Source organism: Lathamus discolor, chromosome Z, assembly GCF_037157495.1.
Source record: "Lathamus discolor isolate bLatDis1 chromosome Z, bLatDis1.hap1, whole genome shotgun sequence".
NCBI classification, from domain to species: domain Eukaryota; kingdom Metazoa; phylum Chordata; class Aves; order Psittaciformes; family Psittacidae; genus Lathamus; species Lathamus discolor.
In genome coordinates, this window is record NC_088909.1 from 19,436,745 (window position 1) to 19,492,948 (window position 56,204).

Here is a 56,204-nt window from a genome sequence, read left to right on the forward strand (position 1 = left end):
AAGGTCCGGTTTTCAAAGACAGTAAGCTTAGGCTTTAACTATAAAACTGATAAAAAGCATTTTTTTGTTACGTTATTCAAGAAGGATGCCTAGATAGCTCCCCAGATTTCTGTCTCATAGACAAATCACTCATGCTTTTATCAGGGAAACAACTAAGAGTACTATCACAACAAGATTGACACAAGTAGTATACACCAACTAACAAGAGCACACAGGTCAGAGAAATGTGTCAATCCCTGCCTTTCTTTCCTTGCTATTAATACATCCCACAGAGCTTAGCTCACCCCTACCCCTTGTACAAGATTACAGCTTTCGCAGACAGCCCAAGATCTTGAGGTGTTCCAGCTTGCAAGCGTTTCATAGTCTACAGGCGCTGACTTCCACCTGGCATATGGCAGTAACTCCAGAGCCAGGAGCCTTCCCACAGTTGGGCACAGCACCAGCCTGCTCAGAAGCCTAAGCTGGTGCCTCCACTGTGCAGTTATTGCACCGTTTGGTGAACACCAGTAGGGCCCCACCACCCTCCCCTCACCCAGAGAACCCACTGCAGGCGGATCAGCACAGTGCCACAGCTCAAGAAAGCACAGACAGTGTTCTCCCAGGCAGCTGGCACAGCACGCAGAATGGAGGATAGGGTCAAAGTGTATGCAACATTTTATTGAAAAAATACCAATGTTCTGTACATAAAGTACAACTTAATGGGCTTGATAAACTCTCTAGAGACTTATTAGTTAATACAGGTCTTCTTTTCTTTTTTCATCTAAGGGCATAAAACAAACGATGAAGCTGCAGGTCCCCTGTGCTTGTGCAAATGCAAGCACAATCCCACCGCTGCACCTGCAGCAAAGCGCTGGCTCTACACATGGGACTCCAGCATGCTCAGTATACTTTGATGGATGGTCTGCAAGAAATTTAAAGCATGGAAGAAGTGCACAGGACTGGTCCTTTAATCCACAGCCAATTCAAAACTTATTGTGAGATCTCTGTTATTCTAAACAGTCTGCATCTGTTTATCCATTATTTCTGACAAATAAATACAAAAATAAATAGGGCTCTGGCCTTACAGAACCTCAAGTCTCAGAAGCAACAGTTCGTAGCAAGCTACATACATAATTCCAACTATATCAACATAATTTATTTAAATCTCTATCAATAAATGTAATAAAAGTATAAATTCTTATCCAATACTGAGAGTTTAGTTCTGGAAATAAACCCAGAAAAACAAAGCTTTTTCGGTCCCCTCTTACAATTTACTGTGCTCTTAGAAAATGCTTTATAGCTGGACTTCAGCAGAAACTAGCTGCTATGTAATGTAATTCTAGCTCCCAAACCTAATATAAAAAGCTTTTAAAATCTTTTTACAGTAACTGGCTTTCAAGTCCTAACTTTACATACAGTTACTAAAAATACTGCACTTAGCAGTGCTGATTAAAAATAAAAATAGGTTTAGTGTTAAAACTACATGCACAAATGCTGGAGTACCAAAGCAGAAACTTAATAATGTGGCAGCTTCACAATTAACTTAAGTTGCTAATTGGATGGTATAACAAGACGACTGCAATCCCCAAAGATATGTATGTTGCAAATGGAAAGACAAAGGACAGGACTGGATGAGAAGAAACTTAGGCAAAAAGACCTTTTTTTTCTTCTCCACTTTAAACTGGAATGTCCGTTATCACCAAGATGGTAAATGTAGACCAAGATTAGAAGATTCTACTAAATCAGGAGTAAATTGTGATGACTTCTCGGCCGCCGCCTCTCACAAGCAGTACTCTCTCCAGACCCTCCGTCAAGACTTCAAGGAACTCCATGTCTGTTTCAGGGAAGTCAAGGACAACAGGAATATCAAAACCCAAGTACACAGTGGTTAGTCTGTTGGGTTTCTGTGGGAAGGTCTTGGCAGCGGGCAGGCTGCAGGGACATCCTCTGGGAGACAAGACCAGGGGCTGCCTCATGTTGCACAAAGCCAGTTTCAAATAGCTCAAAAATGAACCTGCCACTGCCCAAAACTGCACCCAGCAGCAATACGGGTGCACCACATTACACAGCCACACTTCCTCCCAGCAACATTCCATGAACATGGAGCATTCTTCAGTCACAGTGGTTCAGCCTCCACAGGGAAGGGTGAAGCAATAAACATCCTCACCCATAATCTTAAGGTAGAAATCTCTCCTGCACTACAGCAGCTGCAGCTAAACCTCCCTTATGCTAAAAGAATATTTTTATCTTTACTTTAGCCAGCACACTGTTGTGAAAGAGCATTACTACTTCTACCTAGGTTTAGGAGAAACCAATCACTTAGCCTATGATTTATGATATACATTTTTGGCACAGGCCAGTGAAAGCCTCACTAATTTAACAGTGCAAACCAACCCTGAAGAACAGTTGTGGACAGAGAACTGCAGTGCCAGCCAGCTCACTAGATCACAACCCTCAGCTCTCAGGGCACAGTGCAAGTATCCCTCTATGTGCTGAAACACTCTAGGTTTGAATTTTAATCTTACCAGAGCATTGCACTTGGAGCTAAGCTCCCAAATTCTGATGCATGAGATGCGTCTGCAATGCGCCCCGTCCTTCAGGAAGGACTTCACTTGGATTCAGACATCACTCTGCCCAGAGTGCTGGCTACTGTGAATGCACCTTAGACATCTGCTACATCCACTACTGAAAACTAAATTAATCAGATTTAACTTAATAAATAAACCAAGCAAGAGTATAGACAAGAATGAATTTAAACCTATGAGGCTTCCAGAGCAACCAGTGGCAACTTTTACAAATTACTATGTAACGGTGCCAAGCAGCCAGTGCCCTTGCTGAATGGACACTTTGTTCCACATTACAGGTCCACAGCATTTGGGGCAATATAAATTCAAAGAAAGATACTCCCTGTGGCCCAGGCCTTGCCTGAAAGGATACAGTTTTCATCACCATCAGTATTCTTTGGAGGACCAGGCATGTTGAGAAGAACAAGTCTGGCATCATGGGATCTATTTACAATAACTTCATTCAGCTTCACTGCTGTGTGCATTCTTCGGACATTAGACTGGTTCCTGTAGAAGAAGCACATTCAGACTTGCTGTTAGAAATGTGCCTCTGAAAATGGAAATATTAAAGAGGCCCCTACAAGCACACCTACAATCTCCTAAATACCCCATTACATGTTGACACACATTAAATATTTTCAAATTTAATGATGAATGTACAAAAGAGATTTTACAGCATTCTTCAGGTCCATGGATTTTAAGGTCTCTGGATCAAGTCTCCAGTTTATGAAGTTAACATTGCCCTTCAAGAAGCACAACTTACAAAGGTGATGTAAGTCTTGTGTAAGAAGTTAAAATACATTTGCACACAGGGACATGCTCTTTGACCACAGACACTTGTGATTGCAGAGCCTTCCCTTCAGGCATTCCTCCCCAGATCCCTCCGCTCCCCCAGCAGCACAGACCATGCACCTCTCAGGAGCCGGTACCGAAAAACTCAAGAGATCCATCGGAACCAAGCAGACCAGCACCACTGTGCTCAGCCCACACTTCCCACATGGGCACTAGCTTTTTTGTGTTGAACAGCAGTTGACAACTCCAGAGAAAGCTTGATTTCCTACAGATCCATGGAATTGAACACAACCTACAAAGAGCTGTGCGTATGCCTCCTGACAGGGCCCTCTTGGTGTCTAGTAATGGTTTTAACCTTTCCTCCAGCTGGACACTAATCGACCTCTGCCTGGCTATTTACAACAAACACTGATGACCAGAGTAGCTTTAAAATCTCAATCATGCTTTCTAATTTGAGTAGCCACTTGGTTCAAAAGTTATAGGAGAGAAGGGAATGGGGCAGCATGACCTCAAAAGCCTCTGCTCCCTAAGAATCCAGGCTAGGAGAGGCAACAGGATTTATTCAGAAGATATTATCACAAAATAACACCCATTCATGCAGGAACAGAAGTGGAAAGTATCTTTCAGGCATTTTGAGCCAGGAAATGTTTCCCTCCTCCAGGAAATCAACCATTATTTTGGTAAGGTAAAAGGAAAAACTATACAGAAATAGATTCATCAAAGGGAGAATGTACTTGTTTGTTTGGGTTTTTTTTCTTCATTTTAACATATTAAAAGCAAGTATTAGTAGAAACTAATCAAATACAAATATGCAGTTTTGTTAATTCAGCTTTATGAAAGATTTTAGCTATTTTTCCAAATATTTAAGTTGGCAAACAAATATTTATACAGACAGAAAATAGAAGATGCAATGGTAAGAATAACACTAACAGCACAGTTTACCCATTGTTAATTGCCTCTCCATTATTTCATGTTCTTATACAATTTAGGGCAAGAATATCCTCTGTCTTCACATCAGCTTCAGAAAGCAAGGGACAACACAGAGGCCAGATTATGTTTACAGGAAGCGAGGAAGAAACCAGCACCAAAAGCAATGTGCTGTCATTAACTACATATAGTTTTGGAAAAGGAATTGAAAACTAAAGGTTTGGTATTCCCTAAAGTAACATTTATAATTGGTATCTCTGACATGCACACACCCCACACACACACCCCCACCCCAGCAATTTGAAAGTGTAGGCTATACAAAAGGGTTTTCTTAGCGCTCAGAAACTGTCAGAAATAACAGCATAGCAATATTGTGAAACAAGAGCTTCTCTAAATGAGTAATGTTTCCCACTTCTTGCGTCATACTCTGCTTAACAAAACAGGTTCAGACTTGTTTTGTATCCTGACTTAGTTCCTGTCAGGACAGCTCCTGTAGTTATGTGCTATTTATGATACTTGGTTTAAGTGGCTAATCCTGCTCTCTTTAAAAACACTGCTAAGACTGCTCAGCTCTAACTCCTTTTCTTTCCTTCCATAATTACATATAGTTTTCCTACTTTTAGTTGAGAAAATGAAGTCTTCCCTCTCAACCATCTTAATGTATTTCTAAGTTAAATAACAAACTTACAAGTTTTCCCACTCTCTGAAAGCATGGAAGAGGAAAAAGTACAGGTAGTTAACACCAAATTCAGCAGAATTTCTACAGTATGATTCAGCCTAAAACAGACTAGAATTCCCACTGATTTATTAGGAAGAAAAATCTGGAACGTTGCTGAGATTGCAAAACTGACTGTGTGAACTCTTCATGTAAGATGTGGTACACTGAAGAGGTCAAGGAGATTCACACATTTTTATGCAGAGCCAAAACACACCTTTCCTTCCAGCTCTTCACAGGACATACACAGCTACAGCTGTTGTTTCATGTCAGTACTCCTTCCACAGCAAGTGTCTTGGAGGGTTGTGCCACATACATACTCTGTTCATAGTCTTTCATCACCACCTCCACAGCTGCTTCCCTGCTCTGTTAAACACCTGCACTATGCATTAGATACTGAAATTATCAGTCTTATTTTTTAATTCTGGTTAGATCAGTGAAATTAGCACTCTGGTATTAAAATGTGTGTTTTGTTGAGGTATACGGGAGACAGGAGGAAAGTTACAATAGAATTTGACTATACCAAGCAAAATATTGAGGGATGTGTAACATATTTAATCGGTTAGAGACTTCTCTGGAGGCTGACTTCAGTAGTTGGGTCTCAGTGTTTATTGTGCAAGTCTAAACCAAGGACTGGGAGACAAAGACAGTAAAAGCACAGCACAGCAGGAGTTTCAGGAGATGGAAGCTGTTGACTTAGACAAGACTCACGGCTTAATACTGATGAGATCTCTAAAGCTTCCCACAGCACTGCCTCGGTTCCGCTTCTCAGCGTCGCATTTCTCTTTTGTCCAGGTCATCTGGATGTTCTCAGGAACTGGCTCTGTCTCATCTTCTTCGTCTGAGTAGAGGCTTTCCAGACGCGCCACTGAATGTCTGTCCTTTACCAGCTGAGCCTAGAGGGCACATGAATGACAGCATAAACTCAGAGACTTTGTTTTACATTCCGTGGTTCTGATACCAGGCATCTGCTCTAGCTGGTGATCTTGCACACCAAACTGACTTTGAGCAGTTTTGATGGGTATGAGCCATGCAGAATTGGGACTAACAGAGGCCTGTAGCTATACAAGAAACAGTCTAGCTCACATCATGACATGGTCTGAAACAATGGACAAGCCTGACTCAAGACCTACAACAAAAAAGTTGGACAAACACATGCAGAAGTATTAGATCACCTGCACCTATCCTCGCTACGTGTCCTGTCAGTCCAAACTGGAATAAAATCTTCCATAGGAAAACAGGATATGGTATAAATTGAGACAAACCCTGGACATACCATATAAAGCAACAGGGTCAAGAAGCAGTTGAGACTTGCATCTTCAAGTCACCAAGTGTCATTTACTTTGCAAAGGGGAACACATATTCTTTCTGTAGTGTATATGCTTCCATTGTTTTGACCCCAAACAAATAATTTCTATCACTGTTTTGCAAGTACAGCCAGACTATTCAACAACTATGAGCAATTCAAGGAAAAAAAAAAAAAGCTACAGTAAAAGTATTTCCTTACATCTGTAGAACATAGGACTTAAAATTAAGCAGCAGCTATATAAAACACTACCAGGAAGGCATCCACCTCAGCAGTCGATAGCGATAAATTACAAATGACATACCTCCCTTTCCCTCTCTGTTTTCGTCAGCCTCATTTGCCTCAGCATCTGAGATCTCTGTTCCATCATAAGAGTTCTCTCGTAAGTATAAGCTGAGATATCACTATTGTGCTGCAGAAATAAAAAAAAAAAATACTGTGCTTGTAATCAAGTCAGAACCAAGTACCACTATTTGCATCGTTAAGGGAAAACCAGGCCCAAATTCCTTACCATTTCTACCACCTCTACCTCTGCCTCTATTCGGAGTTGATAGAGGAAAGTAGCCAAGTCCTTCTTCATCTGGATGCTGTTATCATCCATTTGAGCTACAGTAAAAATCCTCATTTTGCATTTTCTCCAAACCTGGTGAGGGAACACAGACTCTTTAGTATTTGAACCAGTATTTTGCTCTGAGAGACAGAAACTTACCAATACATCCACTCTCATTTATCAATACAGTCTCCACCACTGGACCTTGTTTGTTTAACACTCAAGAGAAATAGTTGAGTGACATTCTTTGGCTAATTCCTTACTTTGTGCTGTTTGAGAAGAAAAGGAAGCAACATCAACATGCCTCCATCGTGCACAATCCACCACACATCAATGTTGCCTTCATTGTAACGCTCGTGGTTGCTGGGGTAGAAAGACACGTTTTTGGGAACTAACAGAGCCAGATGAGCTGCAGTGGTGCAGCGAACAGTACCTGCCCAACAGAGGAAGGACAGACAGTTACTTCAAATTCTCCAACAGCGATCTATGGTCCTAAACAAACAAACCAGTTACTAAGTAAATGTCAGCAAACCTTAAAACTCATTGCTTACATAAAGTATGTACAGCAAAGCTTAAAGAGACAGGTCAGACCAAAGGACAAAGCCCAGATAAAGCAGACTTACAGGAACCAAGCCCTGCTTCATGTTTGAAAGAAAAGCAGCAATCTCCAAAGCTAAGGATGAGGAGAAAGCATCTGCTCTGTTCTAATCTGTGTTAAGGAATTGGACCACAGGGGAAGGACAGAGGTACAGGCAAGGAAAGCGTTGGCTGCAGTAGTGAAGAGAGACGGACAAATTAGGACCAGTGAAAAGATGGATTATCTGAGAAAGAAATTATAGTTTGCTATTAAAACAGCATCTCTCAAGTCTTTAACTTTTTAACCATTCATTAGATAGATGAATTTTAGCTGCTAGATTAATCTTTGAGGATCTTTCATAAGTCTTTTACATCCAAGAAGTGGTATTCCAAACAGAACAGTTTTGTGAGAAATTATCTACTTCACAATGAATACTGAAAAAAACACCCAAAAACCCACCAAAAAAACAAAACCAATTTCTCAAGTATTCTGTTAAAACCCTCTTTGTGTGTAAGGTGTGTAATAAACATCTCTCTTCACACTATCTGATCACACAGAACCTGTAAAGCTCACCTATAAATGTCTTCCATGACCTTGGATCTTCACTTTGTCTCCAGCCATATGGCCATCCCAAAACGACGGTGTTATGTTTCATGCCACCTAGTCCACAGGACTGGATCAAGTGGGCAATTCCTTCCCGAACTTTATTTGCTACAACTACCTGACAAAAACCTTTCACCTTCTCAATGTCCATCATATTCTTAATAGTCTGAAAGACAGACAAGGAAAAACCTCACAATCAAAAGGAACACTTTGTGTTTCTCTATCATGTGATTACAATGTAAATTCCTGGTTCACACATCCACAGGTAAAACACATTTCAAAGCAAAGTTCTGCTCAAGTGCTTTCCTTAATAAAACAGAAGAGAAAATACACACTAATTGTATATAATACTCGCTTAAGACACACACAGCTCCCTTCCAAACATAATTATTTCTAACAGATTAAGATAAGGGCTTCTTCATTCTCTTATTCATAGTAGTAGTTAGTGATATCTGTGTTACTATCTCACTTTCCATTTTCTAATCCTAAAACACCTTTTAAACCCAAGGTTAACTAACTTCGTTTGGATTTCCAGTTTCAGATTCTTATGTCACATGCTGTGTTGTTATATTCAATTTACAAATGTAAGCACCAAACCTATCAGGAGTACTACACCCTTTAGTTTACAAACTAAACAAACTTGGTCAACACATAGGCTTGTGAATTAGTTTTCCCCTTGTAACAGTTTTCCTGTATAAAAAGGCTCTAGGGAAGAAAACAGTGATGTGCTGATACTATGTAAACAGGGCTATGATATCACATTTCCACAGCAAGGAATATTAAACTATTTATTAACATATTTTCAGGCCCATCCTTTGATGCTTTCTTTAAGAAATTTACTACCATGCTGGAAGAGACACAGCACATTTGCTAAGTGTGTAGTAACTGACAGCTACTGAAATGTTTCTTGGTATGTTCAGAAACCTAACCAGTCCCCCTCCCCACTGATCAGCATACCTAAACTTCCACCCCTCAGTATTTCTTATCAATGAATAAAGTTTTATGCAGTAAGGCTGTTTACACAAGTTGCAAAAATTGATCATGTATGTTCCCAAAGTCAAAACCAGCAGCCAAAGCATAAAGCCAAAGCCAAAGCATAAAGCCAAAGCTAGCCCATTCCTGAGCTGCCGCTGTGCTACTCCACTAGGCCTGTATTGCCTGGGATACACTTTTTTCCATGTATGATTACATGGAAACCTTTAAGTTACCTGCCCACTCATCCCTTTTTACTTTAAGAATTTAAGACACTGACCTGTTCAGCAGCCTGAGCTTCTCCGTAAGTTTCCAAGAAATTCCCTTGGATCACCGACCCTATGATAGTCAAACCTTTACCAGCTTTCAGCTGGGATGCAAATGTTAACAATCTAGGGTATTTTACATGCAAGTCTTCATCAAGTTTCAGAAGCACCAGCAGCTGAGGCCTGGAGAAAATAAAGGGAATTTATTCTTCACTAAGGCTTTAACAAAAACACTCCTAAAACAACTGCCTCTCTCATAGAATCATAGAAGAGTTAGGGTTGGGAAGGACCTTAAGATCATCTAGTTGCAACCCCCCTACCATGGGCAGGGACACCTCACACTAAACCATCTCACCCAAGGCTTTGTCCAGCCTGACCTTGAACACCACCAGGGATGGAGCACCCACAACCTCCCTGGGCAACCCATTCCAGTGCCTCACCACCCTTACAGTAAAGAATTTCTTCCTTATATCCTATCTAAACTTCCCCTGTTGAAGTTTTAACCCATTACCCTTTGTCCTGTCACTACAGTACCCAATGAAGAGTCCATCCCCAGCATCCCTATAGCCCCCCTTCAGACACTGGAAGGCTGCTATGCGGTCTCCATGCAGCCTTCTCTTCTTCATCCCTTTAACTGTGCTTAAATATTAACTCTGAAACAGCACATTCTTCCTGTATATCACACACTAGCGGGGTTTTATTTAATATTTTATTTCTCTTGATCCAAAGCAGATCAGGAGCATTGAGGGAATTCTTTTGCTGCATTTTTTTGACAGTCACAAAACTCATTCATGTGCTTAAGAGGCTTACATTAGTGTTTTAGTTAAGTGGCTGATTTTCAAGGCTCTTTTAAGCACTACTGGAGCATACATTGCAGGCCTGTGCTTCCACAGCTATCTGGCCCCTTGTGCCAAGCAATTGGGAAACATGAGTATTTTCATCTAAATATAGAACCCACTTGCCTTCTGTCCATTAAGGTACTGCCACACACTTACTAAGTTATATATATATGACTAAGTTATATATATGACTAAGTTTGTCTTAAGCTAAGGTTAAGCAACTATAAAAATATTTATAAAACTCTCTTTGGTAGATTCCTAGTCTTTTGCTCAGAGCCTAAGAGTTGTATGATGCATAACCAAGAGGAAGGTGCTTGCCTATCTGATCTACACACAAAGCCACAAGGAAAAATGCTGACCACTGTTCTGGTTTTTAATCCTAGATTTATAGCAGTGACTTCTCTGTGTCCGCAGTGCAAATTACCATGGCATCTGGACCTCCGTACCCTGAGACCTTCACAGTTTCCCCAAGTTCCACTTCTGATCTCACTAGTTCAGAGTCTGATTAAAGAAACGAAAGCTCTGCCAACACAGGGGCTGCACAAGTGAGCCTGGACAGTGAAAGAGTAGCTTACCGCAGGCTCAAATTCTTGTTTTTAAGTATTCTGAGCATTTCAATTCATTCATACAGACCAAAAGCATCTTGGTTGGAGTCCAGTTTAATTCCCAAAGTGTAAGTAGATAATCATGACAGTGGCTGTTATTAAACCAAAATGAGTACCTCCAGTTCTTTGTGTGTGGAGGGCCCTCCTCTAGTCTGAGTAAGGCGTATCTTGCTGCACTGAGTGAAAGACCCCGGATCCCATCACCCCATTCCTTCTCCGCCCTGGGAAGAACACACAGTTTAGCCAACATACAGTTTCACGAGTGGTTAATTGCACAATAACAGTCATACTACAGAGAAATCATTACCTTGTAATAAAACTAAAAGCATGCATCATACAGGTATTTATCATTTGTACATGTATGTCCGTGATACAATACATATCACATGAGAAAATTCAAATCTTTAAGTCAAATGTGCTTCATTTGTAAGCAACACTCCACTGCAGAGAAGGCTTCCCAAGCCTATATAAACTTCAGGCATGTTAATACCCGACTGCTAAAGTTACATTACACAGCCATACACTAGAGCCTGAGTCCATCAGATACTAACTACCTCAGGCAAAATGATCTGCAGATTCAGCTTTACTAGGACTGCTGTAGAAAGACCTTTGCACCAGATCAACTGGAGTAAGATAGCTGCCTTCAGCTGTTCTGGGCCTGATTCACATGTAACAGACAGCAGAAGGATAGACCCCAACCAAGCCTCTACTTCCTGTGATTCTTATGTGTCACCAAATATCCTGAAGGGCTTTTGTTTAGCTGACATAGCAGAACAATAAAAAAATAAAAAAAAAAAAAAATCCTGAAAGTTGTATTTCTGGAGAAATCCTTCTCCAAATGTGAAAGCCAGAGATAATTCATTAAAAAATTGATCCAGTCTCCTTCTTGCCCTTTTCTATCCAGTCAATACTTACCCTTGGTATTCAATGTACTTGTAAATCATGCCTGCAATAAGCATAGCTACCAAAGCATAATACCAAGATGAAATGAACATCAGCGCTAGGCAAATACTCATGCCTAAAAATGAGAGTGCCCTAAAACAAAAAACAAAGACGACAGTAAGAAGTAGCATAGAAAAGCTTAAAAAACAAGTCAATTATTCCCTTTCTTTTTATTTTAAATTGTCTGTTCTGAATCAGCAGTGGAATTAAAGCTTCCAGTGAATCTCCCCAGTCCCCAATAGTTTTAAGTGTCTTGTTGAAATTAAAATCTTATATGCCATTAAATAACTTGGTCTGGTCCACTACAAATGAATCTAGAGTACATCTACTCTTTTCTAGATCTGATATCTAAAACAATAAAAGATGCCCACGACCCTCATGGAGAGGGTTCTTCTGAAACCTCCACTGCAGCTTACAGACTAGGCGTTGAGTGTGCTGTGCCAACCTTTTGCTTACCAGTGGTAGTATTTAAACCGAGGCCGCCAGTTTGGAGTTCGAAGAAGTGTTTGTACTGCACATGCTAGATTAACAAAGAGGTAACACATCAAGAAAAACCTGCAGAAGCAAAAAAAAAGGCAAAACCTCTTAGCATGCACATTCACAGATTCTGCCACATATTATAATCATATGAATGATTTACAGTCAAAATACAGCTGCTCTGTTATGTGTGCCTATCTTTCTGATTTTTACTAGCCTGAATTATCAGTATACAGTAGTTAAAACAAGTTAGATCTATCCACAACATCAATGCTATTTTTGTTCTAAAAATTACATTTTCACTAACAAAATAACAATATACTAAAACACATTTATTCACATAATACCACAGAAACAAGTAGATTTATATATACAGCCTTAAGTCAGAGAATTCACAGAAATAATAAAAGTGGAACTCAGGTTCCAGAATATGGTTCTGAAGGACAATCAAATTAGCAAAGCTCAAGAGTACCACTCTTCCCCCCTTAAGCAGCAACCTGCCTGTTTCTTACATTGAGAGAATTGGAGCCACCATGTCAAGAGAAGCAATAAGGATTCCTAGCTCTGCAATCAGCGCTGTTAACAAAAGAGCCCATGTCGGTTCACCATTTGCTTTTCCGTGACCAAAAACCTGAAGAAACAGAACATTAAAGGTATCTTCCAAGTACTGTATATGGTTATAATGAAAAAAAGAAAATTACATTTTAGAAAACAATAGTAATTTTCCCACATACTTCTGATTCTAGAGCAACAACTCACATTATTCTAAAGACTTCCTATGCTTCACTGAATTAGATGTTAATTTTGTTCATGAAATTACTATATATGTCTATTCAAACTCTTAAAAATATTCCTGGTTTTTAACAAAAGAAAACAAAGTATTAAACCAAAAATATTGACCTTCACTTCAGCACTGGGTAAACTAGGGAAAATAAATCTGACTTCCAAGAGCATGAAGTCAAATAACTAGTTAGTTACTAGGTACAGAATAGCTCTGGTGGCAGCAGTGATTTTTAAGCTGTACGAACCCAGAGGAAAGGAATGATGTTGTCCTTTGCTATGGCTTGCAGCAGCCGCGGAGCTCCAGTGAGGCTCTGCAAACCTGCCCCGCAGGTAGAGAAGAAGGATCCTATCACAATGACCCATGGTGAGGGCCACGAAAGGGTGCCCACCACCAAGTTCCTGTTCACCGCATCGCCATACCTGCAGAGAGAAACAGCAAGACATTTTGACACTTGCATTCATTTTTTGGGGCCTGTTTTAAGATGTCATTTAAATATCATATATATTCTTGACTGGGAAATATAGAAAGTAGTAAACAATATGAGTTACTTTTGATACACAGGTAGGAAGTGCCTGCAGCTTGATTTCAACAACCTGAAATATTTTTTTTTATTATGTATCATAAAACTCTGATCACATAATTTCCCACTTCCACTTAAAAAAATGAAGGAATTAAGACATAGGATAGAAAATCTGAAGGAGCCATGCTGGAAAATATCAAATCAAATACAAGCAGATTCCCAAAACACCGTTTACAATTTACATGGAAATATGGTTTAGAAGGCACCTAAAAGTAGGACGGGCCTAAAATGGGGAAGAACACACCTCTGCAAAAAAAGAAGAAAGGAAAGCAGAACAGCAGTAAAACTTACTTATCTCTCAGGACTACTCCTTCTATGCAGGCTCCAAACAATAATACACAACTGAAGTCTTGAGTAGAGATTGTGTTAAGGAAGTGGGATTTATTTAGACATGGCAGATAAATGCAACTGTAGGAAGTACTGTGGAAAGCTCAAACTGTGCATTTGCACTGCAGCATCTCCTTTAGCAGAACTTTGTAAAGGTGGTGAGTAATGTCTCACTGCTCATATCTACCTTCTAATATTAAAGTGATAAAATTGTTATTCTAAATTATTTTTTTAAATAGTGTTAAATGTTACGATAAAAAAGATAACTCTGGAAGAAATATTTTGATATGTAAACATCAAATTAATCTGTTAGTATAAAACAGAAACTTATTAAAGTGTCTTTCTTTTCTTCATCCTTCTCCTGCGTTTGAAGAGATTTTGGACACACAGAAAAACACTACACTGCACTTTCTCATTTTGTGGTCTCTGAAGGCTTTCACATCACCAATAGTCTTTGAATATTGTTTGTAATTAATCTGCACTACTGCTGTGTTGGTGTGTACACAATACCTCAGGTTTTGGATCTGGCATCACAGTAAAGCTTTTCATCTTGCAATTTAAGTTTACATGCATGGTTAATTCGTAAACTCTACCCCTGAAATGCAATTGTAAAATATAAAAGGTAATACAACTGTAATCACTGATCACACCTAAAATTTACCATGTAAGCCATCCACTGGGTGGCGTATTAACACCTACATATAGTTACCAACACGAAAGAAGTTTTGAACTACAAGTATTTCAATCCTAAAGCTGGGGGTTTCATCTGTGACCTGTCTTAATACTGATTACATTCATGGGAAACACAGACTTCCTGGTATAAGGTCAGTTCCCAAAGGAACATCTGGAAAAGGCTGTGTTCCAAAGAAGCTGGGACAAGCAAGCTGGGACCCCGAGTTACAGCTTGTTAAATTCTTGTGAAATACAGGTTTGAAACAGCGGAATCTTTGTGAGTTGTCCTTTGGGTGGGATTTATTCACAAAGCTCATACAAAGAAGTTCTGAAGTCCTTGCTCATATTAACTGCCTCTTGTGCCCCCCCACCCCCCATTTTTTTATTCTATGTTAATAAATTGTAATATGATAAATTATATCTGGTTTACCATGACACCAACAGCTAGATGAAGCTGAAAGACATTGGCTTCATCTTTTCTCTAGCAGGAGAGAAGAGATTAAGATAGTCTTTCCTGAGCAAAGCTCCTGCAGTCCTAAACCCTGAACTTCAAGTGGGACAAAGGCTGTTCCTCTGAACACATGCTCAGCACCTAGAAATCTGGTATGAAGAACATCCTCATATTCTGCAGATTAGGTGTTCTAGCCTCAGTGGCAACAGGCAGGAAACAATGAGTCAATCACTGCTTCATGGAGCTCACTACTGAGCAGACCACTTGTAACACCTCCAGGCATGCCAGTCAGGATGTATCTAAGAATCATGGAATGGCATCAGATCAATGTGTTAAAAATTGAGGTGGGGAGAGGTAATACAGTCTTATAAACTGATCTAAGATGATCTTGTTTCACCAACTTTGAAATAAACACAGAAATTCCTGAATCTTCCTCCTGACCCTCCCCCCTCAACCCACTTGGGAAACATCTAGTCTAATCTCTTAACTCCAGTTTATCTTGCCCTAAAATGTTCAAGAAAGCCTATACTCCTTAACCTCACCCAAACCAAAAGGCTTTTGTTTGTTTTTTAAAGCACCTGAAATTTATGATCTCTTACATTCCTCCTCTTAATGGTCCACTGCATCCTAACAAAATATACACCTGTATTCCACCAGCCTGGAAAGCTGGATCACTGCATAGCAAAGAAAAGCAATACAAAGGCAAAAGAAGAAAACAATTACACCAACGCAAACTGTGGGAATGGAAAACAGCAGGACAATAATTCTAATGCTTTCAGCTCAAGGACTGTTGTTTTTTTCTCCCCAGTGTCCAATCTGATAATTTAGCCACCTGAAGGCAGTTCACAAACGGGATACACAGTCATTCATCTGAGTCACTCACAACATGCCAGGACTCTAATTTTTAAAGGATACAGACTAGTGATGTGGTGACAATAGCAAGAATTGTTCCAACGGGAATGGATTTCTGTGCATCTTTGAGGTCCCCTGACCTGTTTGAACCAGCCATGATACCTGAAAATACATTTTGAACATAAGATCATGGGAGAGAAGAAAGCTCACAGCCCTGTGATGCCCTCTCATCCCAGCATTCTCACCGGTCACTGAAGGGAAGAAGATGCCAACCAGCACCATGAATGAAGTAGCTATGTCTGAAAGCACGTATAGATGGAGGTTGTTCTTCTGGCCTGCCACATCCACAGATGGGTGATGAGCTTTCTCCAGTATCTCTCCTTTCTCCAAGTAATTGCTCCATAAGTTGTCTTCAGTGTTATCAACACAACACAGAAAAGAAAAGCATGGTTCAGTTCAAACCTGTTCTCATTATAATGGTCTACAACTGAGCATTACAAATGCAATTCAGTGATCAACACAAAGATAGGTCAAAGAAAATTTATTTTGCATATTTTCAAGGGAATCTGTAACAAAACCAATAAATATGTATGAATAGCCTAGAAAAGCATAAGCACTTTTTATCCTTTAATATTACTAGATGTAACATTCTTTTAGCTTCATAGCTATTTTAATCCCAAGAAATACACTGAATATTTTTAATGAACCGTACCCACCACAGATCAGAGAATCCAAAGCAATAGTGACCAGCTTTCTAGATATAAACAGATTTGCTCTTTAGCCAGTGGAAGAATTACAGAATTACATGGTTGGCCTTTGAGAATTCACCAAGCCTGCTTTAGAAACTAGACTAACGGTTTCTGTGAAAAGGGGAACCTCGGGCATTCAGCACCTGTACAAAGCAACTGTTCTCTGAAATTCATGTCAATAATGAACACTTTCAAATGATAAATTCAGGAGCAAGAATTACATTACTGGTGTATAAGTACTCCCATCTTTCAGGACATAATCACAACCTGTCTAAAATTGAGAGTCACAGCTACACAGAGTTCGGAAAAACTTTACCAACTTACACGTTAGTCTAGCTCATAATCACAGCTGACTTTCTGCTGAAATTATGAGATGTAGAAGGCAAATTAAATCAATTTCACAGCAGACAAGTACTGTATCTGGACAAAAGTGCCATGTACTCTTTTTTAAGACAGCAAGACTGGTTTTCTTTATCAAGGATAATTTTCTTCACTGTAATCACATTTCTTCAATCTCTTACTTAAACAGCAGGGAACAGAGTTCAACCCATTTCAACCGCTCAGCATGCCTCCTCCTTCAGAGGGTAAAGAAACACTCTATCATACCTTTCAAAATGCCACTAGCAGCTCCTGGAATTCCTGTTATCTCTGATACATTGTTCATTAGGAAATATTCATCACAGTTCTCAGTGGTTAAGTTTGTGCTATGGCAGAACAGCTCCCAAAGCTTAGAGGCCACAGTAATGTTATCCTTCACTACGGTTTTGGCACAAACGTCAAACTGGTCTCTTGACAGTGTCCTGTTGCCCAGCATGCAAATACTGGAAGGAAAGTATGGAAACCAGTGTTACTACACGTACCGGGAAAATGAAATCCACCCTTCACATAATTCTTCGTTCATACTGTGGAAACCTCAAGTGGCTCTAGTCTGCTAAGTACAGCAGCTTCAAAAAGATGGTGGTAGCAGGACAAAGACTGTGTAACTGTTTCCTTTAAGGGTCAGAAGTGTAAAGCCACTTACCCAACTATTTTGGGAGAGGTATAAAAAGCTACATTAGTGTGATTTATTGAATTTGGTAAATTTACTTTAAACAATGAAAGGGAAAGATTAGGTCACTTTCCCTCCCCTCCACACCCCACACACATACTTCCCTTCCCTCCCCCCACCCACCCCGTTAAACAGAACTACTGGAGTGGAAAAGCTGTGAATAGTAGGATTCAAATTCCTAGGTATATAGAAAATCTAAAGACATTATAAATCACATTTTCCCAGCTTCTGTAGAGTAGCATTCAAATGACCTGACATTTCAGCTTCAGACGCAGGAACGTACATTTCAATTACAATAAGCAAAGGTTCTTCTTGTTGGAAGATAATTGTGTTTAATTCCTAAAATCCTCCAGTGCCTGTGGTGCTTCACCTCACCACAAACATAGTTTGTTCCAGCACAGAAAAATTTTAATCCAGTTCTCCAAAGATGGTTTCACAAGACATGGTGATAAAACCTAACAGCTTGGGTGATATAACTTAACAGCTTGCTACCACTCAAAGTTCATTCAACTTCTCTTCCTGGTACCAGGAAACTCGCACAGGGGAAAAAAAAAATGTTTCTTTCATTTTAATAAGTTTAATTGTTTCACAGATCTTATCAATCTCAGCAATCCCAGGCACAGCTAGAGACTGGGCAAAGAAGAGATTCAGAGCAGCCCTGCCGAGAAGGACTTGGGGGTGCTGGTTGATGAGAAAATGAACATGAGCCGGCTGCAGTGTGTGATCGCAGCCCAGAAAGCCAACCGTATCCTGGGCTGCATCAAAAGGAGCGTGACCAGCAGCTCGAAGGAGGTGATCCTGCCCCTCTACTCTGCTCTCGTGAGACCTCACCTGGAGTATTGTGTGCAGTTCTGGTGTCCTCAACATAAAAAGGACATGGAACTGTTGGAACAAGTCCAGAGGAGGGCCACGAGGATGATCAGGGGACTGGAGCACCTCCCGTATGAAGACAGGCTGAGGAAGTTGGGGCTGTTCAGCCTGGAGAAGAGAAGGCTGCAGGGAGATCTCATAGCAGCCTTCCACTATCTGAAGGGGGCCTATAGGGATGCTGGGGAGGGACTCTTCATGAGGGACTGTAGTGACAGGACAAGGGGTAACGGGTTAAAACTTAAACAGGGGAAGTTTAGACTGGAGATAAGGAGGAAATTCTTTCCTGTTAGGGTGGTGAGGCACTGGAATAGGTTGCCCAGCGAGGTTGTGAGTGCTCCATCCCTGGCAGTGTTCAAGGCCAGGCTGGATGAAGCCAGTGTTCAAGGCCAGGTTGGATGAAGCCTTGGGTGGGATGGTTTAGTGTGAGGTGTCCCTGCCCATGGCAGGGCGGGTGGAACTAGATGGTCTTAAGGTCCTTTCCAACCTTAACTATTCTATGATTCTATGATTCTATAAAGCCAGGCAAATGGAAGAGACGGAGCCATTTCTGTAGGGTTTGCAGGACTGTGAACTGTAACTTCAAAGAAGCTTTCCCCTCCAGAATTAAAAAGTACAATGTCTAGTTACTTCAGTGAATAACTAGAAGTCATACTAGTTTCTCCAGAGAAAGAAATATAGTCCAACAAAGACAGATAGGGAGAACATTCAAGAACAATCCAGGAGATAATAAGGGGGAGGTAGAGACATTGTTTTATTTTTATTGCTGTAAACCTGCCAACGTTGTAAAACATTATAATCAACAGGCCCATAATACCTAAAGCTATCCTTGAGGGATGCAAGTACTTAGTTATCATCACAGCATTTTAAGATGTGAATAATTACACAGACTCAACTCCTCTATTTCCATTCCATTCATCTCTTGTCATCAGTATCAGGAAATACTGTTTGCATTTCTGCTAAACACATGTGTCCACATCACTGCTCTGAGTTTAAAAAAATCATATTACATGTTTAACTGCCAACATGACAAGAAGCACGTGTTGTGTTCAGAGCAGGGCTGCTCACACAGCAGAATAATCTGCTTTCAGACCAAGAGGAAGTTTTGCTGGAGCCTCAGCATGGCCCCAACATTACACCTCCCTAAGAGATACCCTATTTCTCAGCAAGCAGCCACATCACACCACCACAGTTTCCAGCCACGAAGGCAGCACATCACGTCTGACTGGCCTGCGGAAAACAGACCTGCCAAACTGCTTCCTACTGCCTGCTATAAATAACCGTGCAGAATTCTTGCTAAAATGTAACTCAACAGCCGTAGGCTAAGGTACTGGATTGTCTTCACAGGAAGCAGAGAAAATGTCAGCCTCCATCAATCTGATTACTCACCACGAGACTTCTATCTACCAAAACAGTTAAAGAATGTAATCACGCACTCATTTTAGCCTACAACACATCTATTCCATGAGCTCTGCACGAAGAAGATGACCACTGTCATTATATACAGCTAAAAAAATCAGAAGTAATTCACAAAAAAGGCATGAGGCACAAGTTTTAAGTAACTTCCACTGAACTCCACATTCCAGACCTGCAGACAAACTTATACCCCCATCCAGAAATACTACTCACGGAAATTCAGGTGGATCAAAGATGGACTTAATAGCTCCAGCATAAATGGACAGTATAGATATTACTACACAGGCCAAGAAGAGGGAAGCAAACTTGTTTACGTATTTCACACCCACAAAGACCACCACTGCCATCAGGATGAGGAATACAGTGCCATACACCCTCATGTTGTTCAGCATAGCACTGGATGCATCATGGGCACCAGATGGATGAAAAATTGCTGCTTGTGGTACAATATATGTCTGAAAGAAGAAGAAAGCAAGCTGAAAGAACATGGAAACAGACCTCTATATTACTGTAGTGATCTTGTACCTATATTGTAAATGTAAATCACTTCCTGATTTGCAACATGCTCTTCACCAGAAACCTTCAGTTTATAGGAAAAGTCAAGGGATAATGGCCCATTCTATTTCCATTGTACAACTGAGCCAACTTTATCAGTGATGAGCATGTGTCTGATTCATTCCTACTCCCATCTATATTTTCAGGAGAGCTTCCCTTCTGGATACCCACAGAACACACACCATCCAAAGAGAAGCAGCAGCAGTACAGAATTAGACACCAAGAAACCGGAGATCTTCTAGTCTCTACCCAGAAATGTGTATACAAACATTGGACAAGAATACTGGGGCATTTTCTATATGCTATTTGTCTTAAAAGCAGGACTACTCCAGTACTACTCACCAATAAAATCTCAATGGCACCAAGGATATACATGGCTCCTGCAAAGGTTGTTCCCAGATAAAAGCACAGCCCTACAGCTCCACCAAACTCTGGGCCCAATGACCTAGATATCATGAAGTAGGAACCACCAGCTATGAAACAAGAAAAGTGAGAGTAAAATTATCATTGATTTATTGCTATAAATTGTAAAATAGTCACAAGAATACAACAAAATAATACACTGTATATCTGCTTTGGGGAGGGGGTGGTCAATTCAATTATCTTTCTCTTCACACAGGGGTAACTAAAGACCAAATAAATTAATCTTTAGCCTTATTGATAAGAAGAAGAAACACTAGATATTAATTCAGGCTTTTTATCCTGGCTTTAGCAAATTTCTCTGGAATAAAACCATGCTAACAGCTTATAGGAACTTTTTATTTTTTTAAACACAAATGAGAGGTTTGCTAACTATACTTACCTGGAACAACACCATTTGTGGCAATAGCACTCATTGATATGGTAGTCAGCATAGTCTGGGGAAAGCAAGGGAAAGGAAGCAATTGTGTCAACAACATTTTTAAAACCAACTGATTTCCTGATAGATTAAAGCTGCCACTGCACATAAGATACAATATTTCTATTTATTCTGCCTTGACAGGTCATTATCTGAAAGCAAATAAGGGCAGCAGGAATTTAATCATCATGCTGTTGAGATTTTTGCATGAGAGATGACAACTGCTTTATCATGTCAAGTAGCATGCGTCTGCAGACACAGGAAGACAAAAGAGTGCAGGTATCCCTCCATATGCAGATCTGAGATTCCAGCAAAGCAGGCAGCCATAATCTGGGACAGGCACAGAATACAGCTGTCTGCTGAACAAACACTAGCTTTGAGACTGCACCTGCACTAGACACAGTTTGCCAGTTCAGAAATACTAGGGGAAACACATGGCTATAAACATAGCATAAGTGTCTAGCATAATTCTGGCTTTTCTTTACACATGTATCTACAACGCAGCCTCCCCAAATTTCTCAACAGTTTCACAGAGCTTATGTCACGTGCATTACTTTACCTATATACTTACACAACAGCAGCAAAGTAATACTATCAGGAAGGACTGAAGAACTCCAGCCATTCCCACCATCCAGGTCAGCCGAAGGAAGAGAATAACCCCGAAGATATTCTGCATGCATGGTAAATACACCCCCATCAGGGTGCCCATGCTGGGTGACTGAAAAACAATTTCATTGCCATTTATTAACTGCAATTATTTAAAGCATAATAACAAAAAAAAAAAAAACCCTGCAACTTCTGTTTTTTCAAGTGGTAGAAATCTGGGAAACACGAGGTAGACCCACACATGTACTATTGTCCTGGACACAAAACACAAAGCAAACTCCAAAACCACAAATTCCTGAACAAAAGGCTGACCCTAACATATGTTCACATTTGAAGTAGTTATACTCAGCATATAACACAAATTACTAACAACAGAACATACATGTATTTAGTTTACTGTAGAATCACAGTTTGTAGTATGAAACCTGCTGAGTGCTCCAGACACAAGTAAAACAGATCTTACCCTAATCCCCAGAGTTTACAGATGAGTTGTTCCACAGAAAACATACTTTTGTGATGTTACAACTAGAAAAGATTTGGAAGCTATCTGGAGACATACATTATGTATTTGCTTCCATTTTATATATTTCATGCGAAACTAATGATTCCAACCTTTCTCATGTTTAATGTTAGTATCAAACTCTGAATTATTTTTGACAGTGACTGAGAACATGAAGTTAGTTGTGTGACTTCATAGGAACTGCATGTGACTGGCATTCAACACAGTATCTTGTAGAATTCTCCTTTACCCAAATAGTTACTGTCAGAAGACAGTCAGATCCGAAACAATGATATCAAAATGCCATTGATATGGGTTTTATTTCACGGAATACAAAAGTATTGCATGTGCACTGGCACACCTAGCACTAGCAGAGTTTCAGGGACTGAAACCTCTGTGGCTTCCTGCCAAGACATTTCATTGCTCCTGCTCTCCGAGGCCTTGTTTTGTATTTTAAAATTATACAGAACACTGAAACACAGGGGGAATAGAGAGTGTAACTTCTCAAAAGCTCAACCCTCTTCATACTTCTTTCTATAAATAAACTTGAATTCCAAACCCTATTACAGATAGACAGCATTTAAAGAAACCTATGGAAAATCATCCAAATAAGAGGGGTATTAAAGGCAGGTGACAACACTTGTTCAAATCTGACTTCACATAGCATTAACTAAATGTAAAAATAAACAAGTCACATGCACTGTTACAGAGAAATTAGTCATGAATCAAAAGCAATAGTGCTTAAAACAAGCATATTATTCTTTAAATGGCTGTCAAAAAACATTGTTCTTGCCTTGTCTTCACTATGGAAAAAATCAGTTACCTTAGGTATGTCAAGAGTCTATTTATTATACAAAACAAAATCGTAGAAGCATCAAATGATTGCAAGATCACCAGGCTAAAATAAGCAACCTAGGAACGTAGTGCTTCAACTTTGAACTACATGTTACAACTTGAAATCTCCTCATCTGCATTAGAAATCTGCTTTGCCAGAGATGTTCTGTGACGAAGAACACGATCTGAACAGTTGTGTGTTAGAAAAGCCAGGAATTGATGACTGAGTGTTTTGAAATCAGTTTTGAATTCCCTGTGTGACTACAGCTAAATCAAATCAACCAGACTTTCCCCATAGACACTTTGACTTGGGTGAACCTGCTGCAGTGCACAACAGACCCACATCATATGTTTTGCAACAGACTTGCCCTGTGAGTTCTACCAGCATGGGACCAGAGCTGTTATGTTACTCTGCTCTTGCAATGCCACACTGCAAAGAAATAATCCCCAAAACGTCACCAGCCATTTGTACAAAAATTCCCATCCTACAGAACTAACCTGACCAGCTCTGCTGAGATTATGTGTAAGGACAAAAGGAATTGTTGTCTTCTGATACAAGCAGAAATGACACTTGTACAGGAGTACCCTGCCCAGGTTAAGAATTTTTAAATGAGCTGCTCCAGTGGTACAGTGGAGGAGGATCTTCTCAGGGTGTTCATTATAGTGGACCCATCTTCACAAGAAGGGGAGGTTCAGGTACTTTTGGTTCAAACACCTTCATCTGACTCACATTGTGTCTTCAGCTGCGTAAACATTCACCGAGGCTTAAATGATGCTGCCAGGCACTAGGCAGATTTTGCCTTGCACAAGGGCTTCCCATTGTCACCTTAATGTACTCTTTGTTCTCAAAGACACATTCCACATAATTTTTTCATCTATCTGACTATTCATCCATCAGTCACTCCCCCTCACAACCAACATCTCTGAACCCCGCAGCAAGTGAATTTATCAGAGGTGTGGGTACCTCAGAGGAAAAGGAGTTCCTAAGAGGTTGTTCAAACTGGCATGTGGAAAAAGAAAAGAAGCCCAACCTACTGTGCCCATGCAGGACAAGAGAGTGGAGCACACTTATTGTATATCCTATGCACAGTCTTACAAACACTGCTAAAGCAGGTGAGTGTTCAGCCTGCCCTTTACACGCCTCCCAACTCCTGTTTCCTTTGTGTAAGGATTTACCTCAGCTTAGCTCTTCCCTTTCTTCTGCCCTATGTGGTCCCTGCAGCTCTACTCTACTCTTCATCATCTTCTTCCCTTCACTCTTAAGTGGCCTCTTATGCTATCAACTTACAAGCTAGCTTCAGCCACAGAGGAAGACAAATGTTCCATTAGTTGTATAGTCACACACAAGTGTTTGCCCACAGGCAAAACCCAAACCACACTATTACTAAATGTACCTCAGGCATAAGAGTTTAGTCTGGATTTTCTTATCCTGTGTAACCAAAAACACTGGTATAAAAGAATCATGATCCACAAATAGCACTTGAAGCATCTTGTTCACAGAAATATTTAACACTAGTAATCTGTAGTGACTTGACCCTTTTTTATAGCATCTTAGAATCAGGAAGTGATACTAAACTAGTGCTGAAGTCTCAACAGAATGCAATCTGAAATAAGAAGGGTATTACCTTCACCAGACAGCCACCAAATGAAAAAAAAAAAAGAAAGAACACCACCCCACACAACATAAAGGAAATAAATAAACATTTTGAAGAATGCTGGTTAGATCAACCAGCAAGGGACAGAAAAATCTCGAAAACAGTTTCAGTGATGCAGATCATGTTTCCTCTCATTTTCCACTCTAGCCAGCTGCAGACACAAAATTGATACAAATATTGATCTGAGTCTGAAGGACACTATTTCCATTGTGCCAGCATTATGGGTTATCAAAGCATTTGGCTGCAGGGCTTGAGGACATTGATCGGTAATGACAGCTCTTACGGGTGTTCTGTGGCATGGGGACAGACAGCAGCAAAGAAATGAAATAGTGAGTTAATCTCATTTTTCATCATGAGATTAAAAGGGGATTTTTTATAGTACTGCAACTATTAAGTGCTTTAATAGAATATTGTATTTGGAAAAGATAAAAGCAACCCAATTTCTACCCTTTTACATGGAGCAGTGTTGATTTTATCTGATGTGTATCCAAAAGAATATCAAAAAATATTTAATGGGAATGCTGAAACAGGGTAATATGTTCATATTAAGCCATCTTGCACTGAAACTGTGCTGATCTTCCCTCAAATCTTCCACAAACTCTGCAGTCATTATTCCAAGAGATTAGAAGGGGGACAGTAATGTAATGTATTTTCCAGATCCTGTGTAAATATTCAGGTCTCTTTTGGTATAGTCACCGTAAGAAGCAGATGCTGAAAACAGCAAGCTCCACAAGCTGAAGCACACCATTCTCCGGACCCTTAAGCTTTAAACTAAGGTTAAACTTCGGGAGAGGGATCTTTTTTTTGATACCTGCCCCTCAGATTCAGACACTTTATGTGCACACAGTTGCCTTGTCTCTTTTTTGTGTCTCTGGGGGTTTTTGTTCGTTTTGGGGTTTTTTCTATCATTTGAAAGGATGTGATTCAGCAGGCAGGAGTGTGCTAGGTCACAGAAAGGTATTCAGAGAGACCTGTCTTACCTGCTCAGAGAAAGAAAGACATATTCACTTACTGAAAGTACTGCTTTCTTCATTCAGTTTTTGAATACCAGATCTAGAGTCTGCTCACCCCCTTGCTCCAGTTCTCGCCTATGAGATGCCAGTTCCAGTCAGAAGCGCATGAGGAGAGACAGCTTACTTCTTCACACTTTGTCATGCTGACTGGGTATGTACTTGCTGAGTGTACCCAGGACAACATTCAGCAACAAATCAGTTAACAATGCAGGCACTTAGCAGGTTCTGTTCTTATGGGCTGGGGTGAATATTCGTGCTTCTGTACTAACAATGCTTAAACGGTAAGGATAAGGTATCAGCAGGACATTGATTAAAAACGAATGTGAGGAAGAATCCCATTTGCACAGTTTCTGGATACTTTCAATCCATAGCACTGTACAGCTACTGCTTTTGAATTTCTGGGTTTAATGGTTTTAATTATTAGCAAAGAAGACAGGCTGAGAAAGTTGGGGCTGTTCAGCCTGGAGAAGAGAAGGCTGCAGGGAGATCTCATAGCAGCCTTACAGTATCTGAAAGGCGCCTATAGGGATGCTGGGGAGCAACTCTTCATCAGGGACTGTAGTGACAGGACAAGGGGTAATGGGTTCAGACTTAAACAGGGGAAGTTTAAATTGGATATAAGGAGGAAGTTCTTTCCTGTTAGGGTGATGAGGCACTGGAATAGGTTGCCCAGCGAGGCTGTGAATGCTCCATCCCTGGCAGTGTTCAAGGCCAGGTTGGATGAAGCCTTGGGTGGGATGGTTTAGTGTGAGGTGTCCCTGCCCATGGCAGGGGAGTTGGAACTAGATGATCTTAAGGTCATTTCCAACCCGAACTATTCTATGATTCTACGATTCTTATATTCTACAAGATGTTTCATATTTCAATATGAAAAAAGGAAAATTTTTCGTATTTCATTAGAAAAATTTCATATAGCTCATAGCAAGAGAGAGAGAAGAAACGCAGACTACAGTTATAATATTACAGCTGACGCTATTTATCCCAGAGACAGACATGCTAGGCAAGGAGCTGCTTAAGGAAACTGCAGTGTTTACACAGAAAACACTGAGATATTAACACAGGATGACATTGTCACTTTTGGAATGGTTACTCAACCCATGATACAAAAAACATCTGAGAACCTGCAAACACACATTTCTGGGACGTGGGAAAGCATAGTTCAGAACAATCCAGGTAGTAAGACCAAACTCTGTTTTGCCAAAGAAGCATAGCTTTAACAAGGACAACAGTCCTTTTTTATGGCAGTAAACAGTTCGAGAATAAACAAGTATTAACATAAATCATTCCTAAATGTAAAAATATTAACACCAAATCCTACATGTTACTCTACCAGGGTTTTAGAACAACTTTTCAGTTTCCTGTTATTTCCTCCATTTTACCTTATGAAGGTAAAATGCATTTGCTTTAACCAACTTTACACTACAGATCCATCACCAAATTCTCCCTTTTGTTTTTCCAACAGGGAAGTAAGTGACTACCTTTCAGATTAGACTGCATCTTACCCTGGTATTCTGGTCATGCAATTAATAAGGAAACAAATAGCAAATGCAGTCAGAACTTCCCCAAAATAGTAAAGACAGTACACATATTGTATCATGCTCCATTCTATCTTTGTTAGGTAATAATCAATCTGCCTTTGACAGTAGGCTGAAAATTATTTTAGATTATGCAATAACACCGTATTAGCAGCTGATGCCTGTCATTACTCCACCAAAAATTTGCTAAAACAGAGATGCAGCTGACATTTCGAAGGTAGAAATCTGGATAGACTCAGCAATTAGTGTTAACACTAAGTGTCACACAAAAGAAATTCACAATTAAAAGGTTTAAGTTACTTTTTTAATGTAAGCTTATAGTACCAGAATGCAGGAACTACACCCAGATGACCTTCACTCAGCTTTGCAATAATGTCATATTAACCACAATATTACAGCACTTCAGTGCCCGTGGTCTTAGATAAAATTGACTTTTAAGCCTCAGTGTTGACTAAACAACTTTCTTAGCCCCAGCGTAAAGCCTTGAAGAGTAAGCAACTGGAGTGTGAGTAAGGGAGCTGGAATCTGGTGCTCTGCATGGGGCAACATGCATTCTCTGAGAACAACGTGCTGGTTTTCAACCTTATCACTACCATCTCTTTCTGAAATGGCTCAAACTTTAACAAGGAGTGCTATAAAATCTGTAGAATTCAAGTGCTATCTCAGCTTTTTGGAAGACTTTCTTTTGACAAAATTTGCAAGCAGACTGACAGGCCTGCAAGTGTCATAAAATGCAACCACACCACTTGAGGATTTAGCACTAACTGAAACAACCTGCTGGACTGCCAGATCACTAACAGCAGCAGTTCAAACAGCCCGCCCGATAGAAATCTAACTACCAACAGCCAAACTGCACTTTATACCCAGCTATTACAAGGCCATCACAAACAGCCTAACCATCTAAATTCTGATCTTTTTGGGCAGAATTCCATTGCTTAAGTGCCTTATACCAGAACAACACTTGAGCTGCCCCAGGGTGTCCAGTCTGAGCTCCAGCCACTGCTCTAGAAGGTTGTTCTCCTGCAAGTCCTGTGTCATACCTATCAGGCTTGGAGAGATGTGTAAGATACTGCTGGGCAGCTAAAACAGCAACAGGAAAAAGCTGGGAGGGTTGTTTTGTCGTTTATTCTATTCACTGCTAAAAGCCTATCCTCATCTTAATCCGTAACAAGTGTACCTAACTGCACTGTAGTGCACAGTGCTTAAGCACAACATCTGCCCCAATTCTTTTTTAACATCTGGTTACCTACAGAGTTCTAAGTTATTTCTTCGCAACAGTGTCATGGCTTCTGACAGAGGATAAGATAAAATAGAAAGTATCCTAGCTCCTCAAAAAATATGTAGGGAATTATCTCATTTATCAGCTGGCCATGCAGAGAATTTTTACTTACTTTTGACACTTTCTTCTTCGAGCCATCAGTACTTTCTGCTTCTTCATGTTCCTTAACACCTTGGGTAAGATTTGTGTAGTTGACCAACTTGCCAAGCAGAGATGACACTTTTGGTCGTATATCAAGTTCTTCCTGTGGAAGAAGGCAACTAGTCAACTTCTGCAATTCACAGCATTTATTAAGGGTGGCTCGGGTCACGCCTTCCTGGTGTGCCTGAGGCTGCCAGGAAATACACCAAGAAAATTATCCAGGGAGTAACAGAATATTTCATTGTGCTGGAACCACTGATGAAAGGATTTAATTTACTGAAAGGAGTGCAAGTCTCATGAGAAAAGGCTATGCCCACAGGTCTGCACTGAATGCATCCTTCTCCTTAGGTGCTGAAAAGCATGAATTACAGCAAGAAAGAAGTCTGAGCCTTGCGACTGTAAGAAGATTAACATGTACCTTGCCTGTGTCCCACATGTCAGCTTGTATCAACAGATATACTTTTTAAAGCATCAAGTTGCCTAACAAATTACAGATTTAGTGATTTAGTACATTATTCAAACTATGTTATCTAACTCCTGTGGATCTAGGTAAAAATCCCAAAAGACACATGCAGAGAGGCCTCACATCTTGACATTTATCCCATCCAACTTCTCTTGCTGAAACTAAGGTGAAGGGGAAAAAAGAAAAAGGGGGAAAAAATAAGAATAAAATCATTCTCTCCCTCTTTCTCTATGAAACTAAATTGTCTTACACATCTAACTGCACAGTAAGTAATGCATGGTAAAGAGAAACAACTTTCTACACAGGAAATAAAAAAAAAAAAAAAGAAAGATTTCACTGTCTGGAGTGTTACCATATTTTCCTGTATTACCACAAAGTTCCCAGTAGGATCAGCAGAGTTACATGCTATGCACCCAACTGAAACTGACCCCAAATGGCTAAGCAGATACCATGAGCCAAGCATCCTTTTTCTGCCTGCTTCCTCTGCTCTGATCTGCAGTTCACATCTTTAAAAACCTGACTGCAATTCCTTCCAGAAAGGGGTAACACATGCTTCTTGTTCCGTTGAGCAGCATGGTCTTTGGGATGCTCTTCCCTCTCCACAGTAGCACATGAGGAGCCTGCAGACCAAGCGTGGTACCACATTACTGCTTCTGAAAAATGCAGGAATGTAAATAATAGCAGCCATGCCACAAGTGGCCACTCTGCATGACCTAAAAGTGAGGTTATCCTGGTCAGATTTACCACGCCTTGGAGGGAGGAGGCCTGAGAGCATGCTTCCAAGTCTTTTAGCTCAAGCATGCTGCTGCTGCCAACCACGGCTGTAGACTTTCCACAGTGAGTGCCTATCTTGCAGCAGGTAGGTTTACACTTGTCCAGGCTCTATGCTAAGCAGCTGAGCTCTGCAGGTGTTAACCTAGCAGGGTGCAGAGCCAGTTCTGGCCACCCCAAACTGAGTTCCCATAATGGGAAACACATTCCGTCCCTGACAGTGTTCAAGGCCAGGCTGGATAGGGCGTCAAGCAACCTGGTCTATTGGAAGGTATCGTTCCCATGGCAGGAACTGGATGAGCTTTGACCAAAAACCATTCTAGGATTCAATGTTGCCAGTATTGCTGTGAAACCATAACTCAAACACCCAGCTGGAAAGCTGCTGCAGAGCCATACCAATACCCTGCAGCACCCCCCCCACCAGAGCTTCTGGAAACATTTTTTAGCAACCATAATATATCTGTATGTAATGCACTGCAAGTGAGGTGAAGAAGTGGAAGACAATTCTGTTGGACTTTGTGTGGCTTCAGCTGGCTTCCCACATAACAGTCTGGTCCTCCTCACTTCCTCATGGAAGCAGTCATACCTCTCTTCCTCACAGTCCCAAATGGTCACAGTATCTGAGCTTTTTCATGATACAGCGTATCTCTGCCCATTGGTACCTTGGACAACAGACATGCACCCACAGAAAAGCACGTGGGGGAGAAATCTGGGTTACTGACATTCTGTGGTAGTAATACAGGCTACCCAGACTAATTTGACTGCCTGAATTTACAGAGTTACACACTCTTTCTTAGCACTATAAATCATCCCATGCTCATTTTGCACAATCATTAGCCCACAATGCCACAGCTTCAATACTTCAACTATTCAGGTTGCCTCTGGCACCATTATGTTTTGCTGCTTTGTAGAGATATCCCTAAATACACCAATGGCTCTAAGACTGGTCATGCAGTGAGAGCTCAGAACCAACCCACTGCCTGGAACTTTGCAATGTACTTAATGTGCTCAATCCCTCCCATCTTGGAAGATCACAAATCACAATGGAAGTATAAAAAACAGTTTGAAGATACCTCAAACAAGGCCAGATTTCTGTCATAGTAATCACCTCCCTTGCCAGCTTCTGAACTGTTCAGGAAAGGACTGTTTTCTTTATGGTTGCCATGACCTGCAAATTAAAAAAGAGTAAGGTTTTGATAAGCACAGAAAGACAGACTATGTAACCTTGACAAAACCCACAGGGAATAAACTTGTTTGGTCAATTGAATCTGTTTCTTTTTAGTATCTGAAATTATGCAACATTATCAGTATCAGGGGTGTTACTCTCAAGGTAGAGTTATCTTTATTTCTACTCCTACATTTTCATTAAAGTAAAATAAAAAAAATCACTTCAAAGTAAAATTTACAAGTAGGATCACAGCTATACCATTATCTGTGCATTTATTCTCTAAAGTTCCATCTAATAACTATTTCTTATACAGATTAGTAATAAGCAAAAAGACAGTTCTTGTGCACTCAGAAAAAATTGCTAATGCTAAGTACAATGCTGCTCAAACAATGTTTGAGCACTACATTCGAACAGATTAGGTAGACTTAGTAAGACTAAACAAATCAAAGGCTATATATAATCTGTTATTACAATACACCAAAGCATCTCCTTTTTTTTTTTGTTGGGTTTTTGTTTGCTTGTTGGGATTTTTTTTGTTGTTGTTGTTTGTTTTCTTACTATGCCCAACAATGCTAGGCATCAAACGCGCTCACTTCATGATGCCTTTACCCTTACTGTATTTTGAACATTTAGACTGTGCATTCTTCAGACTCCTCTTATGCTTTTAAGTTAAAAGCCTAGTATCAGGTACAGTAAAAATAAAGCAACCACTTACGCAATGAACATTAAAAAAAAAAAAAAAAACAAACGATATCATGGAAGATCAGTAGAGCAAGTACAGAGGGGCCATGAACATGCTCCAAAGGCTGGAGTTCCTCTGCTATGGAGTCAGGCTGAGAGAGCTGGGCTTGCTCACCCCGGAAAAGAGAAGCCTCCAGAAAAACCTTTTAACAGTATTCCAATACCTAAAGCGATCAACCAGAAATCAGAAGAGGGACTTTTTACAAGAGAATGTAGAGAATGTAGTGACAGGACAAGGGTGAATGGCTTTAAGCTGACAGAAGGGAGATTTAGATTAAACGTTAGGAAGAAATTCTTCCCTCTGAGGGTGGTGAGGCTCCAGCACAGATTGCCCAGAGAAGCTGTGGCTGCCTCATCCCTGGCAGCGCTCAGAGTCAGGTTGGACAGGGCTTGGAGTAACCTGCTCTAGTGGAAGGTGTCCTTGCCGTGGGAGGGAGTTGGAACTGGATGAGCTTTAAGGTCCCTTACAACCCAAATCATTCTATGATGATTCTACTACCAGTAAGGCTTTTTTTTTTTTTTTAATATTAACTTAAAAAAAAAAAAAAAAAGGCACTATAGTATAAAATGAGCTCGGAGCAGGGGGGTAATATATTAAATTGATTCTAGTATTCAGAAGTTCTCCAACCTTTGGCTCCCACTACCCTGCTTGACAAAAAATAAAATCCTTGCATTTGCTTTTAACTCTTCACTCCCTGCTCTTTCAGCCAATACAAACTAAAGACATATCCAAGAGTATCTCTTTAAGAAAAGATCAATCCAAGGAATACTTTTTTTCTATTTACAGACAAAAGTAACCACTACAGAAATCAAAAATGAAAGAACAAAAATATTATTTCAAATTAAAATGTCAAGTTAACACAGTATTGTACAGTGAATACATAAAAAGGAAGAGATTAAAAAGCTCAATTTTGAGGTACATATTGTCAATGATTAAGGTAATCAGTTCAACAAGGCTACACTAAATTATAATATAATTGAAGTGAAAGTATCTCTGCATTTTGAAATCTGAATCAACTTTAAAAAAATGAAGCTAGCAGGCAAACATCCCTCCACACACATGGATCAGCATATACCACAGTTACAAAAACAACTGCCATAAGCAAAAAAATATGAGAAAGTTCAGTGTTGTTCTTACTGAGGGGAAAGGGTGCATGGAAAGAAACACAATTTGCTGGAAACTGCCGAGAGGTGCTTTGAATAGAACTTGGAAAATCAATATTCATAAATAACAGAGGTCTTTTTAGGCTGCTGGAAGTAAACACTTAGCTGACCAAAAATATCTATAAATAGCAGACTGCTGTGTTTCACTGCCTATTGCTTTTCTCACAGCTCTGACAACTAACACGCAAACATTACTTAGCAGCTGCCCTGTTACATACAAGGCCTACATGTAAGAGAAGTTCATATTGCTGTACATAGTAGATTTTTTTTGTGCTACTACAAAAATATCACTAAGCTTAGCAACACAGCATTAAGATATGTTTATCAACTTCAGCAAAGCAAATATTTACTAAAAAGCAGCCAAACCTAATTGCTTACTATATTTGTTACATCTATATTGGCAGAAGGCCTATACAAGATCAATTTTCTTCCAGTATATATTGTAAGCTGTGCTGCAGTCTGTTCTATCCTATTGTGTTTGAAGTATATTTGTGATTTTTGCTGAGGAAATGGAGTTATCTGCCATATAGGTGTTACTCATTAAACAGGACACTGAGGTAAATGATGGCATCAACCGCAATACTGTCTACATGATTCTTCAAAGCTTTGGTCTGTGCTGTATCTTCTCATCCTCACACCAAACACAGCAAGGCCAGGAGTAACTTGGTTTTAGTTTCTCATTCCCTATATACTAGCTTTGGTAACTGAATGTTTGAAAAATTAAACTGATTTTTTTTTTTTAATCACTGCGTGATTTTTAGATCAGTTCTTTGCTTTTAGTTTTCCTTGCTCTCTCACCAGCAACCTTACCATGGAGATGCAGCATACCACTGTCACAAAAAAGTATAATGGATGTTCTTTTACTTGTAATGCTTACAAAAACTCTCTGCTTTTTTATGTAAAAAATCCCACTGTTGTCAAGATAATGCATATACTTGATCTCAGACTTTATATAATATGACAATTGTTTTGGTCCTTCAAAATGCCAGGCATCTCATTACCATCATCATTATAACCTCCCCTCAGCTGAGAAAGATTACACCATCTCTCTGAGCCTGACAAAGTCCAGTGACTTAAGATGCATCTTCAAGTTAACTGGCATTGTTTTTTGGATGCATCTTCATTTCTACCACCAGCAAGTTTTTCACAATTGGTTTCTTCAGAAGTTCACTCTCTCAAAAAGAGCTCCTAGCTCCTCTCATTCTCCATTTGCATTATCAAGCATCACCCAATTCCTTCCCATTAGACTTTCCCTCTGAATCTGACTCCTTGGTTGCTTGCTTTATACATCTTCCTGCACACAGGAAGTTCAAATAAAGCAAACTGTAATAGAAAATCAGTAGAACTAGTGGCTGGAAATAAGAGTATTGTTTTTGCAATTGCTAAGGCACATTTTTCTCTCGATGGAAAAGTTCACATGATAGAGAAATACAATTGGCTTTTTATCCCATTCACAGCACTAGCTCCATTATCCTGGAAATATATACAGATTATGGATTACTGCAAACAATGTAAAAACAAAAGCAAACGATTCTACTGATCCGATTAAGTGCCACATTAAATCCCTCTCTAACAGTGAACAGTTTCAACAGGAAGCACAGGTGTACAGGTTTATATTCAAGTTCTTTACAACGACATCCTATTCTAATTTCACCAATATGTAGAACTGGGTGCTACAAAGATGTGTGCTGATTAAAGAACAGTGCTACACTGCTAAGTTAAATACAGCTAACTGAATGATAGTCAAAATCACCCTCACCACACTGCATGCTTGGTGCAATCTGTACTTTTCAGACATGTCCTAAATCACATCAAAGTGTTAATATTATTTCCTCTCTTTCCATATTCTGTTTCCAATTTCATGAGTAAAACCTATGGGAGACGACCATTCCCTCAACAAGAATCACAAATGTACTTTGACAAAATAGAAGGGACTGGAGCACAGTGTATAATATGCACTGCAATAAAAATTTACTTAGTACATTCCATCTGCCAATGAGCAATACCAGCAGCTTCAGAGAGACTTACTTGCATAGGAAGAACTTGCTTTCTCCATCAGTTTTGGAAGAGAGTGGAGGTGACCTCGGAAAGCTACTCGGGGGAATTCTTGCCCCAGCATCATATGAGGACAGCTTACATTCTGAAGCATGAAGTCTCCTGGGCAAGCACCATCCTGTGCTATGCGTACAGTTTTCCTCATTTTCAGTTATCAAGTCTTTGGTCCTGGACAGTAGCTATGTGGTGTTAGTTTTCATCATGCAAGATTGTTTTGGAAGGAACATTTCTTAAACAGGGATCTATATCTTCTGCAACAAAGAATAATTTATTTGCCTTAGTCCCTAATTAATATAAATTTTTGAGACAGGCAAACTATATTTCAAGTCAGTGAATATTTCCTCTTCACTCGTTTCATTGCTTTTCACTCTTCATTATCTTTCAATAATTTAGACATTTTATTTTCGAATGCTACCGTTCTCTTCCAAACCAAGTAATTCTATTTGCAACCACCACTACAATTATACAGTTTATCTAAACATCTCCACCCTAGGTCCCTGAACTTTTTAGAGCTCCCCTACTTGGGTACGCACACAGGTCTGAACCTAGACCAAGGTTCATCATTGTGTACATCCCCTGGCTTCCATAAAACATCAAAGATGGCCCATGGAACAAAACCTGCAAGTCCTAATTGTGCATACTGCCATACATGCAAACACACAAGCTCAGGAGAGAATAAAATAAAAAAATGGATTCCAAGCTTTTGTCTCATTGCCATGAGAAAACACTGCAGCATAACTGTAGCTGGTATTCTACTGAGTGGTTTTACTTTGTTCTTCTCCAAAAGACTTATATTGACTTTATTTAAAAAATAAAATAAAATATCAAAAACATAGAGGACAGTGTTTATGTCACTGTTTTCTTCTGGAAGGCGATTAGAACAGCAAGAGACAGTTTCAGTGCTTGAGCATGCCAAATGCAAGTCTTTCATGCAAGCCATTGTGTTTTCTTCAGTAACTGAGGGATGTAAACCAAAATTTAGAAATCACAGGCAAAACACACATGAAATTCACTAAAAGAAAGATTAATGAGAATAAATGAAAGCTGAACAATTAGGCACAGTCAGACTATCACAAAGACCAGGAAGCTTCACAGTAATAAAGTCTATTTAGTCAGACTACTAAAAGAACAATCATCCTTGTGAGCAGGTGGCAGGAATGGTCGCATGACTCAACTGCCAAGGTTTTATTCTTCTTATGAACTCCCTTAAAGAAAAAAAACACTCCCTTAATTCATTATGTTCAGTTAAATAAGTAGAAATTAGTACTCTTAAACCAACTTCAGGTCTTTCTATCTGGCCACGATTAACTCACGTAGTTCCTATGGCAGCAATATCTACCTGACAAGTTAAGGCATGCTGAAGGCACAGATGGATGCAGTCTGCCCAGCTTTAGTCTAGCCAACATAGGTAACAGAAAAACCAAAAAAGAGAGTAATGCTAACTGAGCTGCAGTGAGGCTTAAAGAAAATTGATTCCAAAGCAGATACAGACACCTTTGTGCATATAAGTAAAAAAAAATAAAAAAATAAAAAAAAATGGAGAAAGAACAGAAGTAACATAACAGACTGCACAGGGACACAAACTAAGCCATTTTCATGGACAGGGCACATTATCCAAACTTCGCCCTCTTTGGCGTGGGGGTGGAAATCACTTGTCTTTTATTATTCTATCTATAAGAAACACTGGAATCTAAGATTAGAAATTAGAGTTGATACCCAAGCAGCTGGTGTGGGCTTCCTTTAACCTAATTGCACCTATCTAAACAGCAGGCAGATATATACAACTAATAATATAGGCTTACATTCTCCCCAGAAAGAGATGGCTCAATTAGCTGATCCTTGGAGTACCTTTCCAGTACATAATATTAGCATGCTGCAAATTACCTCTAAAGAGAGCCTAATGTAAATAAAAAGAGATAGCTTAAGGTATGCAAAATTTATCCCACTTTGGAACGCATGTTAGTTCTGTTCCAATTTATTTCTTCTTTTCTAGATGTTCATGTGCCAAGATCTTCTGCAAATTTATACAAAACTGGTAATTAAGCCAGAATTCAGTTTGATGTTTTGACTACAAAACCAAACCAGGTTTACTAAGCTTAATTGTTCTCACGAGACCTAAGAGCAAATGAATACACCCAAAACTGGCACGAAGAACACTTCTTCCTTGCATAATCAGGTAATTTTATAAGTCACAACATTATTTTTTTAAAAATCTGTTCACAGCTTTAAGGGTAAAGTTTTAATATTGAGAAAGTTTTATTACAATCTGGGGTTTTGGTTTGTTTGTTTCTACAAAAGAAACTGTTTTAACACAGTTCTTGAGAAAACACTTTCCAGATGTAAACCATGATACTACTTTCCCAGGCACTTACACTGCAAGATGAAACTTGGTTCCCTCCGAAAGGCTGTCCTAAGTTCTATGCTCAGGCAGCATTCTACTCATTATCCACCAGCAGTAAAGTTTTGCAGAATTGAGTATTACTGAAGAACAGAAAACAAGCTTCTTGGCCTTTGCTAATAGCTCAAGAGCATAAATATCTTCACATTTCAGCAGCATTCAAGAGTATTGCTGAAGTATATCAAAAGACTGACATATTAAGATAACCTAAGACATAAGTAGATGTCAATTTGATTCAAATACATCCTAAATCTGCTTGCGTACTTTATTTATGTGTTTCCTTGCATGTGGCTGGGCTCTTACTCACTCTCAGAACTGTTATGAAACCTTGTTTTTGGTTCATTTGGGAGACTATAACAAATTATTAAATTTATTATTATATTTATTTATATTAACTATAGATTTCATACACAAAAATATTGTCTCTTTTGTTAAATTACTCACATCAACTGCATAGAAAAAAATCCTAATCCAATGGCAGTCACAGTCCAGAGCAGAAATAACAGTAACAACAACAACCACCACCACCTATTAAAAATTGTTTTTCCTCCATGGACAACACACAGCTAGCCAGAAACAAGAGCATTTGTAAAAAAAAAATTCTGACTACAAACTCACGGCAGCAGAACAGGCAGCTGATAATGAAGAATACTTATTTTCACTTTAGCTACAAATTAGTTAATATTATCCAAAATACTTGTCATGCAAAACCAGAAAATCATGATTTAAGATTTAACTTTCAGGTTTTTCAGAACCAAAAATGAGAATTTTGGTTTTTTGCAGTAGCAAAATATTGATAGTCACATTCCAAGCTGTGTGAACATCAGTTCTCACATATTTTGAAAACTTTACTAAGTTCTTGGGGTTGCAGTATTTTATGTGTTACGTTTTTTTGGAATTTGGGGTTTTTTTGGTGTTATTTTGGTTTGTTTTGTTTCTTATTAGGAGTATTATGTTTACATCAGAAATAGGAGAAGCAGGAAATAAATAGCACTGCATCTACTTAGCTAAAGCTCATCCACACTACAAACTAGGAAGCAGTATGGAATTACTAACTGAAATCTGTTATTGCCCATCCACTTAAGACCTTAGGCTACCAAGTTTTTTTCACTGAAGGTGGCAGAAAGTGTGAGCTGTGAATCCCAGGCTGACCCAGTATTTTACAAAAATAAAGGCCAAAGCTGCACCAGATAACAATTCATGCAACAATAAGACTGTACGAGAGGAAAGAATGGCAGAATGAAAGAACAGATCTTTACCTTGATAGCTCTTAGGCAGCAAAGAGATCTTCTCTACTTTAAGCACAGTTTCAAGCTATTAGTTACACTGAGGATATCAAACTCTCACACGCCAGACCAAGACACCTGCTTCCATCAGAAACTGCAGCTTAAAAGCCAAACTACAGACGTTCATGGGTACTTTAAGAATATAATGTGTTCATTCACATTATATTCTTAAATACAACGTAAATTATAAAATAATATTTTAAAACTAACACATAGCATTATTTACTTCACTGTTGATACTGTCATTAATGTTTTGCATTTACTGAATTTTATCCAACAAGTAAAGGAGTGCTTCTTAAAATTCACTACACACTACAGTGCAGATACCATGTACATATTTATCATCATCAACAGCTTTGGTATCTACAAAAGTGATACAAGGCACAGTTTTACCAAAAAGTAAATTAAAAAGCTGCACAGTTGGCAATATATTAATTCCTCTGAAACAGTTTTTCTGAGTTCTAAAGACTGCATTTGTTTGTGCTCTGCATGGAAAAAACCCAGCCAAAACTTTCCCAGACAACAACCTATGCCAGTTAGGCTGCACCAGAGTACAAAAGTAAGTGTACAATTAAGCACAGATCTTTGATTTATCCCTACATAAACATGTATGAAGATATTATTAGACTTCTACTGTACTTTGCAGAAGTAGATTACAGAACGCTTTACCAATTAAGTTGACTGACACTACACAACTCAAAGGATTCAGCAATTTAACAATACTGTGTTTCAGGAAGCACAATGATTTTATTCTTCGGTTAAGACACATTGATTCAGAACACTATAATCCTTTGCAGGTATTAATATCAACACGAAGTACTTACCCTGTAGCAACAGCTCTTTGCCATTTTCAGTAATTTGGTTTACCATTATTCTTCTTTCTGCTCTTAGTACATGCTCTAGCAAATGCCTTCTCTGTGAAGTCCTGAGAATCGGACAAGTTTAATAATACCGTCTTTCTGAAAGAACTTTTTTTACATCCTCTGATAAACTGTCTTCAATAATGAATGGGACCGATCTCTTCCAGGAAGCAAAAGCATTTCTTACAGAAAGCTAAGCCAACACTGCTATAATCTTGACATTATAATCATCAATGGATTCTCAACATGAACAAAATACACAAATGTCAGGATCTTACCGAAAATGCTATTTGTGTAATTCAAACCCAGCCACATTTACGAGGCACACTGCCAGCTCTTTGCACACTTATTCAAAAAAGTGTGTGTCACAAATCTGCTGCTTGCTGAGTGTTTTAAACCTGCTAACGCCATGAAAAGTATGGCTCTGTGCCTTTAGCCCTCTAGGTATTTCAGCTTTCAAGTGAAAACAGTGATGTATTTCTTTCCATCTTCAATACTGACATGATTATCTACTAATGGACGAATCATATGCAAGATCATTAAAAAAAAAAGCATCAGCATGACGAAATGGGGGTTTATAAAAGATACATAAGTAAATACTAACTTACAGATTCTAAGCAGTTCGTAATTACCAGATACCCCTCCACTCTGCTCAATCATAAGGAGCTCCATTGGATACCAGCACACACCATATTAGGATTTACCTTTATCATACAGTAGGTGCCATGATCAAGAATGTCTATGTAATTAAAGATGCCAAGTCACTTTGGAGAAATTTGATTTAGGAATGCACATCACTTAGGATCTTCCATAATACAACTTGTCACTGCCAGCTGAAAAAAAGCAGTATGAAAACAACTTTTGTACTTCACTGTAATCCACTTCAGAGGTTCTTTCATGTGGAATGCCTGCAAATCATTTCTCATGACTATCTTCCCTGAAACTCTGTCCTTTCACATGCACGAAACCACCTCAGATACAGCACACCATGTATCAGAATACAGGGAGAAGCATTCCAGCATTTTCCCTACCTCAGGAAAGGCCTCTTACCTTGCTGTAAAATGTTCTCACTTGCTCTGAGACACCAAGATAAATCTGTGAGGCCAACATGCAGATTCCATGCAGTATTCATTCATCTTTTCCTCCAGTACCAAATACTGAACATTGTTTTCATCTCTCTACCTGTTCAGCTGACCATGACTGCACAATAATTAAAGAGAGAGAGAACAGCAACAAAAACTCCAAACTCAAAAAAACACCCACAACACACACCACAATTTGAGACATACCTGGTCCCTTCTCCAACTCAACACATGCTAAAGAAACAATTCTACCTGTTCAAACCATGAAGTGAGAACAAGCAGATGGGAACTATGACCATTTAGTCAATACTACCACCAGCTCAAAACACTTCCTATAGGGAACAAGTGGAAATAGAGGAGATAGCAGCCAGGGTGCTAAATATCTCCAAACATACAGAAAATTACAGAGAAGGAAAAAAAAAAAAAACCACAGAGGTTTAATTACTTTGAAAATCTCAATGTATGTACATTCTATGCACTACATACTATACAATGGACATTAACAGACATCTATTATCCATTCCTGGAAGACAGTAGAAAGAATCACAGAATCCCAAGGGTTGGAAGGGACCTCAAAAGATCATCTAGTCCAACCCCCCTGCAAGAGCAGGGTAACCTACAGTACATCACACAGGAACTTGTCCAGGCGGGCCTTGAATATATCCAGTGTAGGAGACTCCACAACCCCCCTGGGCAACCTGTTCCAGTGCTCTGTCACTCTTACAGTAAAGAAGTTCTTCCTGATGTTAACGTGGAACTTCCTATGCTCCAGTTTACACCCATTGCCCCTTGTCCTATCACTGGATATCACTGAAAAAAGCCTAGCTCCATCATCCTGACACCTACCCTTTACATATTTGTAAACATTGATGCGGTCACCCCTCAGTCTCCTCTTCTCCAAGCTAAAGAGACCCAGCTCCCTCAGCCTCTCCTCATAAGGGAGATGTTCCACTCCCTTAATCATCTTTGTGGCTCTGCGCTGGACTCCTTCAAGCAATTCCCTGTCCTTCTTGAACAGAGGGGCCCAGAACTGGACGCAATATTCCAGATGCGGCCTCACCAAGGCTGAGTAGAGGGGGAGGAGAACCTCTCTTGACCTACTAACCACTCCCTTTCTAATGCACCCTAAGATGCCATTTGCCTTCTTGGCCACAAGAGCACATTGCTGGCTCATGGTCATCCTCCTATCCACCAGGACCCCCAGGTCCCTTTCCCCTTCGCTACTTTCCAGCAGGTCAACCCCCAACCTGTACTGGTACATGGGGTTGTTCTTCCCCAGATGCAAGACTCTACACTTGCCCTTGTTAAATTTCATCAAGTTTCTCCCCGCCCAACTCTCCAGCCTGTCCAGGTCTCGCTGAATGGCAGCACAGTCCTCTGGTGTGTCAGCCACTCCTCCCAGTTTTGTGTCAGTTACAGCTTACTGTGAAGCCCTCAATGTTTTCTCAGTTTTCAGTTAACTCATACAGAAAGTGCTGAATATCAGATTTTTCTTACATTTGAGAAGTATTTTGATCCATGTGAAAACAAAGTGTGTGAGATTATTATTTTTTTTTTAACTAATGGAAAAGGGGGAAGAAAATAAAAAGAGAAAGACAAAAAAGAGTTACGCTTGCATATGCTCCAAGGATGAAGAACTGACCTTTCAGTGTGAAGTGCTCAAACAGCCAAAACTCACTGTAACTTTGGTCATACCACTTAAAGAAAGTACAAGTCTCAGCATGAGACTTCTCCAAGCAAAGGAAGTCAGTTGATCTCACCAAACATTTGAGAGGGTGGAGAGCACTCTGACATTGCACATGATAAGCAACAAACCACAGTACTTGTAAAATACATTTATTCAAACACACATTTATAAAGAGCTCTCAAAAACAGCACAAAATATTTAACCCTGTGCAACACACAGCACAGAGTAGAAGAGTCAGATATCTGGAGAAGCCACAGTAGCTTTTATCATCATTTTGAAAAAAGTTCGGCAGTTTGCAAGAGCATGAGAGCAAAATTAGTACAGCACATTAGCTTACAGAAATTCTTCAAGGAGCAATGGGCAACATTAGATCACTTGTCTTCTGCTCCACCAGTTAGGAATTAAATCAAGCCCATGAAACAGAATCTAAGTCAGAAGAAACTCAGCAACATACGAGTTTACTCCTGCTTAACGTATGCTTCTACCACAAAGGCCAGAATACAGTCTCTTAAAAGGGCAAAGGAACAATATTGTAATTAAATTATTATCTGTGTGTTGCCTTAAGTTACAGCTTTAAAGCTCCCTGCATGCATGCTAGAAGACATCTTGACACAGTGCAGATAATCACCCCACTGTCCGGTTACTCAGTGTTGGGATTTACCAAACATGGCTCAGCTATATCTGCCTTCACGTTAATTTCAGGGACCTGCTGCAATAATCCTGAAATAAATCCCTGACATTTCCATCGCATTCTCTGGAACATCAAAAAGTGAATGGTTTGTGTTCACTTAGGCAAAGTGGCCAAGATATGTTATATCCATGTGGGAACTGAGTTTGGATAAACTTGGCAAGGGTTGGCTTGCGATGCTCTCAAACCAGATGTGCCCTGGAGATTATGCCCCAGCACAGAGTGCAGAACACAAATATCATAGAATCACAGACTGGTTTGGGTTGGAAGGGACCTTAAAGCTCATCCAGTTCCAACTCCCTGCCACTAGACCAGGTTGCTGCAAGCCCTGACCAATATGCTCTTGAGCACTGCCAGGGATGGGGCAGCCACAGCTTCTCTGGGCAACCTGTGCCAGGGCCTCAAAGGGAAGAATTTATTCCTAATATCTAATCCAAATCTCCCCTCTTCCAATTTAAAGCCATTCCCTCTTGTCCTATCAATATGAACCAAGGAAGAAGGGATCCTGCTGGAGGACAGACAGAAAAGTGGTATTGCTGCTGAACACTTCATATTGTAAAATCACAGACTGGACAGTGAAAATCTTAGCAGAAGACAGATGAAAATACTCAAGAGGAAAATATATACTCAGATCTGCAACCACTAAAGAACTTCTAACTCTGTCCTTTGCATCAGTTCTGGATACAAATATATACAATATCAAGTAGCAGCAAAAATTATGTCAGTTATACTACCTACAAGTGGATCAGGAAGGCAAAGCTCCTGAATGCAAAGGTAGAAGGCATACGAGAAACAGTAATGTGCTGTCCTCCATCAGAGACAGCAGCAGCTACAGCATCTTCTTGAATTACTTGAAGTCCTGACTCAGGTCTGACCTCCTACATGGAAATCCAGAGATGGACTTTGCACACAGTAACTAAGTTCAGGGCTGCTCAGCTTGCAAGCAGAGACAGGGTCATAACACAAAGTAGTATTGCTACAGATAATTTTATGAAAAGTAATTATACTCCAGGGCATTAAAATTATGTTTTACTGCAGCAATCAGCAATTTAAAGTATGCAAGTGCACGCTTAAACAAGTTTGTCCCCCTTAGGAGTTACTCTAAATCAGCAAATGGGCAGCTTCTAATGGCACACCATAAAAATCCTTTTTTCCCCTTTGACATATAAGCAAGAGGCAAAAGTTTGGATGTCTAACCTATTTCATGATCAGGAGGTATCTGTAATCATTGAACGGTGTTCTGAATCCCTCAGATGAGAAACTCAAGAAATTGCTGGCTACTGGTCAGAGATGAAAATCTAGGCTGGCAATTAGACTGTAAAAAAAAAAAAAAAACACACATACAGTTTTGTTCAGGCATAATTAGCTTGAACCTATACATAGTACAGCATGCCTCTGCCTAAACACAGCCCTGCGTCATCTCTCCTCTCCCAGGATCTTGTTACACAATCTCTGCTACAGTTCCCTGAAAACCAGCTTCCAACACCAGCTTACAGCTTTGATTCCCATTTTCAAAGTAACTGATGGATTACATCCTAATAATATTATAGGCCACATGCCAATCAATGGGAGAGCTGGGCTTCTAAGACAATGCAGGTCACTCTAGGTGGAATGGGGAGAAGGAGGCAAATTCAGCATTCTGGATTCAAGCGGATGGACCTTGAAGCTTCCAGGGGACATGAAGCAAACCCAGAATCTGAATACCTTTGGAAATGCTGCTAAGCCTTGCAAATGAACTTTCCGGTTGCCTGTCAGAGCACTGTGACCACCAACAAAAGGGTGGAATGATGACCGCCCCGTCACCAGTACCAGCAACCTCTTCCCTTGTCCCTGGCCCCCAGCTGCCCACCCCAGCCTGGCACTGGCTTCTCATCCTCTTCTCAAAAAATGACATGTAATTTACATTTCCAACAGGTCTTAGGCTGCCTCCAGCCAGCAAAGCATAGCTAACTTGGCAATACATCCAAGTTATCAACCTTCTACAGTCATCCATAAGCTAATTTGAGTCCAAGCTCTTTCTGGGCAATTAGCACTTTATTCTGTACATCAAACTGCACCACTGCGTCCTACATAGCAGAATGAAGATCAAAAGATGAGTAAAAAAAAAATTCCAGCAAGTTCCTTTAATAGCAATGAAAGTGTTCAAAAAAAAAAAAAAGAAAACAAACCACCAAAAAACAGAACCATTCTAATCTATACCTCTGTTGCTCAGACACGAATTTAACACTGCTGGTAAGTAAAAAAAAAGTCTTCTTGTCTTCTTTTCCAGGCCAAACCAAATACCTATTACAAAATCTACAGTCTTGTCACATGACCTGTGAGGAAAACATACTACTCTTTTAACTCCAGTAACTTCTTTTTACGGTTCAGAAGTTTGACTCAGAAAACAATGCCTGAAATAAGAGCCATGAGGACAAATAGGCAGTAGACAGCCCACAAAATAACCCCTGGGTAGGTGTGCAAAGGCTGGCAGAAGGGGACCTCTATCACACAGCAGTATACAAAATTCTATCACATCCAAAATCCAGAGAACTTTAACCCTACATACATTATAAGAGCTGTATTTTTCTTGGTCACATAGACTTTTTATAGTTAGTAACAGAAGATACTAAATGTCTGTCAAGTATTTGATTTTGCTAGAAAACTAGTATTTTTTTATGTATGGTATTTTGCTATTTTGGTTGCTTAAAAAGAAGGTACTGTTTGCTTGGCATTTACTACAGCAGCCACTGTGAAAGATGCACAGTTCTCTATGCATGACAAAATCCAAGTATACTGAAAGGAATCATCCAAAGCTCAACTGAAAGAAGAACAGCACTACTCATTGCTAAGGGATCACTTGGCATCATTTAAACAGATGCCTATTGAAAACTAATAATTAAAGAGGTGTTACTAAATAAAAAATACTGGACTCTCTTATCTGAGAAAATAAAAGTCAGCACAACTAAGAGATAAAAAATTTCGGATTCAAAGATTACTGAAGACAATGAACCACCCCTAAGATGTAATTCCAATGGGCTTTAGACTATGTTTTAAAATTATGCATTTTTTTCTTCATAGTTCAGATAAAAATATTTAAAGAAAAACCCTGAACCACTAGGCTGAAGACACAACTTTATGATCAAAAAACTCTTGCTCCCATATACTGATGCCAATAGCAATTCTTCTGTAATATAAATCAGTCTGTACAACAAATTCTTTGTTACATCCCAGTCAAGAATTAGTATAAATACATAACTTGGTCTTGGAAGGGGAAACTCACCATACACAGCTTTTATCTTCCTGTAGTACTGGGTGTCACTCCCCATTCTGTTACATACACTTAAGAAGAAAGCAGTGATCCCTAACTTTGATGTTCCTCAAGGTGGCTGTTGTACTTTAACTTCAGTGAACTGCATTTATTATGTTTGGCTACATTTCCTAGTCAATGAGGATGCAAACTACCTTAATCTCCATTCTACAGAGAGCTTCAGAGCAAAAGCCAAATTTAAACTTTACATTGAAGAGCATCCAAAATGTATTCTTTGATTTTTGTTGCAGTGGGGAAAAGAAAGGAAATGCCATTATTTTCTTTAAGGAAGTGAAACACTGAAGAAATTTGTAAAAGGATATTGAATAGCACACAATTTTATAGGTGACAGACATACATTTCAAACACAGTATAAGAATTTATTCTTATAAAAATTTATTTCTATTTCTTTAGAAAAAATGCAGAGATTGACTAAAATATAAAACTTCAGCATGTAAAAAAAACCCCAAACTTAGTCTCAACAAAAGTCTGAAATGTGCACTTAGCAAAATGAACGAGCATTTACAGGTAAAATTAGGTGGAAAACCCCCAGGTGCAATACCTTAGCCTTCTATACAGGTGCTCTCTGAAACACAAAAAAATCAACAGCTACAGAACACCAGCAGAGGGTTGTTTGGTTGGGTATTTTTTATCTTATCTTAGTTTTTTTGCAAAACAAAACCCCACAGATACATAGTTACAGGAATTGCTTTCAGATCACTTACACGTATTACAAAGTTCTTTCCCAAAGCTCTCCCAAATAACAGAATGACCACAGAACCCATAAAAAGGCCTGTGTTCTGTATTTAGTTGAGTCTCCTGGCTGCCAGCAGTTGGCACCACTATCTTGGTACCAGACAGCTGCAGCCTCTCCAGCTCTTGTCTTAATCACTGCACAAATTAGAAGAGGTATGAGAGACATGCTTAGCAAAAGTAACAGTTTATGCAGTAACATGAACTTACTTATTTTCCTAGACAAGCATTTTAATAGAAGGATTAAACCTTGTAACACTGCATGCTGCTAAGAAGAAACTTGAGGTATCCACCATGGGCTCCACCAAAATTACCTTCTCGGAGAAATTACTTTGCTTACTGGCTATAAAATGTGCATCACCTCTTCTCAAGTGTCATGAACAGCTAGTTATGTCACAAAGCACTTCTCCACTCTCATTTTTCACATACCTCTTGCCTCTCCTTATCTGCAGCTAGGGTGCACTTATCTATGCACCTATACTACTGAAAAAGCATTCCGGAGTTTAGCACTGCTATCAGTGCTGTACTAATTGCCAAGTGCACAAACAGGGGGGAAAAAAAAATAAAAAATACAGGATTTAACAAGGATATCCCTGCTGCTGAGGCCCCTTTCTTTTTGAGTTATAACCACTGCTGTGTATCCTACAAGTATCTCACAAGTATCCTTTATGGAACAGGAACAAATATTGACATATTTAGTACTGACAGGATACCTTTAATATCTCCAAATCTACACATTAAACTTTACAGAGAGGAAAAACAGATGCCAAGCTTAACAGAAAAGGGGAAAAAAAAAGCTCTTTCCTTATTCAAAATGCAACTAAATTGAAGAAGATGCAGTCTCCATACATTTTCAGCAAGGCAATAATAAACAAACCACCAGAAAAGACAGTTCACTAACATCAGTTGGTTTCTATTCTCAAGTTACTTTCTTTCCCCCCAGACAATTCAGAGTTTCTTCTGCCTCAACTCCTCCCCAGGCTCACTCCTCCAGGACTTCTTTCTGCAGTTCTGAGGCAACATGAAAAATGCCGAAAGATGTAGATGCTACAGATGTTACGCAAAAATATCCTGCTCTGACTACTGTAACAGCATCATTTATCTACACTGCTGCTAGAAGTTCTGAAATTTAAGATAGTCTAAAATATATCTGCACATATGTTTCTGTCACCCCTATTTAGCTGGAGTACCTAATTCAAATATATATATAATTTTATCTCTGGACTTTGCCAAAGCACCTACATGTAAGAATGAAGTGCTTTAAAAATGAATTTTTGAATTATTTGTGTATCCCCATTGAACATATCATCAGACATATTTTATGTGACCTTTATTTCAAGTCTTGCAAAAGACTTAAAACCTCTACTGGTAAGTTACTACAAATTAAAAAGCAGTGAACCAGGAAGATAATTAAAGTAAAAGTACACTCCCATCACACCAGATGCAGTCACATCACATCTTCCCCTAAATAGCTTACTTTAGATGACCAGCATAATCTGCTGCTGCACAAGGGCTCTGAAGGTGCTAACACAAAGTGTAGGCATGAGGAGAAGGTCTTCATGTCTAGTTAGAAACTCTGGGCTGAAAGGAAGCCATATGACAACTGGAACACAAACAAAGCAATTCCTTGGCAAAAACCAAGGGCGGCTGCTGACCAAAGCTGGTTAGTGACACCAAGCTGATTAGAGTCTCATTTCCACAAACAACAGTCAAAGGAAGATAAATAACTTCCCACAGGACACATGACATTGCCATACTTTGGTTAACAGAGCGCACCATCACTGTGGAGCTGAGATTCCTATTAAAGAAAAGCTTGGTCTTTTTAAGCTCTATTCAGGCCCCACTGTCCCTCTTCTTACCCTGTGTACCCAACCTAACATGCTGGCACTATTGCAAAGACTGAAGGGATGCCAAATTCACATTTCTCATCCCTGCCGATCCACAAAGCAGGGCTCACATGTTTATCATAGGATCACGAGATAATTCTTTGTACTTCTTTTTCTAAATGGAAGATGTCAAAATCTATTACAAGCAGTGGCAGTCAGTAGAACCTGCTTAGAAAATAAAGGCTGATTTTTTCACAAGCAAGCACTGGAGCTATCTGGGAAGGCTAAATTATTGCACACTGACTAATGCTTTATGGAAATGGTTGCCAAATTCTATTGCAGAATGGTTTTATGTCTGTAGTGTTTATATGACACCATATCACTTGACATCTGACATCCTAAATAAAGCAAAATTGAGAGGAAAACATTAAAAAAACAGGCTATGACAAAGTTTGGAGAGAAAAGGTCAGTGAAATAAGAATCTGTCAGAATCATAAGCAACAGTCTAAGAGATTGTGCAAGGAGCACTGGACAACAAAGCCACTACTATGCACACTTTCACAGAGCAGCCACAAACAGTTACACTAGCATGATAGACCATACTCTAAAGGCCATTACTGAGTCACTTTAAGCCATCTCCAACCAAATCAGTTTAACTGAAGTCTTTAAATAAGATTCTGAATGGCAAGCTGATAAAATAAAATTTTCCCTGGAGAAGATCGACCAGAACAACTGCAACCAATCTCTTATCCTGACTATGGCAGCACCACTCGATTGAACAGAAAGCCTGGACAATGGCACTGCTCAGGCAGCTCTGTGTGCATTCATGTATTGCCAATAAAAATTGTATCTACTTTGATAGGGCCACAGCCTAGAACTCTAGAATTGTGCACTCAAGTCAAACAAAGCTCACGCTATCTGCACCAGGGGCATCACCAACACCAACAAATCCCTCCATGAACCCTGTGATCAGCTGCCACAGAAGACTCTGGAGGGTCACTTCCTTCCCTCCAGTCTGCAGGCTTCACCAGTGTTAAAACAGCTGCCAGATACTGTTTTCAGAAGAAGCTTCCATCTCCACCATGTCATATTACCAATGTTCCCCAGCATGAGAGGTTATGGTACTCTGCATACGATGTAGAAAAAAGCACCAAAAACAAAAGGTTTAACACAATGGAGTTCCGATTCCCCTCTACAAAGCCATAAACCCCAAGAAACCTAGGAAGAGGCAGAAAAGGGTCATGCGGAAGAACATGCTTGTCAGTACAGGTAGGCAAGACAACATACCTTTATAGGTACACCCTGAGGATATGAAACACTACTTAATTACTGTGAAAGTAAATTAAAAAATAGAAGGCAGTTATAGTTCAAACAGAAACAGAACTACCATACATTAATGGAGAAGTTACTGGATATTTACCAGTTCTAAAATAAAGAGATTAAATTAATTTCTAGCAGCAGGGTCCTGTGCTACTCAGCAGTACTTAAAGAGGCCACAGCTTGCCAGCTACTGGCAGACTGTGACAGGGAGCTGAGTATCTTGAAGAGTGTTGTTCGCACACATCCTGCAGGGAGTCTCATACCCAAACAACAGGCAGTTTGAGTGGACTTTCCTTAATGCACCATGCCCATAGCTTCCACAAGTCACAAGTACCAACCCACTGCCAAAGCTAGTTAAAGTACTCCACAAGGTCTCCACCTCAGCCTGCTGAGATGGGTGAAAAACACCTGGTTACTTTCATACACATGAACTATGTGTTAAGTAACCTGAGAGTAGAACCTTTTCTAAAATCAAGGCCCTGCACAGACTTCAGGGCTAGAACCTCAAATTGTCTGGATAACAGACCCAACTGGGAAAAGCATCTACTTCTCATCATTCCAAAATGCCCATGCTAGAACTGGAACGAACTGGCATAATGAGCATTAGGCTTATGTAAGCTGTTTGGTATATAAAATCTAAAATTCCTTTGAAAACTATGCAAAGGAAGTCGGGGGGGGAAAAATGGTATATCGGAGATCGAGGCACAGATTCACAGAAAACTGAACAAGGTGGGAAGGCAGGAACTGGACCTTGATCTCATGACAGTTGAGTATTACTCAGAAAAATAACACTGCTGTCTTCCTTAAGGCAGGCCTGAGCAGCGCAGGCTCCCTTCAGGGATTACTGTGCAGGGATTATTTGCAGTCAGAAAAGTTTGACTGCACAGGCAAGGAAGAACAGGTCAGGTGTTTACTGCTTCTTCTTTTGTTGCCTACAGTCACGCATGATTCACAGAGGGCAACCGAGATTCATTAACTGAGCCTATGGGAAGGTCCTCTTCCTAAAGGTTACAGAACTAGACACAACCAAGGCAGAAAAGAGAAACAGATCCCCATGGAGAGCTAAAACAACCCTTCACCAGAACTACTCCACTTGCCAAATCTATGTGTCCTTCATTTTCTCTCTAGAAACAGTCGCTGTATTTAAATTGATTTATACTTAAAAGACACAGCAAAACACCAAGACAGTCTGAGCACTGATATTAGCTGCCTAATTAAAGAATGCACTTCTCCCCATCCCAAGTCCCCTCCTACTTACGCGATCCTCTTCTGTAGTTGGAATAAATTAACCGCTAACAAAAAGCAGCTCTGCCTAGCAGGAGCGGTTGAGAGAGCCACACAGACACAACAGGCATGCTGTAAAATTGGAGGGCCCGGTCTGAGGGAGAGCCCTAGCTAGGCAGGCGTGTTTTTAAGACGACATAAGAAAGAAAAGCAGCCACCTGCGATTCGTCTAATTTAACAGAATTCTCTATCATCGGTTTATTTTTGTAGCGGAGCACTGAAACTATTGGAGCGTTATCTCCCCACTCTCTTATCAGCTCCACAGGCTGCAGTTTGTAGGAGCAACGATAACGCCCCCACCCCGGCCCCGCTGCCCGCCGCACCCCGAGCTATCATCAACAAGTGCTGCGGGGCGGAGGGAATCCCAGGGCGCGTCCCGAGCGGGCCCGATTCGGCTCCTCCGCGTCCCGAGGGCTGCGCCGCCACCGCTCGGCCCGGGCCGACAGCGCTAGCAGTTACCGAGAGCCGCTACAAGAGCCGCCGCCTTTGTCTGCCGCGGCCGGCGGGAGAGGAGCGGCGCGGAGCTCCCCTCCCAGAGAGCGGCCGGTACCGCCGACCCCAGCCCCGGCCGTGCTCGCTCACCGTCAGAGCTGACAGTGTCGTAGGAGTCCCCAGGGGCGGGAGCCGCGGCCGGCTCCCGGTAGTCCACCCAGCTGAGCCCTTCTACGCTGTCGTATTCGGTGCGGGGCTTGTCCTCCACCGGCACCACAGTGAAGTGCGGCATGGTTGGCGGGGTGGCGAAGGCTCCCCGCGGCACCGCAGCGAGGCAGGCTGGATGCGCCGCGGAGCCGGCGGCGCATTCCTGCCCCGTGCGGTCACTTCCTCTCAGGAAACCGCGCTCCTCAACTCCACCCATTCCCCTCCGAGCGCCGCGGCGGCGAGGCGCTGCAGCGGCGGCCGCCCCCAGCGCCGGCGGGCGGGCAGGCCGGGACCGGACCCGCCCCGCAGCGAGGGCCGGGCACAGGGAAGGGGGGTCGCTCCTCCGGGCGGGAGCTCTCCGCAGCGGGGGCGCGGAGGAGGGGCCGGAGGCGGCGCGGCGAAAGGCGAGCCATACTCCCACAGTCGTCGTGACGGGAGCCGGGCCCGGGGGTGGCGGGAGCAGGGCGGGAAGCGGTGGGGCGGGCTCCCTTGCCGGCGCTGCCGGGCCGCCTCAGGGCGGAAATTTCGCTTCGCCGTGCCCCGGCCATTTGTTGAGCCGGAGAGGTGAGGAGAGAACTGGGGCCCTGGGACCTGAGTGGTTGTAATCCCCAGGGAGGCCGAGAGAGGCTGCGTCGGGTAAAGTCGCTTCTGCTGGCGGCTGGCGCTGGAGAGTACCCTGTGCGCTTCCCGTCAGCGGCCGGGTGGTCACGGACCCCTTGGAGGGGTGGTACGGGGAGAACATGGGCAAGAGGGACGCTCCCGCCCGGCCGGGGGGGAGCGGGGCGCAGCAATTACATACCGTTAAACCCCGGGTGTGGGCTGACCAACAACCGGTGAAAGGCACACCGTCTCCCCAGAGCGTGTGTCTGTTTACGCAGTTTATCATTAACTTCAGATGCGGCAGCTGTCACCGCTTCCTGTGCCTGTGGCGGCAGCGGGGGTGTGGAGGGCGGATTCTCTGGTGCTCACTGTCTTCTCTGCCTTCAGAAGTAACGTGCCTACATGAAACCTTCAGAAGTAACGTGTCAAACGAGGCAAGCCTGAGGGAACCAGCTGCACAAAAGGTGGGGGGGGGAGTGGGGCAAAATCCTGCACTGGGGCCATTTGGATGAAGGCTGGAGCCAAGTGCATTTCCAGCTCTATGCAAAGCAAACAGTTGCTAGGACAGCAGACTGCCCGGGCAGATGAACTGTGGCCTGCTACTCAGGCAGGGCCTGGGAGCCAGGGCTGCATCATTGTTCTGTCCCACTAAGGATGCAGTGGGGTGAGTGCTTGGGTGTCAGGAAGGCCTCTCGACATCTTGGCCTCGAGGGAGCAAAATTCAGTTTTGCTTCCACGTTTGGAAAAGCTGATGCCAGCAATGGTTATCTTTGTTTCATATATGTCCTTTGTTTCATGTACAGTAGTCTTCACATGGAGTTTAAACGTGAATTAATGGTTGATAATGCTGTTTATTGGCTTTGTTTGAAAGCTGGCCTTGGAAGTAGAAGGATCCCTTTTCAATGCATTACATAATCAGAAAAAAGCTCTAGAGAAGAGTTTGTGCATTTTGCCATGAAATATCAACTCAAACTACTTCTATAGATTTTTTGCTGGAGTACTCCTTAATCAAGAAATCTGTGTCAAGTCAATCCAGTACTGGTCTAAGTTTTGACATTCAGTTACGTAGGAGGCTATAGGAGAACATAAAACTTGGACCAGAGGAAACGGGTAACACCAGACACGTCCTGTACTCAAAACCAGCTTTCTGAACTTGGGTCTGCATTTTTGACACAGCAGCCCCCAGGTCACCGGGAGAAAGAGGAATGTGTAATGAGCGGAAGAGAAACAAACAAGAGGGAGAATGCTTTGTTCACAAGAACTGAGTAGTAAGTCTACTTTTAATTAGTTGTGGTTTGAAATAAACAAGAAGGATTCATGCTGTGAAGTGGCTGCTGCCAAAGGGTGGTACAGGTCTCGGTTCACTTAACACAAACTTGCTGGTAGACCACCTCTAGGGAAACCAAAGCAATTACACCTCTTAGTAATGCTCAGACAGGTGGAAAGACTTAGACTCCTGTGCTTCCCTCTAACCTACTTTTTACTTTTGTCTCCCTGCTCTGTTAAACAGTATTCATCTGCATATGGCCATGCGTATCTCAATAACAGCCTCCTCAGTTTTGGAGGCTATAAATAAAAATCTAGATTTCCCTCTATTCAAAACTCACAGTATCTTGAAAAGCTAGGGTGGGATGTGGTGGGGTTTTTTTTTGTTGGTTTTTTGGTTTTGTTTTTTTGGTGTGTTTGTTTTTTTTTCCCAGTGACCCTAAAATAAGCACATTTGTAAATGCTGTCACACTGTGACATTTTACCAGCAATTTCTTTGGGCAACTTAGGCTAATATTGATGATCTAGAAAGCATTTCTGTTAATCTTAGAAGCGTTAGTTCTGACAGACTAGAAACATCCTGATGCATCTCTTAGTGCACTGTCTTATCTCTAGCAATATTTTTTCCCTGGAGGAAAGTGTAACAGTTGGCCAAAAAGTAGCATTTTCTGTTTAACTCTCTTTGCTTGAATTATGTTTCATTAGTATTTATAATAAGTATGACCTAATAAGCTAGAATTCACCAAGAAAACAAGAAAATTCAGTATTAATTAATGGGGCGCAATGAATTTTATATAGAAAAAAGACGAGATGATAACTTACCTTTAAGCAAGTTAATTCATACCTAGTCTTCTGTTGTCATCTTTCCTGTTTTCCACTTTGTAAAGCTTTTGAGTGGGAGTGTCTGGTCTAAGTAAACTGTCCTAGAAAAAGGAGACAGGGATTATATGAAAGAAATCTCATGAGTTAATGTTTTTGGAGTCATGCTTATTCAGGAAAAATAATTAAACTGGGCACTTCCTTCTCATCTTGCTTTTGAACGCAGGTCTGGCCAGGAGCTGTTTGTCTTTAGGTACCAAAAAATGCATCTACACCACCACAAAATGTTTTAATATCATGGAATCAATGGCAATGAAATTGTACCCCATGAGGGGAAAAAATAAATAAAATTAAGCTCTTGCACATATACCAGCAACTCCCCTCCCTGGAATGGAAACTATATCCAAATTTCTTAGGAGAGAATTTAGCCCTAGGAAACTATTCAAGTTTATTGAAGCAAAAATATTTCTTTTGTCTAAAGACAATGGTTCTTTACTGACTTGTGGAAAGCCCATGTTTAAAGATAAGAATTTATCTACCCGTATCAACTTTGTTGTTTAGCAACTGGTTCTTAAGAGAACTGACATTTCAAACTGGGTGACTGACTTTTATTTGTTGTTTGTTCCCCACCTCCCGAGTATGAATACTGATTGTTACTTTGAGTAGCCATTGTAAGCTTAGAAGTTGTCTGATATGAATATGAGGTTAAAATGATGTACAATACTACAGCATTTACCTGAGACAACATTACTGTCTAACGGGAATGAAAATAATTACCTGTTTTCTACAAAGCTAGATGGAATTTGGGATTATGATTTCTTATGGGTACAGACTGGTCAGTGGAAACAAAAGAAAGAGCAGAGAGAGTAATGTTAATGTTTGTTTTTAATTCTCTGCCTCTGCACACCATATATTCCCACCCCCAACCGAGAAAAACTGCACTTCTAAACAAATGTCTTGTGGTTTCACTGTGAAAAACATTAAGACCAACTTAGCAGAATCAAGGCTTACTAGATGAGAAAAGCCCTGAATTGTCAGTACTCTAGTGTACAGTAACAGCAGCAGTGAAATCAGCAGTCTAAAAATTAGAAAATTTATGATCTGTCTGATACGCAGCAAGGAGCTGCTTTAAAATGGTTTGTAACATACAAATCATGTAAGTGAAGACGCAGTTCAGTTCTTAATTAGTAAACCACTGGGTATTTGTGAACTACCTTAAGTGGGTATAAG

At 40.5% G+C, this 56,204-nt stretch overlaps 1 protein-coding gene across 1 annotated transcript; it reads right to left on the bottom strand.

The window, feature by feature from the left end:
- Window positions 1-636: 636 nt before the first annotated feature.
- On the bottom strand, window positions 637-52,542 carry SLC12A4 (solute carrier family 12 member 4). Its single transcript, XM_065662997.1, has 24 exons — window positions 52,233-52,542; window positions 31,123-31,217; window positions 28,787-28,918; window positions 21,825-21,971; window positions 21,218-21,272; window positions 20,758-20,888; window positions 20,074-20,315; window positions 17,136-17,350; window positions 16,026-16,190; window positions 15,844-15,942; window positions 13,770-13,827; window positions 13,143-13,317; window positions 12,627-12,745; window positions 12,094-12,192; window positions 11,611-11,730; window positions 10,812-10,916; window positions 9,266-9,434; window positions 7,984-8,179; window positions 7,097-7,266; window positions 6,795-6,926; window positions 6,588-6,695; window positions 5,689-5,873; window positions 2,917-3,050; window positions 637-1,813 (listed from the first exon to the last, which is right to left on the bottom strand). Exons 1-24 carry the CDS (start codon window positions 52,504-52,506, stop codon window positions 1,722-1,724), a joined length of 3,417 nt encoding a protein of 1,138 aa, XP_065519069.1. The 5' UTR covers window positions 52,507-52,542; the 3' UTR covers window positions 637-1,721.
- Window positions 52,543-56,204: the final 3,662 nt, after the last annotated feature.

Excerpts from the sequence above, each read along its gene's own strand:
- SLC12A4 (XM_065662997.1), bottom strand. The coding sequence starts at position 52,506 with ATGGGTGGAGTTGAGGAGCGCGGTTTCCTGAGAGGAAGTGACCGCACG. Across the intron at positions 20,316-20,757 it reads GTGCCATTGAGATTTTATTG|ACATATATTGTACCACAAGC; the intron begins GTGAGTAGTACT and ends TTCTTCTTTCAG. Across the intron at positions 12,746-13,142 it reads ACATCATTCCTTTCCTCTGG|GTTTTTGGTCACGGAAAAGC; the intron begins GTTCGTACAGCT and ends CTGTTTCTTCAG.